Source organism: Thamnophis sirtalis, unplaced genomic scaffold (assembly GCF_051295495.1).
Source record: "Thamnophis sirtalis isolate CommonGarterSnake01/CBP01778 unplaced genomic scaffold, rThaSir2_p1.2 scaffold_5, whole genome shotgun sequence".
NCBI classification, from domain to species: domain Eukaryota; kingdom Metazoa; phylum Chordata; class Lepidosauria; order Squamata; family Natricidae; genus Thamnophis; species Thamnophis sirtalis.
Window position 1 is genome coordinate 126,970,436 of NW_028261385.1, and position 72,089 is coordinate 127,042,524.

At 38.2% G+C, this 72,089-nt stretch overlaps 1 protein-coding gene across 2 annotated transcripts; it reads right to left on the minus strand.

The window, feature by feature from the left end:
• Positions 1 to 12,785: 12,785 nt before the first annotated feature.
• BTBD3 (BTB domain containing 3) lies at positions 12,786 to 45,296 on the minus strand. 2 transcript variants are annotated; one of them, XM_087716850.1, is made up of 5 exons: positions 45,211 to 45,296; positions 27,104 to 27,419; positions 26,524 to 26,614; positions 25,699 to 25,817; positions 12,786 to 19,898 (listed from the first exon to the last, which is right to left on the minus strand). In XM_087716850.1, exons 2-5 carry the CDS (start codon positions 27,244 to 27,246, stop codon positions 18,866 to 18,868), a joined length of 1,386 nt encoding a protein of 461 aa, XP_087572976.1. In that variant the 5' UTR covers positions 27,247 to 27,419; positions 45,211 to 45,296; the 3' UTR covers positions 12,786 to 18,865. The 2 variants fall into 2 exon arrangements, with proteins under 2 accessions (XP_087572976.1, XP_013927923.2); XM_014072448.2 differs by lacking the exon at positions 45,211 to 45,296 and having other exon boundaries at positions 27,104 to 28,223.
• Between the last annotated feature and the right edge of the window lie 26,793 nt (positions 45,297 to 72,089).

The following is a 72,089-nucleotide window of genomic DNA, read 5'->3' on the forward strand; positions in this document are numbered from 1 at the left end:
TTCCCTTTTATCATGTCAATATAAATATTACATTATTATCATTATCAATCATTTGTTTAACAATATCCATCATTATTTCATATATTTTTTGGTCTTAGTTTAACTAAATTTAACTTATTCTTTTTTTTTAATATTGTAAGCTTTCATACATAACAGAGTTTCTAAACTTCCTTTCATGATCACCATTTAGAATTTATACCAAATTTCCTCTTATCAAACCAATGCATATATGTACATTGTTATCATTATCGATTATTTATCTAACTATATCCATGATCACTTCATTTTTAACATAATGCTCTAATTTTAACTAAATTTGACTAATATTTTGTTATTAGTTTTCATATCTCAACCTGTGTCTTTCCAGTAATAGTGCAGTCTTATGTCTTTTGCCATTTGTGGAATTAATCTTCTGGTTATTTCCTTAATCAAATTTGTGTGGACTTCTCTTCGCAACTTGTTGCTTTTTACATATCTTGTAAAATCTCGAGACCCTCCGTCAGCTTCTTTAATCAGCTTATCTTTGGTTATCAGTAGTGCTTTTGTCAAAGTTTCTCTCCTTGAATCCATCAATTATTATTTTTTCTTCTTCTATATCTTGAAATCTGGGCTAGAGCTCCTTTCCATCTATCTTCCCTTTCCATGTTCCACTCTTTTCAACTCCAACTACACTCAGTTCACCATCAGTATCCACAATTATCTTGCCTCTTTGTTCATTTTTCCCTTGGGTTTTTAGGACTCTAACCTCCACTTTTTCCATTTGCTGGATATCTTCAACTCTTCCATCGAATTTCACTGCATTACAATCTATATTTTCCAATCTCTTCTCAATTCTCTCTGTTGTTTCTAATAATTTTTGAATTTCAAACATAATCTGTTGTAATGTTATGGTTTCTTTTTGGAGCTGTGCCATTCTTCCAACTAGTAAACACTGCCACTCTAGTTTCAAAACAAGGTTTTGTTTTCACTTCTCTCCAGCTGCCAAAGAAGCATCCAAAGAGCATCTGCATAAATAACCCATGCTCTTCTCCTTATCTCTTCTGTAAACAAGCTGAAGCCTTTGAAGTGCAAAGTCATAATGATAAAAGAGAAAAAAGAGAAAGCAATATTTCCAGGACTCTACCTCCAACCTCCAAGTGGCAGTGCAACTTCTTTTCCCTCTGATATTACTACCCTCTTTATATTCCTTTTATATCTTCTTTTATTCCAGGCAGATGGAGACTCTTTCTCTTTCCGCTTTCCTCCCGTTGAAGAGCTGTCCCAACTTTAGCAGCTTTTGGCTGCGCTTTTGTCGCCAGCAAGTAGAGATTCTCTTGGATCAATCAGGGACTATGCGATGTCCTTGAGATCAACAAGGCGTACTCTTCCCTGTCACCATCTCTTTGGGACGATCCAAAAGGACTGTCCAGCGGCAAAAAAAAATTGACTGCGATCTCAGAGCTCCGAGATCGCACGTCATACCGTTGCGACATCAGCTCCTGTCTCCCAGAATTCAGTGTTGAATGATATCTGAGAATGTGCTTAGATGTGGCCTGTCTGCTGACTAGGGAAATCACATTGCCAGAACTGTAAATAATGCAGAAGTCTCACTAATAGTTAGCAATAAGATAAGCTTCACCCTGACATCTCCCCCCTCCCTTCCTCCCAAGACTAAATGGGATTCTTGGTGAGACAAAAGTCTCCGTGTTTTCAAAGGTTCCTGGCTTAGTTAAAATGAAACAAATTGCTTTTCCAGTTACTCCTCTCCAGAGGATAAAAGAGTCTGAAACTGAAGAAATATGAGTCTAAGGAGATTGTATGCTCAAATATCTATCTACCAATCTATCTAAATGTATGCCATTTAAATGGATGGCCTTTTAAAACAGAATCTTACATGCTAAAGAGATTCATTCATGTATATATGAATATATTGATATACTGCATATCTACATCAAGACATTTATGAGTTCATTACAGACACAGAAGGAAAATAATAGAGTTGTTTTGACGGATGTCCCATGAGATGTCCTTTCAGTCTGATTTTTCTTAACTGCCAGTATGTTCCACTGAGGGTGTCCTTGTATAATGAATGTGAGGGATAGAATAGTTGATGGTTTGCTACTGTAGTGACAGATATGACAGAAGAATGACTGAACAGCATCATTGGTCGCTCTATCAACATCCGCATACAACTTTCCTCACGTAACCATTGTTGAGTTGCTCGTTCTCCACAATATCCGGATGAAAGAAAGAGAAATTAAAAGATAGAAGAAATCAAATAGATCCTAGTAATACTGGCATAATTTATAGACTTTTGATTCCATTTAAATCCAGACTTCTCAGCTAGCCACGCAGTCTCCATAAAAGAACCAGTAGAAAAGAGACACATTTAAATTTATTATTATTTTTCCTCCCTGGCCTTTCTGTCTACCTCATCTACTTCCCAGCTCATGGAAATAAAAGTTTTCTCAAAGATGATGCTGGTCACACATGAGTGATTATGACTTTCCAACTTTCCAAGGTCCCTTCCAGTTCTGTTATTCTCACTTGGTCGTTAAAGTTATTAGATTTATTTAGAGGAGACTTGCGTTCAAGACTCTTACAACCATGAAAATTCACTTGGTGTCTCTGACCAATCAATTGTGTTTCCTCGTTCCAACCTACCTCACAAATGAAAGGAATTCTCTGTACAATCCATCTTGAGCTCCTGGAAAAGAGCCAGCATATAAGCCTAAAATGAGGAAGAAGGACAGAAGCTGTGGCTATTTTGTGCTAATTATTATGTATTGGTTTATTAAATGTGTAGGCTGTCCATCTTGCCCAGAGACAACTCTAAGCAGCCTACAATCATTTCTATTTCTAGTGCCACTGAAACTATGGTCATAATAGGAGCAATTGTCACAAGTGGGTTTTGGGAGGGGGAAAACAATTACAAAGCATAACAAAGCAGAATACCACTAGTTTTTATAATCCACTATTATTTGGACAAACCTGTTCTTTTCCAATGGGACACGGTGGCTCAGTGGCTAAGACGCTGAGCTTGTCGATCAGAAAGGTCAGCAGTTTGGCAGTTCAAATCTCTAGCGCCGCATAACAGGGTGAGCTCCCATTACTTGTCCCAGCTTCTGCCAATCTAGCAGTTTGAAAGCATGTAAAAATGCAAGTAGAAAAATAGGGACCACCTTTGGTTGGAAGGTAACAACATTCTGTTCAGTGTTTAGTCATGCCATCCACATGACCACAGAGACATCTTCGGACAGCGCTGATTCTTTGGCTTTGAAACGGAGATGAGCACCACCCCTAGAGCCAGAAATGATTAGCATATATATGCAAGGTGAACCTTTATCTTTACCTATTCTTTTCCATAAGTATGAAGGCTACCTGTTACCTCTTGCATAGCAACCCCTGTTCCTTCTCTAACACTTTGATATCAGTATCTATTTTAATTGATAATATTTCCCTTTCTTCCTTAGGTCCTGGACAGACTAGGATGTCCTTCTTTCCTCCCAACTTTCCAGTGAAATGATACTGCGTAATTGAAAGTGAAACCCTACAAGCAATATCTTGTCCTAGGAACTGACAATTTACAATTAAATTACTTTGGTGAATTAAAATAGATAGTCACCCCAAGTGGACAGAAGCTCGTCACAGTATATATCTTATGAACAAAGTTAATCTGAAGAAGTGTATATCCAACCAATCGCTACCCTGCTCAGCTTCTGAGTGAAGCTGGCCTCAGCCAGTTTGCCATCTGCTGAATCATGTAAAGTTCTGCTCTACTCCAAAATAACATGATCCGAAACTACGATCAAATTAATGGTCAGAATACAGTAATCTTAAAACGCCAGCAGCTAAAGTGAATGTTGTTATGGGATAAGGAAGATTATTAATCAACATTCCTGAGTAAAATTTAAGATCACAAAACTAAAGCTCTGTTCCAAGGATCTATGTACTGCAGACATCAGGTGACACTAGATGTTACATTCTCCATGTTTTGTATTCAAAATATTGTAGGACCTTCAGGTAATTAAAAAAAAAACCTTTTCCTGGAAATGTTTACAGTAGAATAACTTTCTTTCCTTTACTATCATTCTCAAATAGCTGGTTAAGTAGCCTTGTTAGAAGATGCTCCATAGATGTACCCATATTCCATAGATGAACCCATAGATGTTACCCATGTACCCATATACTTTCTCACAAAATGCTGAGCTCACTGTCACTTCTGAAGCTTGCCCAGCCAACACATCCTATCCAGACAGGCATCATCTGTCTCCTTCAGCCTTTGCTAGTATTAAAGATAAAGCAAATTCATCCTGCCTTCAGTGAGGGATAAATCAAAGTGACTTCTGAGATGAGCCATAGAAAAATGGTTAGGGAAGGAGTTTGAGAATATGCTTCATAAACTTGTTTTGTAGCATCTCTAAATCTTGTTTTATCTCATTCTCCATATTTCTGCAGCACAGAGCCTTTGAGTGTGATACCTTGTGGTGAAAGTTTTAGTAAGATTTATTAACTTGCCTCCCCTAAAATAAAAGAATTGATGCCTCTACCATTTACAAAGCTGAAGCTTAATAGGATCCAAACTATTGCTCATTCCAAGTATCTTTCCCCAACATCAACTTCTTGGCTAGGAAAGATGCCTTTCTGAAGACCTATGAAATCCAGATAGATAAGTTTGGACTCAAAGAACCAAAAATCCAATTCGCTAAAAGGTAACTTTGCCGTGGTCTGCATGGACACAGCATCTGTCACCCATTCATCCTGAAAGAGAAAGAAATAAGAGCATGTGGACATACCTCTTGCTTAGTGTTCAGCATTAAGATGATTAACAGAAAGATTAATCATCCCCTGTTCTACTTTGGCTTCACAACAGGATTCATATTATAAAATCTGCTTCATTCTGCCACCACAAAACTTCAGGGTTGACTTTAATAGCAATAGCAGCAATAGCACATACTTACATACCACTTCATAGTGCTTTTACAGCCCTCTCTAAACAGTTTACAGAGTCAGCATATTGCTCCCAACAATTTGGGTCCTCATTTTACCCACCTCAGAAGGATGGAAGGCTGAGTCAACCTTGAGCTGGTGAGATTTGAACTGCTGAATTGCAGCTAGCAGTCAGCTGAAGTAGCCTGCAGTACTGCACTCTAACCACTGCACCACCTCGGCTCATAGCTAAGGCAGGATGCCAGTATTTGTAAGAAGCCTACTAATCTAAAGAGAACCATCAGCAAGTGGTCTTGTATGAACTTTTTGGTCTCATACACTACCTTTCCTTTCCCATGCTGTAATCTGCTTAGCCGTTTTTGCCAAATTGCTACATTCTCAATGGAATTCCCACTGCCCACTCAGCCCAAAAAGAACAATGGCCTTTTAAACAAAGAACAATGGAATCAGCTTGGGCAGAATGGAGAAGCTGTTACTCTATAGATATTGCTGAAATATAGCTTTGCATCAGGAGTGGGTTTCTCGCCCCGTTCCAACTGGTTCGGTTGGAACGGGGCCGGCGGTGTCCTCGTGCACGTGCGCGGCGCATGAATGCGTACTAGCGTCTGTGCGATGCTCCAGCTGCTCCTGGAGGATCACGCAGGCGCTGTATGCATCCTGCGCATGCGTGGAAGCGCAGAACTCGTCAAAACCGGGTGAGCGCGGGCGGGCGGGTGGGCCCTTTGCCGTTCCCGGATGTTACTTACTTCCGGGTTCGCCGACCAACCGGTTCGCAGGGACCGCCGCGAACCGGTTGAAACCCACCCCTGCTTTGCATAGCCCTAGACAGTGTGATCAATGGTAAGTAATGCTGGAGTTTAGAAATCTCTGTAAAATCTCTTCACCTACTCTAGTGATCAGTTTTTCTGCCCATTTTCATTATATGGTTCCATGTTGAAAATGTAGCAAGTTATAGATGCCTCCCACATCTGTTTGTTAAGATTGCTAGAAATATTAATATATCAGAAGGAACCATAGCCTCCTAAAATATTATTAAGTGCTTAAAAGAAAAGGAACAGCCCAGAGTAGCTTTCAGATGAACCGTTCATATTTAAAGTAGTACCTCTGCTATCTATGAGAGACAAACAGCTTTTCCTATTCCCCACCACCTCACCCGCTTTTAATGCTGGTTTGAAAGTGAGTGATTTGTTAGAAACATGACACATTTAATGCATCCACTTGGGACTAGGCCCAAATGACAAAACAGCAAGAAGCAGTTAAAAGCTTCTCGTCTGTTGTCAAAGCCCTGTAATTTGCTGCCTTTCTCCAATCAAGGGCTTCATTGACAAGGCCCATTCCACTAATGACCTCGGAAAGAGCTTTTCATTCTGCCCTTCCTTGGCTAATCTGCTTGGGTCTTAGCAGGAGCTTCCAAAGAGCAGGTGTCACCTGCCCACTCTTTCCAGAAGGAGGGCAAACAGATCCGTTTTGTTACCTCACACAGAGGCTTTGTTGGGCTGGCTAATTCCTCTTTTTTATTTATGCACATGTCCTTATCAGCCGGTGAGCATGTTCTTCTCTCCACCCTGCAAATGTTTATCTTCTCTCATTCAGTGGAACACCGAAATGAGAGGTGTAGAAAAGCTATTAATCTATCATTTCTACCCCATTTCAACATTGTTCCCCTAGGTATCTTTTTCTATTAGATATCACTTTTAGTTCTCTGGGTGCAATTACTACTAGTTCTTTTCCCAGATCAAATTACACACACTCTCTCTCTTTCTCTCTCTCTCTCTCACACACACACACACACAAACACACACACAGACACACTCCCCTTCATTTCAGTAAATTTGATTCCAAAAGGTGTGCTGGAAACAAGGCTGCAGCTGGTTAGCAATTTCATTTTGTTACTCTATATAATTCCTTTTCCACCTCACTGACATGCAGTGCTAGATGGAAGAGATTGTTCCTAGCAGGAAGCATTACTCTCTTCCTTCTCTGGCATGATTGCCCTTGCTTTCCAACACCAAGGTGCCTTGTATAAAGGTGAGATTTGTTTCCTTTAGCAAGTACTTCCCTACCTGAGTCTAAGCTGAAATAAATCAAAACAGGGATCTGATTGGCATAGCAACTTTCTCCTGCCTGTGAAATAAAGTATGATATACAGCCTCTCTGTTATCCTCTTCTTCTTTGGCTTCTTCCTCAATAGTAGGTTAGTGATATCATTTGTCCAAGGGCTGAGATGTCTAAAATTTATGTCAACATAAATGGCTCTGTTCTGACACCAGATCTCCAGTCAGTGATAAGGCTGGGGACGATCTCTAGACAATGATGAAGTGTCAGTGATAAGTCTGGTGACTGGTCCTTTCCTTTCCTTTTTAATCTGGGATACTGTAAAAGCAATGATGTGTGTAGATTCCCTTGGCTGTGTTGCCCTCCCCATCAAGCGTTTCCCCTGATATGGAAACAAAATTCTTAGTGAAATGGGTTGCAATCACTATGGTAGCATGCTTAGCTGATGTGGTGGAATATAGTCTGGATTCCCAGCAAAGAGAGGCTGCTTTCCAGAGGGCAAAGAGATAGTGGAGCTTGGAAAGTTTGGCCAGCAGGAGGAGGGTCAGATGGCTCCTCACTAGCTTTTTCCAAAGTGTACCTGCAGTTATTCAAACAGTTGCTTTAGACTGTCTATCATGGAAAAACAATAAAGGAAACTACTCGTAAGTCACTCCACTGTTATTCTTAGTCCTAACATCTGGACGTTTTAACCACCTTTCGAATTTCCTGAGTAGCTGGCATCAACATGGATTCTGCTTCCTGCTGCACATTTTCTCCACTCCATTAGCCTGTCAGCTGGGCTATTTTGGGACATAATCTTTCAACCATATCTCTCCCCCCCCCCCCCAAATCACTAGCATGGTGGAAAGGCTGTGGTGTGAAAGGCTGTGGTGAACTTTACAATAATACAATACAATACAATACAATAGCAGAGTTGGAAGGGATCTTGGAGGTCTTCTAGTCCAACCCGCTGTCCAGGCAGGAAACCTATACCATTTCAGACAGATGGCTATCCAAAATCTTCTTAAAAACTTCCAGTGTTGGGGCATTCACAACTTTTGGAGGCAAGCTGTTCCACTTATTAATTGTTCTAATAGTCAGGAAATTTCTCCTCAGTTCTAAGTTGCTTCACTCCTTGATTAGTTTCCACCCATTGCTTCTTGTTCTACCGTCAGGTGCCTTGGAGAATAGTTTGACCCCCTCTTCTTTGTGGCAACCCCTGAGATATTGGAACACTGCTATCATGTCTCCCCTAGTCGTCCTTTTCATTAAACTAGACAAACCCAGTTCCTGCAACCGTTCTTCATGTGTTTTAGTCTCAGGTCCCCTAATAATCTTTGTTGCTCTTCTCTGCACTCTTTCTAGAGTCTACACATCTTTTCTACATCGTGGCGACCAAAACTGAATGCAGTATTCCAAGTATGGCCTTGCCAAAGCATTATAAAATGGTATTAACACTTCATGTGATCTTGATTCTATCCCTATTTATGTAGCCTAGAACTGTGTTGGCTTTTTGGCAGCTGCTGCACACTGCTGGCTCATATTTAAATGGTTGTCCACTAAGACTCCAAGATCCCTCTCACGGTTACCACTATTGAGCAAGGTACCACCTATACTGTACTTTTTCTTGCCTAAATGTAGAACCTTACTCTTTTCACCATTGAAAGCTTTCTTCTGCTTCATCCTCTGTCTCTCCACTAGGATGTTCCAATGTCCTCTGCCTACCAAGAATTCTCCTCTTGGGGCAGCTTCTTGTAATGAAAGATTTGATCACTAAAAAAATTGGTTTGGACAGATGTGTAGACTTTATGGCAGCAGGTTGTCTGTAGGCTATGGACATCACAAGTCATCTAGATAGGTTTGTAGAGTAGAATACTCGGGGAGGGCAATCGTGGTGCATATTGGCACCACGGATATTAAATTCAGAATTTCTCAAAAATGCTTTTCTGTTTATCGGAAAAGTCAGGTATGGGGAAAACAGGATTGTCAATTCTTGGGTGAGATGGTGATACCAGGATAGGGGTTCAAATTTATTAGAAACATTCCAGGGCATGCCAGCTCTGTAGGCCTCTGGTGTTTAACAATAAAAAAGTTACAAAGCAGCTTTTATACTGAACTTGATAGGACAGTTGATCAGAAGTTTCTACTAGTATTTCCTATATCAATGATGGCAAATCCTTTTCTTACGGCATGCCAAAGTTATGCCCAATTGCGCTTACGTGTGTGACCCTCTGCGCATGCATGCATAACCTACCCACACATGCGTGCGTGATCCCCCCCCGGCACATGCGCATGCAATCCTTCCCCAGGCTCCGGAGGCTTTCCTGAAGCCTGGGGATGGCGAAAACGCCACTGCCCCCTGGAGGTCCTCCAGAAGCTGGAAACGGATCGTTTCTGAACTTCGGGTTGGCCCGTTGGGGCTGTTTTGCATCCACCCTAAGGACTCAGGAAAGCCTCCGGAGGCTGGGGAGGGTGAAAAATGGCCCAACCGGAAGTTCTGGTTGCGCCATTGGGGCTGTTTTTTGCCCTACCAAGCCTCCGGAAGCTTTCCTGAGTCCTGGGGGGGGGGCGAAAATGGCCCCCCCTGACCCTCCAGAAATGTGAAAAATCAGCCGATGACTGGTATACCACTAAATATGGCTCCACGTGCCACCTGTGGCATGCGTGCCATACGTTCACCATCACTGTCCTTTATGAATATTACTCTGATTTGGCAATACTCATCCCTTAATGATAAAAGGAAAAGATTTGGGAGTGGCTCCTAAAGGAAATAAATATATTCATACTGACCAGAACATGGAAGGAAAGTAATATTGGACCAATGGAATAACAGGTGGGCAAGGAGAAGGGACTGTAGGAAAGGAATTATGTATTAGTGCCTGTATGTTAATGACAGAAATCTGAATAAAATGAGAATATTTATTAAGAATAGTGAATGTTTTCTAGATATAAGCTACAGAAAGGGTAGGTATGCGTCCACAGGGTAGCATTCTGTGTTACAGAGGAGATAGATCCAATCAAATGGATTGTATGGCAAAACAAGGCAACTGATAAGATTGGAAGACAGAATGCAACAGTTGAGTTTGTTTAGCTTAGATGAAAGACGTTTAGGAAGCAACTTGAATTTATAAGAATGCATAGTAAAGAAAGTGGTAGTTTTCTCCATCTCCCCTAATAATAGAACACCCAAGGATTAAATAATTGGCCACCCAATGAAATTAACTGGTCGCATATTTAGCACTAATAAGAGGAAATATTTTTCATATGGCAAATAATCAACCTGTGGTATATAATGCCCCCCAAAACATGTTCCAAGAGGAGAATTTTATCAATGACCGAGCTTGATGACTCAGAGCTTGGGGGCTCTCTATAATAGGAATACTGATGCCACAATGTAACAGCTGCTTTGATGTCCTATTTGTAGGCTTCCTACATGCAACTGGTGAGCTACTGTGGCCTCTGCTGTTCTCATGTTTTTGTCACAGGTGTTTTGGTTCATTCATATGATAAGTGTGTCAAGAATGATATTGTTTTAAAACAATCCATATAAAGGTAAATCTAAATTGGCTCCAGAGCAGGTTGGTGATGGGACAAAGGAAATATGACCAGGACGTGTGTTAAAAAGGTTAGTATGAAACTTTTGTGTTGCCAGTTAGCAGAGTGTCAGGATGAAATACCTCCCCCCCCCCCACTTTTGGGGACATTTTCGACAATGAAACTTTGTTGTTATTTGTCCTAGTATCTCAATAAAACTTCCTCTGAAGAGATCTTAATGCATTTCTGTTATTCCCTTGAGTATCTTAAAAAAAACACTCCTAGTCCCAGATTTTGACAATTTTGTAAACCATATTCTTCATTGCTTTGATTAGAAGGGTTACTTTCTGCACCATTGTTGGAAAGAAGCAAACGGAACAGCAATAAACCATGTTGTGTCTTAACATCCCCAAATCACAGAAACTTTAGCAGCAAAGTAACAGAATTTTGGTAGCGTGATTTTTGTGTCAAGATGATGCAAAGCATCTGTGAAATATTTCAGCTTCCATCCTTAAATCCTATGATGCTTTCACGTTCATCAATAAAGAGGCCAAAATGTGGCAGTGCCAGTTTCCAGAGACGCTACCAAATAACTGGAAGTTGTTCAGTGATCTGCTAATAGTCAGGAGGCTTGATCACAAATCCTTTTTATAGCAAAGGATAAACAGTAGGGGGTAGATCCATTAGGTTTGTGATGGGCAAAAATACTAAATTATTTTGGCAAGAGAGTAAGGACTGCAGTCGGTTTTGTGATGATGCAAAATGGGATTGAGCAGCACTTGGAATTTCTGGGGCTTGGTAAGAATGTCTTCTTTAAAAAAATAAAAACACCATTCTTACTCCAATCCCCATATTATCACCAGTTTTCAGTTTCATGCTGCTTCCTGTCTCAATATGATAGGAAACCGACATTCAGTTGAGTAGTTATAAAACGGTCCAAGGTTTGCAGATTGCTCATTCCTACTGTGATATGTTGAATTTAAATTGTCCCCAAGCATTTGCTCAGAAAGGGATTACATGCAAATCTGAATTTTTTTTAAAAAAAACCCCTAAGATCTGGTGCACATTCAATGCCAAATATAATACCATAGATGAAAATACCTTGAAAAAGATTAAAGATGAGGAAGCTTTTTTTTCTACGAAAGAAATATTGAAATTGACATTATCGTAAATTAAAACAGTACAATTTAGAAAGGTTTGAACTCATTTCTTCCTTTCTCATGAGGTCAAACAATCTATACTAAAATCCCTATAATTTTCTACTAACAGGTGGACATAAACTTTGTTAACAGATACAACCAATTTCTTTGTCAGAAGCAGAATGCCACTGACTTCAAACTGTTGCTCTACTTAAAACAATACAAGGATGCACCCTAAAGATATGCAAGTTAGTAGGTATGTGCGTGTTGAAGGTTGACTCAGCCTTCCATCCTTCTGAGGTCAGTAAAATGAGGACCCAGATTGTTGGGGGCAATAGGCTGGCTCTGTAAACTGCTTAGAGAGGGTTGTAAAGCACTGTGAAGCTGTATATACCATATTTTTTGGAGTATAAGGCACAGCAAGGTTTTGAAGAGGAAAATTTAAAAAGTTTTTGCACTCTGCAAACCTCCCCAAAACCTCCTGTTTTTCGCAAAAACGGCCATTTTCTTTCAAAAAAAAGGGCATGAATAGCCCTTAGGAGGCTTGTAGAGTGCTCGGGGGGGGGGCAAAAACGAGAAAGAAATGGCCCATTTTTTGTCAAAAAAGGGTGTGGATAACCTTTAGGAAGCTTAGAGAGTACTGCTAGGGGTTGGGGGGGCACAAATGGGCTGTTTTTCGCTCATTTCTGTCCTCCCCAGCCCCCAGGAGTTCTCTGAAAGCCTTCTAAAAGCTATGCACGGCCATTTTGGTGAAGTGGGCAGAGCTTCGGGAGGCAAAAAATGCTGTATTCGGTGTACAAGATGCACCCAGATTTTCAGACTCTTTTTTGAGGGAAAAGGGTGCGTCTTATACTCTGAAAAATACGGTAAGTCTAAGTGCTATTGCTATTGCTATCATCATCCTCTGCTCCTACATATAAGTCTTTCTCTCCTTGGGCTGTTCATGAAATGGATCTTGTGTAGAAAATTTGTAATCTACCATATCAGTGAGCGTTTTAGCATTTCTTGAACCTGAAATGTCCCCTTGTGCACCCCTCAAAAAGAAGGAATTCAAAACCAAACCAAACGAAAAACTGGAGGATGGGGGGAGTTTTCCCTATGCAAAATTCCATTTATTTATTTAAGAAGGCTCAGAAGCATAATGAAAACAGTGTAAGAATCAGTTTCATTTTTATTTTTCTCTCAAATGTGATTATACACATTCATGTGTCTTACTAAAATTCTGCACTGTTACATTAAAGATACAGTACGGTAACATTCAATTTGAGGTACTTAGAATTTATAAACGTCCTTCATAAATAATGCCATCAGTTGCTATAGATAAGCACTGTTCCAAACACAACTAGATCCAATCGTGTCTGAAATAACGGAGCTTAAATTTTTCATTTTTAGAAAATAAACAACGGTGCAATAGGTACTGTAGAAATTAGAATTATTAGTTTAAATTATATGCAGATCAGCTCAAAATATATTACACTAGAAATCCAGTAATTTCTTTCCCCGTTCAGTTCAGCTCTGCAAGATGATATTCAGAATAATTTCAATATTGTCTATAATATTTTTTTTCTCGACCTCTGGCTCTTTATAGGTAAATATATTGGATGGCTCCAGAGGACTAAAGCAATATACAGGTAGTCCATGACCAACAACCATTTAATGATTATTTTAAGTTACGACAGCCCTGAAAAAAGTGACATATAATCGGTCCCGGTACTTATGACCGTGGTAGCATCCCTGCGGTCACATGACCAGAATTCAGGCACTTGGCAACCAGTGTGTCTTTTAAGTGTCTCCCAGGATTATGTGATCCCCATTTGTGGCCTTACCAGGGGCTTCCAACAAGCAAAGTCAATGGGGTAAGCTAGATTCACTTAATGGTTTTGCAATTCACTTAATAATCGTCATTCCCTTAACAACCATGGCAAAAGAGATCATAAAATTGGCATGGTTCACTTAACAATCACATTGCTTAAGGACAGAAGTTCCAGGCCCAATTGTGATTGTAAGTTGAAGACTACCTGTATTATAAATATATTATCCTAACGATTTAGGGTATGAACTTTCTATTAAGGGGCAAAGCCCTAATTTGGGGACAATTCTGTAAATCTGTCGAGTTATTTCTGCAGTACAGTTTGATGCTGCAAATCTTCTCATTTTGTCCACAATCTACATAAGGTAACAAATTGAGTGTACTGAATCTAATTTAGCTTGGATATAAACAGAGTAGTGGGTCAAAGTTAATATGCCTGATCTACTGCTGCTAGCAAAAAACCCGATGATGGAAACATATTAAGGACCATCCAGTTCAATAATAAAAAAAAAACCTCTCTAGTTCAGAAACTTATCCTGCATTCATAAGAATACTAAATTGGGTGAAGTACAGGTAACTATATTAGTTTTATTCTATTTGGCAAGGAAAAAGTAAGTACTCAAAGCTCTTTCCAAGTTGCTCCATGGGAAGAAACAACAGACCAAAGGCTAGATAAATATAGTGCTAAAAGTCATATATCACCTTTATAATAACATTGCTAAATAATTGAATTGTTTTTTAAATTTCACTGTATAACTACAGAACAAAATTTGAAAGTTTCTTCATTTGTAACATGCAAAGAAAATGTTGGCTTCCTTCTGCTTTTTATGTGTTCAAGACCTAATACACACACACACACACACACACACACACACACACACACACACACCTCATTCCAGGTAGCTTTTTCCTGATCAATATATTAGTACTCAGCCTCTTCGTTCTGATTTGACAGATACTTCAAGTAGTCATTTATCTTAACAGCCTCCCAAAGGAGATCTGCTTGGCCCTATTATGCCTTGCTATTAGATTGGTAGCGAAGTCAATTTTTATTCCAAGCTTTTACAAAATACCTCTTTAAAGCTGTCATTAGCTGCAGCTACTATCTTTCAGTTTTTTTAATTCTGATTTTCTCAATATTTTCTAATAGTTAATATATGCTCTTTTTAGAATTTAGAAAGGCAGGTTATGTATGCTGAAAATAATGAGCTAACATTAGGAGTCGTTCCAGATTCAACTAAAAGTCATTATAACTGCAAAAGAAAAACCCTCATGCAATACACACTATATAGTTGACTGCTTATGGTTGTATCTCAGCACACTTACCAAGGAATTATTCCCAGGGAAGCCAGCAAAATTGATGCCTGAACAGACATATGTAGGATTGCATACAGGGATACTGAACATCAGGAAAAAAAATACAAATATTTGGTGATATAGACATGGTTACACACTACTGCAGAGATTTCTTATCTTATTCAAGGATCTTGTGAAATTCATTAATGTTTTTAGTTCTCATAGTTGCACAGAAAAAGTATAAATCTTTCCTGTATTCGTCCTTGAAAATAAGTCATTTCAAATAAAAAAAAGAAGAGAATTGGAAATCAAATTCAATACATTTAAAACTCTGAACCCATCTCATCCCCCCCCCCCCCAATTTGGGCTACTACAACTTAAGTATCTTACTTGGAGATCTGCCTATTGCTCCATCTATTTTCAGGAGTAATAATTTGATTTTACTGCGAAGTAGGACATGCATGTGGCTACCATTTTTGACACGCGGTGATTCATGCTGGTTTCACTAGCATTGCATTTGTGGAAGAGGAAACAATACATTAAAATGCATGGAAGAACTTAAAGATAATTTAGGATCTTTCGTTAGAACCCTATTTATAAAGGTAAGTTAGATATTTACCCATATTTATTGTGGCAAACTGTCTACTTGTAACCCATTATGGAAAAAAATAAAGAAGGAAAAAATCAATAAATGGGTCTGTGGCTCTAAAAAAGGAAACTGAGCATCTGGTGTCACAGACAATTCATTTCCCTCTTCAGGAATGATTGTGATTATACTAATTCCAGTTTTATTGTTCACAAATATTTACCATAAATACATATTTTCCAGAATAAAACTGAGACCTTTCAAACACCTTGTGCTTCAGTGGGGTAAAGCTAAAAGTAACAGTGTACATCTGCCATCTAGAGGCCGAAAGGGCACAGGGCAACTGATGTGACCTATGTCTGGAAACTGGATTCATTCATTTCACCTTAAGGTAATGCCATCAGTCTTCCTTAAATCATGCCATTCACGGTGCTTTTATTTGGCATATCTGAAACATGTAAAATTAATTGGATCAGGGAAAAACAACCTAAGAGAGGAGCATTTTCTTCCGAACAAATTATACGGATGTTGTTGTTTTTTTCCTAGCACTTCTTACAAGGATCTCAGGCAATATGTATGGTCTACCCAACTATAGCCTCATGTTGATGTTATGATGAGAGTTAGATTGAGACTAACTCTTTCTATAAGAAATCAGGAATATGGAGCAAATTTTAAGACTGAAAAGAGCTTTGACCTCTGCTCACTCTAATCTAAATCCAGTGCTTGAATCATACTTAAAGTTGTGAGAATGTGATCCTTTACATTTCTTTGAAAAGCAACTCCATACCTCTGAGAAATGTAAATAAGTGAGTTTTTTTAAAAAAAAAATATTTGTGATGATAAAAATGTAGGAGACACAGAAGTAGCATTTGATCTTAAGGACAGCTTCTGTTTTGTGGGTATATTTTTAATATGCAGTGCTGAGAAACTGTTCCTGCTAAATGTTCTCGTGTTCAAGTATTATTTGGGACACCACAGATATTTAACAAAACCAGGAATCAGGATTTCAAGTCCTAAAATGTTTTAGGACTCCCAATGGTTATGCTGGCCAGAGAATTTTGGATATTGTGGTTTGAATTCAACAAGAAACCACAAATTAGGAAATGCTGATATAGGTTGGAAACTGGAGGCACCCAGTCAATACAAGGGTATTTGGTGGCATGGGACAGGGGAACAGAATGATGAAAGCAGTGTTGAATCATCATGACTCTGTTGTTACCTATATAAAAGTAGAACTTGCAATGTGATAGTGTTTGTGTTATTTTACTAAAAACTTCAGATTCTCTGGATGCCTCAGAGTTAAAGCCACTATTCTAATAACTAGGACAATAAAATGTTGTGCTAAGCAGCTACACTGTAGTGAGACGCATTTATATTTACTTCATTTAAAAAAAATGTGTTGTAAACAGAAAACTGGGACAAATCTATTTCAGACTAATGCTTAAGTTATTTTCTAGACTGAAACACATAGGGGTTGCTTTTTTGAAGCAGTGTCTTTTATTTCACAAACATGGTACCTCTACTTTTATCATCCCTCTTTTTTAAAGCTACTTCCTAACCTGAACCTTTTCTTGTTAGAAATGCAGGTAGTCGAACCAATTTTTAAAAAAATCTGAAAAAGGAAAGCTTGACTGACAATTGAAAAATCTCCAAAAGTTAGGTAAGAAATATTTGTCACAAATATCCCAGATTCTGTAGGATTCCTAGTTCCAAGTTGCAAAAATCCCACTTGGTATTTTTTGTTTGTTGTCACATGACATTTTGATAGTCTTATTGTGATCTGCTCATAACAAAGCAGTAATTTACGCTTGTGCTAAACAGTATACTTCTGTAGTCATAGAGAGAACTACAAGCAGATTTACAAGCAATCTTAATGGTCATATTTACACTTAATAATAAAATTTGAAAATTTAAAGTATAGTTTGTTGAAGTCATAGTGTCTGATAAGTTAAACAAATATTATTTTGTATGAGTCTGGCAAATTTCAAATCTCTCCAATAATTCTGCTGCAACCTGTGTTAAATTACAAATACCAGGAATCCCTTTGTCACACTGGCTGGAGATAGTGAAATCTATAGGATGTGGAGGGAATTAGATGAGAAAGAAAAATTAATATCTAGAAATTTGGGAGGTATTTCAAAACTTATACTTGGGTGAATATTCATATTCTAACCAAACTGCATAATGTCCAATCTATTTGCTCATTCAAAAACAGAGCTTTCAAACCTACTTGCTTCTCTTGTTTAAATGCCCCACTAGTTAATTTAATATGTGAAGCATTAAAATATTCAGGTTTCAGTTGTATGGAAAAAAATGTCCCTGTATGGTACATTGAACAAATATATTCCATGGCAATTTCTAACAATTAAAATGCTCCAAACATCTGTATTTTTTCTCCTTGGAAAAGAACCATGTATTTTTAAAATGGTATTTGGGAAAATAAAACTCACAAAACTCATCATCTGCTTTTTGCTACACATTTTCTGACACTGGGAAAAACATAGACGATGCATGAAAGGGAGCCAGAATAATGGCTATTAGACTTGATTAAATGAAATGTATTTAATCCCTTGAAAAGAAAACTATCAGAGAGATTTTGTAATAGTGTAAATGCCATTATGTAATACTTCAGAGTAGGCTCTCCTTGCGTGAAAGGCTTTAGCTGCCATCATTCCCATCCTGCATGTACTCTTGAGGATAGTAGGAACTGCACTAATACATCTGGAAGGCTACCAACCAGGGAAGGCTTCCCAGAAGTAATCCTGGGCAAGCAAAAATGCATGATTGTATTTTAAATATCAACAGTTTCTTTGAAAAAGAGCTTTCTAAAAGAAATGTTAAGGTTAATTAAAAAGCAACTGTACCCAAAGACCTGGAGTTTTTGCTGTTCTCTTCCACAACATAAACTAAATACAAAATGCCAGTATTTGCAAAGCAATTCACACTTTATATTTTCCAATCAGTTGCTATGGCCTTCAAACGATTGGCATTTGAAGACCTCCTATGTTCCTCTAGAGAACCTCAGCCCAGGCATGGCGATGCTGCAGCTAAACCAGCCTCAATTCTAAGTTTGAGTCGCATCCAAATGGCAAAAGACTAAAGACACTTTTAATTCTGAGGTGTTCTAAGAAGTCTACAGCATGGAGAAGCAAAAATAAATAAATGATAAATCAAAATGACAGGAAATAGCAGCAAAGTAGAGACCAGACAAGTTATGTCCCTTGACACACACTGGGAAAAAAAATGACAACTTTCTTCACTAATAAGGCATTCCATCTGTGCTAAAGCCGAAAATCTTTAACACTTAATTTGCTAGCTTGATCTTGGGAGCATGTAGTAGAAGAAATACATGTAGACAATAAAAAGTACAGCAAGAGTTAAAACTGTTCACTGCATTTAGGAGTGTCCTACTTGAACTGACCATATATATATATATATATATATCTGCAGACAACAAGCTAAGCATGAAATTGGCCTGAACCAGACACAATACATCATAGAATCACAGAGTGTTCTGAGAACCCATCTTTTCCTTCAAGCATAAAAAATAAGTTCTGGAATTTGCCCTCCCTGAACCCCAGTGCCATTGGTGCTGTCTGAAGAACACTGGAATTGCACCGTCACTTTGCCACATTGGACCTCTGTCATTCCTTCTTGCCCAAAATAGCTGAGTTCATTACCATCCAAAATCACACTAGCCGTATAAAAGGTATCTGGTTCGATTTGCACTGGATACTCAAACCACACGGGGAAAGTATTGCTAGATCCATCTGAGAAATACTTGCTTAAGTTTTGTCCAAGGATAACGCCTTGCCGCTTGAGTTCAATCTTAGCACTGTATTCTGCTGATCCGCAGCTGGAGCCATAGAGTCCAAACCCAGCAATGAAAACTCTCTTGTCAACAGCAAACTGGATGCTGTCGCACCGGCCCCTGTAGCGCCACTGGTTGCTGCGGTAGGCACATGACTGGAAGCGATGACAGCGCTGAGGGACCAGGCCTTTGCGGGCATTGCTCACAAACTGCAGCTCTGGTTTCTTGGCAGCTGTGTACCAAAGGAAGATATCGTTTGTTTCACTGAGGGTCAGAAGACCAGACTGAGCAGCCCCATTGGCGAAGTCATCCAGGGCCATGGTGGGTATGCGAATGAGATAGAGTGCCTTCCCAAGCACTTTGCGCTTGTTTTCAATGCTGGGAGGCAACTCTTGCCGTTGACACTCCATTTCAGCCCAACTGAGGGCAGCTTCGAAAACCACAATCTCTTTGGCGTTCAGGGTCTCCCTTTGGAGAATGCTTTCAAGGGTTTGGAAATCAATGTCACAGAAGCCTTCCGATTTCAGAGCCAGCTCGGCCTGCGCATCGATCACCTCCCAGCAACGCTCAGTCAAGTCCGGTTCCTCAAATAAGCAGCTCTGGGAAAGCAGCACACAAGCGTTTTTTGCACTCAGGCTCGTCTCTAGGAAATTCACACAGGCTCGGGCGAGATGAGGAACAATGTACTTCTTGGCCGCATAAAGAGTTGCCAGAACTGTATCGGCAGCCAGGTCAATTTCATCACAATAAATGTACCTGTAATAAATAAATATACACGTCATTTTTAGCAGATAGGAAGGGTGATCACATTTTTTCTACAATACTGAAAATAGAAAGGACATGTCTGGGAAACACTAATGTATTCCCTCAATCGCAACTTGTACACAACAACTTAGGCTGCTGGCCAAATAACGTCCTTCCTATTTAACAAATGCTTTACCCTTAAAACTTGTCTCTAAGTGTAGGATAATTTACAATCTATGCTGCAAATCACCAGTAGAAGACAAACTTTAATGTTTTCTTTTTTTTTTCTTCCACAATATTGTAATAAATTGTTGGCTTGCATATATTTTGAGTGATGATTCTTTTATCTGGCTAAACTCATTTAGGCAGCAGCCATAAGTTGTTTAAGCCAGTGTTTCTCAACCTTGGCGACTTTAAGTCCTGTGGACTTCAACTCCCAGAATTCCCCCAGCCAGCTCTGCTGGCTGGGGGATTCTGGGAGTTGAAGTCCACAGGACTTAAAGTTGCCAAGGTTGAGAAACACTGGTTTAAGCCATGACATAATGAATTTAAATTAGTCTGACATTGTTTCACAAATCCAAGTGTGAGTTAACAGGAGCTTCTCATTACAACCTTAGCCACAATCTGACCTTGCTCTCTTTGCAACTCACCCACACAGAAGAATGAAACAAATGCAGTTAGAAAACGAAACTAATCTCCTGCATAATTCTGACTGAGCTAACCTAGTTTACTTGACAAGCCTGTCTCCCTCGCTTCGAATGGTGGAAAATTTAAAGGGAACACCTAATTGGTCTATTTACTGCATATATAACTTGATCCATCATAGCAGCTATTATTTTTTGGCGAACTAGTTTGGCAGTAACCACAATGTTAAACTATCATCGTGACCAATTACATCATGTACAGATTTTTGTAGAGCATATTATATATACCTTACAAATGAGCATATAATTCTCAGGATAGTTAAGAACCTATCAGATTTTTTTAAAACCCACATATATTTATAGTGTTGCATGCTTACAGGGATGCACTAGCTAATAGTAAAAAAAAGAAGGGGTTTATGGTGATTTATGTGGGACCTTTTTTTAAATAACTTGTAAGGTTTATAAATTCTGATAGGAACAACATGTTTTAAGATGTTGTTCACAAAATCTCCCCATGCAGGGCTTCTTTTGTATGTCAGCCAATAAAGGTGGTTGTGAGCCAACCATTTGAAGACCATAGCAACTGACTGGAAAAAAGGATTCTCCCATTTAATATCACAAATTTTTTGCATCAGTTTGATGAACAATGCTATGGTTCTGTAACTTGCTCTGTATAAATTTCCATATAATAGTCCAAGGTCATAGTAATACACTATTTGACTTCCCCTAGAATGACAATGTGGGTTTAAGAAAATCCCCTGCCTACCTAACAATAAACAACTATTATCAGATGATTAAAAAGAAAGAACTTCTGAAGTGCTGAATTTCTCCCTTTGTTAACCTTAGTTGCCAATTCCAGTTGAAGCCAATCCCTCTGCCATAAGCCTCTGCATGTGATACTCTTATATATACATATGTAAGTATGGAAATATACCTGCCAAAATCCACATAACCTAAATAGGATAAAAATAAAATTGTATTAAGTGAACTACAGGTAGGCTTGGGATTGCCAGCACTAAGGATTGTGGATGTAAAGAACAACATCAAGTGACCGTATCACTTAGTGACAATCCCAGTAGTCCCAGTTGCTATTGCAACCCCAAAATGTGTGGGGGTTCATTAAGCAGGAAGCAGTGCTACTGGGAGTGGGTAAAGCCTGGTAAGCCTAGTAGAGGCTAAGGGGTGGAGGATATTATGGGACCATGCAAATGCAGGAAGAAAATGGGATAGAGGGCGCAGCACAAGTGCAGAAAGGCCCTGGGATGGAAGGCGTAGTGCAGGAGATAGAATGTGCAAGTATCAAAAGGCCATAGGGTGGAGGGCATGATGTAGCACAAATGCAGGAAAACCAGGGGAACTTACCAGAATGACTTGTGACATTTCCTGCCAGCTTCCCCATTAACTTGCTTGTGGGGAAGCCATCAGGGAAGGTTGCAAAATAACGGTCACATAACCATGATTCCTGCAATGTTGTTATTATGAGCCAGGCAGCCAAATGCCCAGTTTGCAATCATGTGACTGCAGGAGTGCAGAAAGCCTCAAAGAACTCAGAGGAACAGTCATATACCTTTTCCCCCCAAAGAACTGCTGTAATTTTGAATAATTGTTGAACTAATGGATGTTAGCCAAGGACTATTTGTAAAAATTAATTCCCCACCAAATAAGATACACCATTTCCAAAATCTGCAAAAATGAACACTGTCTCGTGCAAACTGTTCTCACCAAAGGACATATACAAATTCTTCCAAAGAGGAAAATTCAGGATGGAAATCGGCTAAGAAGAAAAATTGTAGTGAAAAGGGATGGAGAAAGAAAGCAACAAAACTGGATGGAAAAAAGAAATGTGGGGAGAGGCATTCAATCAAGAAAGGAGAGAACCCTTGTCTAATTGTTCCAAAATGGATAAATTTACTAAGGAAACCATCTTTCCAAAGAAGCACCTCCAGGTGATGTCTGGACTACTTGCACCTCATATTAATTATTTCGTTTTCAGTATATTTTTATATTCTTAATATGCATCCCTATTCACAGATTTAATTATTTGAAAAAAAAATGACAAATCTGCTTGGATGGTACAAAGTCCATCAGAGAAACATTCCACTGCTTTTTCGCTTCTCAATTAAATTGCCGCTGGACATCCCAAGGAGGGGAAGAAGAGAAGAAAAAGGTTTTGTTTTTACTTGCAACCAAAACCTCTGAGGACAGCACACTGATACACAGACCCACCTTTGCAACCTGCTAATGGTAAAAGAGCTGAACATACAGCAAAGTTACGCTAGTCCAGGTTATAAGATTGATCCTGTCAAAGCACAATACAAATCAAGATTGGACTTGGCTTTGCTTATGAGAAAGACTGATTTGGCTTCTTCGGTGGATCAGTGAATAGAAACATAGAGTTAACTTTCTTATGAATGCAGCCACCATGACAGAAACAACCTAATAAAAACTGCAGCTTTTAATTCCCTGCTCAACCAATTAATAAACTAAAGCTCTGGCAGCTCCATAAATTTTCCACTATGGTAAATTACTGTGAAAGTTACACTTGGGGGAGGGTGGTGGTGAAGGGAATTGATAACGATGTTCACCACCAACAAAAGATACTTCAGCCACTCAGTCATATGGATTGTTCTGCCACAAGACAATGCAAAGACCTCTGGCTTAGGTGGCTTTAAAAAGAGTAAACAGGTATTCAATGCCTTTCTGCATTCTTAGTTGATTTAGTGGAAGCTTACTCTATTAATATTTCTGAATTCCAGGAGGAGTGGGAAGACAACAATAATTTCCTGAATGACTGTCAAAATTGGCAAGACACTCAATTAATTTCTTCTCCTCCCCCACTAGGTGTTTAATCTAGTAGAGTTCTTATAGCCCTTATCAAAATTTCAGAACACTCAAGGAACAGTATAGGCTCTCTCTGTCCTAAACGGCTTTTCTTCCTTGTCAATTCAAAGACCTTGTTCTATCACTGTCTACATGCACATTTATGAGAAATGCTCCAATTTGCCCTCTCAGGAGAAATAGCTAGACTTGAAGAGATGGAGTGGGGGGAAGAGTATTCCCTTGTGAGCTGTACTTCAAAATGTTGCTGTAAAGTACACTTTTTCTGGTGCTTGTCATTTTATGATTTCCAAATCCAGCCATGAAGCTAAAAGGACTGGCCGCTGTGATACAATTGTATAAATAATAATAATAATAATAATAATAATAATAATAATAATAATAATAATAATAATAATAATGCAAAAAGCCGCACTGCTTGGATCTGCACGCATATTACGAAAATATGTTATGACGTCCTAGGCCCCTGGGTGGGGCCCGACTAGTAACCAATGCCAAATCTGGCGAAACAACTGGCCGCTGTGATACAATTGTAGTATTATAATAATAATAATAATAATAATAATAATAATAATAATAATAATAATAATAATAATAGTAGTAGTAGTAGTAGTAGTCTGCCAAGATGAAGCCTAGCAAAACTGTTCCTATATAAAATCAGTCTCATGATGGCTAGGAATTTTGAATGTTGTAGTTCTCTAATATATTTGCAGGGGCCCTACTTTGAAAAAGCTGTTAACGTGCCATTCCAACTCATGGATGAAAAAATGGATTTATTGGATGAAAAAATGTATAAACTGGAGTTTTTTTTAGTACAGTACACATAAGAAATATAATCAAGAGTGTTGCTGAAGATTCCAGAACAATCCTGAAATCTACTATAGAAGTACAGAGCACTAGGCACATATAGCAATAGCAGTTAGACTTATATACCGCTTCATAGGGCTTTCAGCCCTCTCTAAGCGGTTTACAGAGTCAGCATATTGCCCCCAACAACAATCCGGGTCCTCATTTTACCCACCTCGGAAGGATGGAAGGCTGAGTCAACCCTGAGCCGGTGAGATTTGAACAGCCGAACTGCAGAACTGCAGTCAGCTGAATTAGCCTGCAGTGCTGCATTTAACCACTGCGCCACCTTGGCTCCTCAATGGTATCTCACCAAATACATTTCCTAATACTTGCAACATAGAGCATTATGGTGTTGTTGAAGTCAATCAAGCAGTACTTCAGTTTTACTGAAAACGTAACTATCAAAATGTTTACCTAAAGATATTTAGCTAAAATTCATGCTTATTATCTAAATATATGGTAATGCTGACAATCTTAATAATTAAATCCTAGCACTTACATTTAAATATTACAATCACAAACAACTTTGAGAATTCTCAATGTCGAGCCACACAATGACATCTTATTGCTGGTTATCCTGCTTTCCTTTCATGTTCCTCATACAGTGTGTAACTGGTGATGCACTTGATTTTAAGGAAGTTACAAAGTACTTGTTTTATTATCATCCAGGCATTTTAATTAAGGCATTAATAGCTAAGAGATAGCTATCCAAAGTTGAGGGGGAGAGGGGAACCCAACTCCCACATTTTAAAGACGTAATATGATTTTTTATAAAATGAACCATAGCACAAATCAGTGAATGTTTCTAAATAATAATACATCTTTTCAGATACATCTTCTATTTGAATTTATGGAAAGCACAGTAAGAAAGCAAGTTGTTTTTCTTTACATCCCACTCATCACACAAGAGAAGCAAGCCAGATGGAGTGAAGAATCGCTAAAAAAAGAAAAATGCATGTTCTATCTTCAGTTCCATATTAAAATGCCTAAAATATATTTGGAGAAACCCAATTGTTGTTAACATTTTAGATTTTATGCAGCCAATAGGAAAAAAATACTATCATGATGAATTCATTTGGCAGATTTATGCAATGACAATTGCACTGAAGAGGAATGGGAAAGCACTGTGGGCTTTACCAAAAGAAGTAATGCAAACATTTTTATCAGGATATATATGAAATTATTGATTTGGATTTTCTTGTCATGTTTTTAAACTTATCACATCTGTCCTTTAATGTATAATATATTAACAGTTTGCTCCAAAGTTTTAAGTGACATGCAAAATGTAGCGAGGGATACAGGGAAAAATATAAAATTTGCAAATTAAAAGTTTTAAAACTAACACAGGGACCATTTTTGGAGCAATGATGGAGATATTTCTTTTTATAACGATACAAAACTTTTTAACACTCATTTATAGAGCAGACAAACTAATTCATTTCTAATTCATTTCCAGCAACTGAAGGAAGATGCTTGCTTACTTTAGCATAGCGAGGAAAGCAGGAGGCTCCACATCTGGGATACGGATTTCATCTTTATCCTCAGCAAGCTCTCCGTAAAACATTGCGTGGAACACAGAGCTTCCAACGGCTAAGACATACTGGGTTTTTTTTTTCAACAAAAAGAAAATATTAGTTCATGTTATTAAAAAAAAAGATATACTAGAGTCACACGTGCATTAAAAAAGAAGGCCTAGTTGAAGGCAATGAAGGTTTTCACCATGCTGGGTTTTTCTTTTCATCTTAAGAAATAGTTCTTCAATATATCTATTGCTTTCCTAAAAGAGCTTAAGAAATTCATGCTGAGAGCCAAGCAGCTGTGGCATTTTGGAATAGGCTTCCACATCTTGTGTCCTCCTTATCCAATGGGCTATGATTGCACTCCCCTCTAGCTCCCATTATCAATTACTATTATTAGAATTGAAGTCCATCTTACAGCACTTAGAAGGCGGTTGGGCAAAGTAGGCTTATCAAACCCCACTCTTGCAGCCACATTGGGTAAGACTATATCTCAGACTATATCATAGGATTTTTGTAAGAATTAGAACTACTTGTGGGGGGAAAGATGGTAGCAATCTGGAAGAACATCGGGATAGTGTCACAAATCACACATAAAATTCTGCAACAGATCTTCTATCAGTATTGCAAAAATGTGTTAACTAGAAAGGAAATTATTAGAACATTTCACAGGCAAAGTTATTTAACAGTATTTCTAAGTATACCAGTTCCAGGATTCAAGCCATTTATATGAATTTAAAGTAGGAATCGCACTCCCATGTCAGATCTGCTACTGCAGTTCTTGCTTACTTTGTGTCCTGGTAATCGCTGGGTCCCACCTGGTGGCCCAACCACAAAATGAACATCTGCCATCAAGTCGTTGTTGAACATCACTGCATTTCTATAAACAGAAGCAATATATTAATCGGGAGTGTTTAGCATCAAGCTTTATCTCCCAACACACACAATTCATTTTGTTGGAAGCTCTTTAAAGGATTTCATTAAAGATCAAACCGAGAAAATTAAAACAGAAAGCAATGATGATTAAATATTCCAGGGTTGAGTGTTTTTAAAATAAGGGTACCATTACAAAAAAACTTTGGGAAAAACTTTCATCAAAGTGAATGTGCCAAGCTGTGCAAACATCTGAAAGATAATACATAGAAAATGCATTCGTGTTATGAGCGCAAACAATTATGAGGTTAAAATGGCTTGCATGAGAATGTAATTTTCATTATCAAAAGACAAGAACTGTTACACTGTTGGAAAGGAGAAACATTTCCCCTTTTCTCAGTTCTAATGAACGATCCTGTGCTGATAAAACATTTCATTGCATGCTGCTCCAGGACTTGTAAACTCAAGAAAGAAAGAAAGAGCCAAACTTCCTTACCTTTCTCGGATGGTGGGATAAAGCCCTTGCCAGTTGGGAGCTGGGATAATATTGTTGTTATTGATATTTTGCTGGTGATACTGCTGGACAGCAGTTGTGTTACTGTTAGCCGGTTTCTTTCGGGGGAAAATATCAGCAGCCATCTTTTTCTTCTTTTTAGTCTTCAAGGTAATGATTTCATAGCACACTGGAGGTAATTTGCTGTTGCTGCTGCTGCTGCTGCCTCCACCGCCACTACTGCTGCTGCTGCTGCTGCTGCTGCTGCTACTACTGTTTACCTTCTTCGAGCTTTTCTTGGACCTGTTCTTAACTGTCTCTGGAAGCATCAAGAAGAAGGTGAGACATTTCATGTTCTTTCCCTTGTCATCTACCATGAGTATCTCTGTCTGTGTAAGCAGAGAGCCTTACTTGGTAAACAGAGGGCGCAGAAGGAACAAATAAAAGAGCAGCAAAGCTGAGAGAGTGTGCTTCTTTCTTTCTTTTTTTTTCCCCCAGCAAAGACAAGGTGACCTCTTTCCAGGGTGCTGAATAAGAGATCGGCTTTTAAGTTTGATCCAGGGCTTGACTGGTTAAACGTCTCCCCATCGTGATTCCCTTTTTCATTTGCTCGCCAGAGCTTTTTCCCCCCTCCTCTCTCTCTCTCTTCCTCCCCTCCAAAGGTCTGGAGGCTGAATCACCTGAAAACTGCCAGGCTGTGGCAAAGCAAGTAGAAGAGCAAAGATGTGTGCTGCCTGCTCGTCAGCTGCCTCAACTTGTGTGCTGAAGGGATCTGCACACAGGAGGCATTAGAGCCCTGCAGATGGAGCCAGACGAGCAGCATCCTAGCCCAATCGCTGAAGTCACCAATAACAATTGGACTAGCGGCACAGTGACAGCTATTGTAGACGTACAGTGCCCAAATATTAAAGAGCCAGCTATCGCAGTCGCACTTTGCATCGTTTTGAAAAGTGAGAAGCGACAGCACATGCAAATGCATGTGCGTTTTTATGTAATTGCTAAACTAATCAATGTGACTTAATGCCTCGCATATGAGCAGGGAGGAAAATAATTTCAGAGAACAGCAGGATTCTGTGTTTTTTTTAAAAAAAAATATTTTCAAGTAGATGTGATAAGCCAAATAATGCAGTGCTCATTCCCCCCCCCCCCCGCATTTCTCCCATAATTAAAATGGTTAAATGGAATTGGTATCCATGTGAAAGCCAATTAATTTGCAGCAGAAAATGGATTGATACAATTTCAACGCTCTTTCTTCAAACGTAGTTTGTATTCCAGAGCCTTCCCGAACAGAGATGAGGTCACCACATTAGTTTTTAACTCACTATGTTTTCTGTTAACAGTCTTTGACAGACATCTAAAATCACTAAGTACAGGCTAATTAGACAATAACTATGCCAAAGATAATTGCAAAGCTTCCATTGAAAAGTATCTACAAGTGTAGACCGAATCCAAATAAATCAAATTATTTATATATAAATTGTTTAGGGGGGAAAAATATTTTGTGTACATGCAAACAGATCATATTTTTGAACTAAGATAATTACACTTCCATTGGAATATAATTGCTAAAGTGGTCCAGAACACAGAGAGTAGTAAGGAAATTATATAACTGCTGAACAAATTACAGGATCTGCACAGATGGCCCACACTTTTAATCATTTCGCTTCCCTCAAATAACTGCAGCTTAACACTGTAAGATTTGAACTGCAGAAAGAGCTACTGTGAGTATTCAAGCCGAGACAGAAGGACAGCACCTTCACATATAACAGGATGCCACACAATCAGACCAGAGGAAGCCGTGTGGCTAAGTTAAGGACAGGTTTTGTTCCTGCAGCCAATGAGTCCTAGACACAGGAGTTGGATTCTCATTGCAGCATATGCTTCACTGTATTTTAATTTCTCTCTGTAATGTATCACTGAATGAAGGAAACATACAAAGAGATAAAGCGCTATTGCTAAATAATAAACTTTGAGGTATGGAATGAAAAGTAGAAGAGGGGGAAAAACTAGGCGGAAGAATGGTGTTTGAACAAACAGCCCCCTGGCTTCCATAATGGCTGTCTTAATGCTGCAGTACTTATTTAGATAAATACAATAGCCTATATTTCAAGTAGGAACCTGTATAGGTAGTCCTCGACTTACAACAGTTCATTTAGTGACCGTCCAAAGTTGTTACAGCACTGAAAAAAGTGACTTCTGACTGTTTTTCATACTTATGACCATTACAGCATCACCACCATCACGTGATCAAAATTTTCAGATGCTTGGCAACTGATTTTTGTTATTATTTGATCTTATTTCTGATGGTTGCAGTATCCCGGGGTCATGTGATCACTTTTTGTGACTTTCTGACAAACGAAGTTCAATGGGGAAGTCAGATGCACTTAACAACTGAATTACTAACTTAACAACTGCAATGAATCACTTAATATCTGTGGCAAGTAACAATGTAAATGGGGCAAAACTCACTTAAAAGCTGTCTCATTTAGCAACAGAAATTTTGGGCTCGTTGTGGTCGTAAGTCAAGGACTACTTGTATGATGTGTTTGGGCAATCCTATAAGACATCCTGGCCATGTGCTGTAACTACCTAGTTAATGTAATGATCTACCTGGATACATGATGGTCAATTCAATATCAAAATGCCATTACCAGTTAAATGGAAAAAGCACTGTTTGTTTGCTAGTTATAATGTCAGGAAATAAGGAAAGATGTTGCCTATTATTGCTGTAGTGTTTTTTAAATATATATTTCATTAATCACTTCAAGAATTTAAATTAGAGAACAAAAGCAAGAACATAATGCATCACTACATGTAGATTGCAAATACAATTATCCATAATTCTACAGATTTACATAATATTAAAATGCAAACCTGCCTTCCTGCTATAGCAGAAAAGTGCAGAATACATTAAGCAATGGATAAGAATGTGGGATGTATATTTTCATTAACAGACTCCTCTAACTATAGAGTTCAAGATTTTGGACAATATCCTTATATTTTTAAAAGATCAGTTATATTATGACAGAGAGAGCAATAATGACATTTCTACAATGAGAAATATCCTCCACATATTGTGGAAAGGTACTGTATGCAAATTAGATATTGTGTGTATGTGTGTATGTGTGTGTGTGTGTATGTATGTATGTATGTATGTACGTACGTACGTACGTACGTACGTACGTACGTACGTACGTATATATGTATATGTATGCTGGTCTTGTTGTATTCGGGTTTTTTTCCCGTGCAAGATTGAGATTGTCTTGGCAATGTTTCGGCAAGGTCTCACTCGCCATCCTCAAGCAGCATGGGAGAAGACCTGAATACAACAAGACCAGCATACCTACACCCGTAAAAATCTATGAAAACAAATGTATATGTATATGTATGTTATATCTCTATTTAGATGAATACAAAAGTATATACATTTAATTTAACTGTGTGTATTTAAAATTAGTGTGTACTATATGTGTGTTAGTAATGGAAGTTGGATTTGGGGGGGCTTCTATCTGCAGTTTTAACTACAAAATTGTATACAGGTGAGCCTCGACTTACGACCGCAATGCAGCCCAAATTTCCATTCCTAAGCAAGACAGGTTACGTGAGTTTTGCTCCATTTTACAACTTTACATGCCACAGTTGTTAAGGTAGTAACATGGTTATTAAGTGAATCTGGCTTCTCTATTCACTTTGCTTATCAGTACGTCACAAAAGGCCATCACATGCCCCTGGGACATTGCAACTATCCTAAATATAGGTAATCCTCAACGTACAACCACAATTGAGACCAAAATTTGTTGCGAAGTGAGAAATTTGTTAAGTCAGTTTTGCCCCAATTTGCAATGTTTCTTGCCACATTTGTTAAGTGAATCACTGCAGTTGTTAAATTAGCAAACTGGTTCCTCACGGACTTTGCTTCTCTGACTATCACAAAAGGGGACCACATGACCCCGAAACACTGCAACAGCTGTAAATGTGAGTCAGCTGTCAAGCATCTCAATGTAAATCACATGACCATGGGGATGCTGCAATGGTTGTAAGTGTGAAAAATGGTCATAAGTCACTTTCTTCAGTGGCATTGTAACTTCAAATGGTCACTAAGTGAACTGTTGTAAGTTGAGGACTACCTGTACATGCCGGTTGCAAAGTGCCTAAATTCTGATCATATGACGAGGATGCTGCAACAGTCACTCATGTGGAAAATGATCGAAAGTCACTTTTTTCAGGACTGTTGACTTCAAAAGGTCACTAAACGAATAGTTGTTAGCTAAAGACTACCTGTGCCACGTTTAGAACAGAATATAAATTGGACATATTTTATTAGCAATGGATATCACTATCCAATCCATAAATATAAAATGTTCACTTATTAAATTAAATCCTTTTTAGGGTGATAGAGGAAATATTAAGAAAATGTTCATTCGTTGTGGTTATGATATTGTTTTGGTTGGCTATTGTTGGGAAAGGAGAAGGAGGAAGAGTTATTTATAAAGTAATAAAGGTGGAATAAAAATCTAATAAATAAATAAGATTACAAACATTGAATGGAATCACAACAGTCTCTCTTCTAAACTGAAATTTAATCCTGCTAAGATAAGACATTCTTCCAATTAGCAGAATTACCAATCTAGAAATAATAAGGGGATATTCCCCTTGAGAACATGGATTTTTCACTTGGATTCAACTTTGACACTTAGGTGACACCCAATGTCAGAAGCACTTCAGTCATTATACATTATAAATAGGGAGGCCAGATCTTGCAATGGTAGAACAAGCCTAAGCAACATATCAATGTTGTACACACTACATTGATTCATTTTAAAATTCAGCTCAATGTGTTTTATTGATTGGTGTGGGGTCTCAGGAACATGTCAGTAACCTACCTATCTTTTTCCAGGCACAATTGAAAGTGGTAGTTATGACCTTTGAAACGTCACGTTTTAAGATGAAGGCCCTTGAAGGACCATTTTTCGCATATGACCCTGCCAAATATTAAGAGGATTTCAAAATGATTATAAGGCCACATGTCGCAACAAAAAAAGCAGCTTTTTGTTGGTGCTGTCAAAACTCTACAATTCCATATCTGAAAGTCTGCCCTTCCTTTTTTGAATTTCTGCCATCACAGGCTTATGATCTTTCTGTTCAGAATTTATTTTCTTTTGGAAGCAGGGAATGAATATTTTTAAAAACGATTTGTTTTCCCATTAGTACTATATTTAAGATTCACTAAGTGTGTTTTATTGATCCCCTATTTTTCCAATCATATAACTTCAACTACTTTCAGAACTTTCATCTTATATATATTCTTCTATATTAAAAAGATGATATATTTCTAAAAGGCTTTGCATACTAATTGTAAAATAACTTTCTACTGATTTCTCTAATCAATATCTTCTACTCTTTATGTTTCCAACCAGCATGGATGCAATTTTCTTCATTCTCCCAAAAGTGCTTTTTTCCAGAGGCGACCAGATTTTCTTGTTTTTCTTAGAAGATGCTCTGCTTCTCATCCAAGAAGCTTCTTCAGCTCTGACTGGATGGTGGGGAATGGAAAGATTTATACTCCTTGCAGACAGCTGGTCATTTGCATCAGCTGTTTGCAAGGTATATAAATCCTTCCATTTTCCGCCATCCAGTCAGAGCTGAAGCTTCTTGGATGAGAAGTGAAACATCTTCTAAGAAAAACAAGTTGCCTTTGAAAAAGCACCTTTGGGACAACCATGACATGGATGACTGAGAAGCTCTATCAACAATTTTCTTAATTCTGACATCTAAAATAACCTCAGTTTATGTAGTAGGTTAGAGTTCCCTCTATGCAACCTGACTATTCATCTAGCGTTGTTCTATATTAGTTCCCTCACTGTTCCCTTTTATCTGAACAGGCCACGTCTCTCCTAGTAATTGTCTGTGATGCCTCCTTTAGAAATATCCATGTCACACTTGGAAAACTTGAATGGCACAAATATGAAACTTTCAGAATTGAAACGGCTCATGGACTAATTACGGTAGCTTGCAATCATCCTGTTCCACAAGACAGCGCCAACTGGAATAGAATAATATTTTTAAGTCTCATTATTATGCTGCATGATTCTACCAGAATAAGAATGTACTTATCTTTCCATTGTGTATTTGACAAAATTGCCAGAAAACACTTATAGTGCTAGTTATGCATAATTTGTTTCCTGACAATACAATTAAAGGGAAAGACAACTATTAATTTCAGAAACAAATACTGGAACAAAACAGATTTAGCACTATATAACTCAAGAATTATTTTCATTAAAGTCCATAGACACTTTAAAGCAGCAGCAGTCTTCTCCTTCACTTCAGGTGTGTAGAGACACAACCAATTCCATGGAATTAACTTCTCAGTAGGTGTACATAGGATTGTACCATTAGATAAAAGAGTCATTTTTCAAGCCACAAACCATTACACTACAGTCAATTGAATATATCATATTCAGGATAATATCCATGTATTATTTTAGAAAAAGACTGTTCAGAAATGCTACTTTTACATCTTAACTGGTGCAAAATATCAATTAAATTTGAAAGGATCCTTATGACACTAAAGATACCTAAAATCCTTGACATGACCATTTATTTAGCGGTTGTTCAAAATTATGATAGCCGTGGGAAAAGCGACTTACATCACTTTTAAATCCTGACTTAAGATGTGCCTTAAGCCCTTGCATTTATGACCATTGCAATATGACTGCAATCTAGGTACTTTTCAACTGGCTGACACTTATGAATAGTTGCAGCATCCTACAGCAATGTGAGCACCATTTGCAACCTTTCCAGCCGATTTCCAACATGCAAAGCTAGCAAGGGGTCACAAGTTGCAGTCGCATGATGTCTCATTTAACAACTGTAACTTAGACTTAGAATAACTTTATTGTCACTTTGAATGTACGCTAATAGGCTTACATTAAAATGAAATTTCATTGCATACTGCTCTCAAAGGGTCTCTACCTCTAATATAAACATAAACATGACAAGATAGATGGATGGATGGATGGATGGATGGATGGATGGATGGGTGGGTGGGTGGGTGGGTGGGTGGGTGGGTGGGTAGGTAGGTAGGTAGGTAGGTAGGTAGGTAGGTAGGTAGGTAGGTAGGTAGGTAGGTAGGTAGATAGATAGATAGATAGATAGATAGATAGATAGATAGATAGATAGATAGATAGATAGATAGATAGATAGATAGATAGATAGATAGATACATACATACATACATACATACATACATACATACATACAAAATTATGCATGTACCCACATATATTCTATGACACAGAGAAACAACACAGTAGTTCGGATGTATACATGTGCATGATGAAAGAAACAAATCTTGCAAGTTTACCAGACAGAAACAAAGTTTACCAGAAACAAAGCTGTTACAGAATCTGGAAGTCCTGCTAGAAATACTTTGAAAACTTCTCCCCCAGGGGAGCAACAGAGACAGATTGTGAAGTGGGTATGTGGGGTCTCTAACAATGCTTCGAGTTCTAAGCACATGTGGGTGATTCACTTAAGGATGGTGGCATGTGGTCACATGATGCTTCACTTAATGATTGCTTAACAATGAATTGTTTGATCCCTATCAGAAGTTGAGGACCATTTGATTCAGTGTTAATACAATGCACAGTATTGAAATTAAGCGTGGGAAAACTTATTCTGTTGTGAGCCTAAGTTCAAGGTAGGGGTAGTGAAGAACTGCATATAGCCCAAGCTAGTAGGAGCAGTGAATGAGATAATCTTTCAAAAATCCTCAAAATATTACCCTGTTTTGCCTTCATAGATAGCTTTTATGCATAGCCCCTGCTATGCATATTATACTGATCAATTATTATTTTGATCAATAACATCAAAATGTTATGGTCATTTCCAACAGAATACTGCAATGTAACAGAATCCGGTTCTGGATGAGAAAAAAGGAATTGTATATTTATTAAGCCATACATTTATACAGAAATGTTTAGAAATTAATCGCAAAATTGCCAGTGCTAATTTAAAGTTTCAGGCAATGCTTAGCTGGCATGCATAATACACAACTAATCAGATTACTAAAAGGATATTATAAGGTATTACCATGCTAAAATTAGGTCTACCATTTCAGAACTAAACATTGGCTGAAAGCTTCTATCCATGACTCTTATTCTGGCCTGTCATATTTTTAACTCCTTTGGGTAAGCAAAATATACCAATACTTCTAATGAGAAATCTTTGTGTGGTAAGATGGAAGAAGTCCCTTTGTTAGAATTGTTTTCTACATTTAATGCATTACCTATATAGATGTTTACTTTTCTGTATACATTATACTGTTTTAAATTGTGAAGCACGCAGAGTCATTTTGGAGTCTGAATGAATGGCAACTGTTCTTCCTTCAGGCTCCAGCAGAGGGAGGAGAATTGCACTATTCTATTAGTTCTGCTGAAATACCAATCAATTCTGTCTGATTTTTCTTTTTCTGAACTCCGTTCCCGCTGGGTTTGTATTTTTGATTGTAAGGAAGACAGAGTTGTTTTCAAAGCCATTTCGGGAGCTTTTTGGATGGAGAACAGGTTTATGATGCTATCTGCTTGTAAATGCACAAGCATTTCTTCTTTTGCATCACCCTAGCTGTTATCCCTAGCAAAATTAAGATCACACACTAAAACTAAGATCACAGCACTAGATTCAGTTTATACTTTTATCTAAACTTTCAAATAATGATGGCATGTTAAAAAAAAGGCTTATGAGACAATACCAGGGAAACAAAGTTCATCCTGAAATTCATGGGAAAAATGAATGAGTCCAGAGTTAAGTCAGTTCGGTAAATGTTTACACCAAAAGGCAGCATGTAAGGCATTTCTATACAAATCTATATTTGTGTTTCTTTAGGTAAAGAAAATAGACAATCTGAGAAATTCTAAATGCCTTTTGCAATCATAGAAAACTAGCATATTTGATCTTGAATTTTAATCATGAAAATTCTCACAAAACTAGCTTTAAAATGCCACAACACAACATAAAGGAATCAATTTGCCATCTATGAAATGCACTTAAATTGTTTGTTTAATATTAATTTCATAATTTCAGGAAATGATTAAGATTCCAATTTGCATAAATCTCTGTTCATACTTTGTTCTCACTCAATACTTCCAAGCAACACAGAATACTGTGTCAAACAGAAGTTTAACCTGAAATAGAAACCTTTTAGCCTATTATTGTACTTGTTAATGTTTTAGTCACAATCTTGTCTATTAATCACTTATTAACCAACATTTTTATTACAATAAAACTTTGCATCACAGAATTGTTCACTCCATATTCACAACTTACCGAAGATAAGGTACAGTTTTCTTAACACAATGTTTCAAAGTATGTGAACATTGCTGTAGAAGTAGTAAAGCCCTAATGAATACAGTCTTCGTGGTAGATCATCACATGACAGTTTATTAAAAAAACATTTTTCAGATATGGATGGGAAGATTATTTTTTTCATAGTGATCAGGTTCCTACAGCTATCTAATGACCATCAAATATAGGTTCGTAAGATTCCTAAATGATACAACAGCTTTATCTTACTAAGTGATACAACAGCTTTATTTTACTCACTGACTTATTGATATAGTAAATTTTAAATTTCCCAATACATCACATAATATGCTAAAACTCTCTTTTTGATGGAAATTCTGCAAGCTGCACTCCAGGGTAATTGTTAACCACCAATTTGGGGAAGCTGTGTTAGGGGAAGCAGGACAATATTCAATGATAAAATGTTCTCTTACTTTTAACAAATCATTCCTTGACACAAAATCCATTTAAAGAAACAAAAGAACCAGCCATACACATGGGGACACCACTCACTCTCATTATGTAAGGAAATAATATATCTAAAGAAGATAGAAGCTCCACTTTTATTTAAGATTTCAGTCCTAGTATATTTATTTTCAACCCAGTGGACTTTACAGTACCTTCAGTATTGTACTTTTTAAATTGCATAAACTAGAGGACTGTTAATTTCATCCACTAATACTTATATTCTTATTAGCATTGCAATAGATGCAAAAAAAGGATATCATATTTCAAGAGGCATTTGGAACACAGTAAAATATAGTATATTTAGTATTTTCAACCAAAATACTGTAGTCAAATTAACTGAGCCAGTTTGATGTGATACTTAAGGAATCAGGATAGAAAATGGGAGACTATGAACTTTGTCTTGCCTGAAGCCCAAAGTTGAGTAAATTTGGGCAAATCACTCTGTTGGAAGAAATCTGGGTTCAATTCCAAGTAGGGAGAAAGACACTGGAAACATGGAGGCTATTTGGAAAGATGGTTTAATGGTGGTGGGCACATGGTTTGAGTATGGGCAAAAAGGCACATGGGTGAGAGATAAGACTTATACCCTCCGTTGGGCTTTGAATTTGAGCTTGTATTCTGATTGGTTGTCAGACTCCCCTGGGGCCATGCAGGAGCAACTTTGTAGGCTGTCCCGAGTCCCAAGCTTGGTTCAGCCTTGCTGGGTGATGATGTAATGAAGGGGCTTTGGGCAATTCCTATCATGGCTCTGCTTGAAGGAGGTAAATTTTATTATGTAGAATAGACTGACCCAGGCCTTAATGGTCCATTGACAAAGGTGGGGGGGCTGAGTTTCTGCCTCCCTTTTAGGGGAAATATTCTGCCCTTTTAATATTTCTTAAAATATCTCATTTTCCCAGGAGAGGGGTGGGTGCTAACTTCCTACAACTCTTTCCCAGCATTAAGATGATAAGGACAAACCACTGTTGAAATCTATCACAAAAACGGCGGGCAGGCTTAGTAGTCACTAGAAGTCAATATTAACTCAGAGGCATAAATACAAATGTGTTTTCAGACTGTCCCAAGACTGTTGTGTTGCTATTTTAATAAAGCTTTGTGCAGTGGAATTTTTTAACTTTCTGATGCTGTTGATCTTTATGCAATCCTAAATCTAGGAGTAAATCACTGAGCTCAATGAAATTTCTTGTGATTAAACTTGTCTAATAATGATGCATTGTAGGCTTGTCTAGTCAGAAGAAATTATATTGAGCTCAGTGATTTACTCCTAGTAAATCTTTGTTGTTGTTTTTCCTGATGTGTTTTGGAGGTGATACAGCAAATTTGTCTACCCTGCACACTAATATGACTGGCCCTTTATTATCATAATTCTAATATTTTGTTGAATATCATTATCTTAATATTCCATGTGTCTTGAGCTCTAATGTGCACTAAAAATACAAAGGCTGATAGCTTTAGTTGGTTTGTTGAATTCTAGTGTATGCATATTGTTATATGCATGTATATGTTGTTGTGTCTTATTATTCTAATGTTAAAATTCAAGGCTAAGTCATTTCCTCCCTTTTTGCAGCCCTGCACCTGTAGGTTAGAACAGCAAATAAATCCCAAAGGGAAACACTTGTGTCTGTTTACAAGCTAAAAAAAAAAAAGCATTACTTCTTGTTGCTAGACAAGTTAGTGGAAATTCCTAGAGAAAAATTAAAGAAATTTGAACAACAACCAAGGTAGCCACATAGAAATGGAAGATAGTACATCAGGAACCCAATTGTTTTGTTTATCTTCAGGTTTGAAAGAGGTGTTAATTGAAAGGGATGTGAATGAGATTGCCACCTGCTCTGTTAATTTACTGGATCAACACCTCAAAGGTTGTTTTTTTTTAAAGCACCCGAAAATATGTTTCCAATGACACATTCTAATTTAAATTGACTGATTTCCCATTGTTTTTTATTATAATTTCTTTAATGTTTTTAAAATAAACATTGTTGCCCATTTTTATGCAAGTCAGAATGTAGGTAGTAGTAAATGTAGAATAGGTGATACGTGGCTCAACAGCAGTAACTGTGAGAGGGATCTAGGAGTCCTAGGGGCGAACACTGAAATATGAGCCAGCAGTGTGCTGTACCTGCCAAAAAAAGCCAGTGCAGCTTTAGCTGCATCAACAGAGGGTTAGTGTTAAGGTCACGTGAAGTGTTAATACCTCTTTATACTGTTTTGGTAAGACCACACTTGGAATACTGCATCTAGTTTTGGTTACCACAATACAAAAAAGATGTTGGAACTCTAGAAAGGATGAAGAACAATTCTTGTTCTTGTACTTCAATGTCTTACTGATTGAAGAATGATGAAATGTTTGTTTTAAAAGAAATAAAACTTTTGAACCGAAAAATAAATAAATAGAAAGGATGAAGAGACGTGCAAAAAAGATTAAGGGGCTGTGGCCTAAAACTGCGTATATTTAGTCTGACAAAGAGAAGCTCTTCCAATATTTCAGGGTCTGTCCCAGAGAAGAGAGGGTCAGCCTATTCTTCAAAATACCTAGGGGCAGAACAGGAAGTAATGGATGGAAACTTATCAAGGAGCGATGAAACCCAGGAGAAATTTCCTGACAGTGAGAACAAATAACCAAAGTTGTGGGTGCTCTATCACTACAGGTTTTTAAAGAAAAGAGCACAGAATAAGGAAGAATTGGAAGGGGCCTTGGAGGTCGTCTAGTCCAACCCCCTGCTCAGGCAGGAAACCCTATACCCGGGATGGCGAACCTATGGCACGCGTGCCACAGGTGGCATGCAGAGCAATTTGTCAGCTGGCCAGCGCGCATGCGCACGCTGGCAAGCTGAGTTCACCCTTTTTTAAAGCCATTTTTTGCCCTCCCCAGGTTTCAGAGGCTTTATAGGAGCCTGGGGAGGGTGAAAAGAGCCTCCCCCGCCCCGCCCCCGGAGGCCCTCTGGAGGCTTCATGAGCTTCCCTGAAGCCTCTGGAGCGCAAAAAATTGGCCCTATGGGCAAACCAGAAGTTCGGGAACTCTTCTCTGTGGCAACCCCCAGAGATATTGGAATACTGCTATCATGTCACCACTAGTCCTTCTTCTTAATTCCTTTATACTACATGCTCACTTTCTTTCCAGGTTTACTAATGTTGACTTCTCTGTGTCTATGAGGAAAGAATATTAGGCATGTTTGCTGCCTTGAGTTATTTATAAAAACAATAACGGCAGAATCAAAGAAATAAAATTGATTTTATATTAAATATACTTAGGATTGAGGCACTTAAAATTATAGAAAAGATACAAATGCTTATACTGAATTATGCTAGTTAAGAAAAAAATGTCCCATAAAATTTGAAGTTAATAAAGTAACTAAGCAGATGACACACAAGTAATATTTAACATTGGAGTGTATACACAGTGAAAAACAACTTTTAGTAGAGCTTTTGAGTTAGCAATATTGCAAAAGAACTAAACTTGAAATAAGCATCAAAGAAAACATCAACACATGTGATTGAAGTAGAAAAAAAAAAAGATCTTGAAAGCAACCCACTGCTAGAAATGTTGGGGAGGCCCAAAAAGGGGACAAATGATGAAAGCAGTATTATGCATTACCATAGTTTCTACTGCTTTGAATATGCATTGTAATATGCTACTGCATGCAAGTTACACAAGGGGTGGAATTTGCATTGCAATGCCTTTTTTGGCATTTTGATGAAAACAGTGAACTCCATTGGTACCCCATGCCTGTTGTTTCCTTGTTTTTTTCCTTGAATACCATAAGAATGTGTAGATTGACATTCTACACCTCTGCATTTGGTTTTTCTTGTCTTCATGAATTACCCTTTAATATGACAATAATTCAAGTTTGTTGTTTAGCCTCTGATGCAGAAGAAAGTTGATGAATCTTATGATACAGTTCAATTTGAAACCAACAGAACATGCAAATAAGATGTACTTCTTGTGGCTGGAAATCAAAATGCAAAGTTGGAAGTAATATGGAAGAAAAACTGTTAGATTGCATGGCCTAGGAAACTGAAATGAAGTAGGAGAATGACTTTTCAATTTTTGCCAATCCAATGATGGATTTTAAAGTCTTTCAAAAACTAAATGCTACCTACTATACATATACATTACCAGATACAGTACAAATAAATCAAGGTGACTGTAATTATATGTACAAAGAAATGGGAGAGCTCACTTATAACAACCATAGACCAATCATGCACTGGTCATGGGCAAGTTTCGATTCAAATTAAAGCAGCAGAAGAAAGCCAACCAATTTCCATGACATTCAGCTATTTTCAGGGGAAACATCAGGAATCACTTTGGAAGTCCTGAACTTCATTGATAGAGAACCAGAGAAATTGTGGAATGAAATCAATGAAATAAAGATGAACATGAAGAGAGACAGCCGAAGACCAAAAAACAGAAGAATGAAAACTGGATTTCAAAACAAACTGGAAACTTTCAAGAAAAGCCAACGTCAAAAAATATAAAGATCTCAAGAACAAATGTAACAAAGAGTTTCAAAGAGTTGTTTAAAAAAGACAAAAAAATGGTATAACAGTATCTGAAAAGATACCGAAAATGCAAACGAGACATGAAAATGGGGGGGGGGGGATCTTCAAACTGATATATTGAAGGATGCCAATGGACAGCTAATAACTGATTGATTCTAAAGATCAAACAAAGATGGCTGGGCTTTACATGCACACACACACTCTCTCTCTCACACACACACACATATATGCACATACACACACACATACACACTCACACACATATATATTCATAGATTTTTACGGGTGTAGGTATGCTGGTCTTGTTGTATTCGGGTCTTTTCCCATGTAAGATTGAGATTGTCTTGGCAATGTTTCAGCAAGGTCTCATGTGAATAAATGTGATGATACCTCCCGCCTACCAGACATCTGGAAACCAACCTTTGTCAACAAACGAACCCCGCCCACCACCCAGGTCATTACAACACAAAAAGAACACGGACACACTGCCAGCACCTCAGCCACACAGGATGATATGAAACAGCCAACCAATCTACAAACATCAACTCCATCTACTAATCAGGATGCAACTACACAGCCAATCAACCCACTTACAGCAACAAAGCCAGCATTCCACACACACACCACCAAGATTTATAGAAAGACAGCAGCTCCGACCATGCTTTACTTGCACAAGCACGAAGCCAAAAACACCAGCCTGAAGATGGCGAGTGGGACCTCACCGAAACGTTGCCAAGATAATCTCAACCTTACACGGGAAAAGACCCAAATTCAGTATACCTACACCCATGAAAATCTACGAGTATGTATGTATGTATGTATGTATGTATGTATGTATGTATGTATGTATGTATGTATATATGTTTGGGTGTTATATATTATATAACACACACACATATATAAATAACATATAGCACACACACACACACATATGCATGTTGCAGAAAGGAGAAAACATTGACCCTACAAAACTTGCTGAATTACAATGTCCAGTACATGTCAGAATGCCAATATCATTACATTCTGATTAGTGCTGCCAGATCTGGTTTACACAACACTGGAAAAAATACGTCAGAAAAGAGATATAGAAAATTCATAACCTTTAAGTGATCCACCTGGGTTTTTGCAGCCCAATGCTAGTAGGACTGCCCTAGCTTTTCCTTAATATATTAATTGTCATGGCCTAGCCTTCATGAATATGTTCAACCTATACTGGATGTGATAATGGTGAGACAATTACTACAGCTCCTAATAATTATATCTACATATCAAATAACCAAATGCCAATATGAGAAAAGGATTTTATGGTATCTTTTTCCTTAACATGCTGGTTTTTATGTGCAGCAAAGATGAAAGTAATTCACTACTGATACATAGGTTTTCCTTGCTTCATTTGTATTCACTTTATGTGGAAAAAGAGGTGCTAGTATGAGATTTGTGCTATTAAACTATGGTTAATTTGCATCAAAGGTTTGGAAACATGCTAAAGTGTTTTCCCATCATAAGTGCTTGAAAAGTTTCTGGCCAAACTCCTTTATGCTCTCATACTTACTGTACAGTTATTTTAATTGTGCATCCTATCTTCCACTTATTACTGTACTTGCAATAGCCTTTTCTCTTGGTCAAAGTTGTCATCAACTATTGCCCAACGCCCTTACCCAAAATAAATAGAAATAAAGTTGGGCATATAAAACTGCACTAAAAGTGGTGAATGATCCTCATCCCTGGGGCAAGGTATAAATTTGGCTGTATCTATTGTGGCCAATATTATAAAAATGCTAGTACATAAATAGTGGCCATTTCCTGGACTAATCCCTGCAGTTTTTTTGGCAAGATTTTGGAAGTGGTTTGCAATGGATTCCTTCCTAGGGCTAAAAAAGAACAACTGGTCCAAGGTCAAGAACTCACAGTCTCCCAGTTTCTAGCTCAGTGCCTTAAGCACTATATCAAACAGGCTTTCATACTAGAAATACAACTGTGAAAAAGATTGAGAAACTCTTTTTAATGAAAACAGAAGATTGAGAAACTCCTTTTAATGAAAACAGAAAATGAGACAAGGAAGAAAACATGTTTATCAGCCTAGTGCTTAAAATAAGGCTCTAAAAATGTACAAACGCATGTCAATACACTTGAATAACGAATGACGCCACATCATTTTTTTCCACTAGTTTTGTCTCTCGCTTTATGTAAAGTTTTGGGAGAAATGTATAAACCTGGAATGTATGAAGGATGGCCCCGACGGTATTACTGATTATACAGATAGTCCTCATTGAACACACCATTCATTCAGCAACCATTTAGTTACAAAGGCGCTACATTGAGGTGGTCTTATAACTGGTCGTCCTAACTGCAGCAGTCGCAGCATCCCCACAGTTGCAAGCTTGCAACTGCAACAGCTGAGGCAATCTATGGTCACATGATCACCATTTGCCATCTTCACTACCAACTTCAGAAAAGCAAAATCAATGGGGAAGCCAGCAGGAGGTCGCAAATAGTGACTGTGTGACTGGTGGAGACTTAGTCTGTGCAGGACTCACTTAATGACAGCTACAGTTGCCACTATATGTTGGCAAGATCATATGATGTGCTTTACAATACACTTGCCAGCCCCAATCACAGCTGTTAATAGCAATAGCATTAGACCCATATACTACTTTACAGTGTTTGACAGCCCTCTCTAAGCGGTTTTACAGAGTCAGCATATTTTCCCCCAAGAATCTGGGTCCTCATTTTACCGACCTCAGAAGGACATAAGGTTGAGTCAACCTTGATCAGGTGAGGATTGAATTGTTGACAGTCAGCAGAATTAGCCTGCAATACTGCATTCCAATAGGGACACAGTGGCTCAGTGACTAAGACACTAAGCTTGTCGATCAGAAAGGTCGGCAGTTTGGCAATTCGAATCCCTAGCGTCATGTAACAGAGTGAGCTTCCGTTACTTGTCCCAGCTTCTGCCAACCTAGCAGCTCGAAAGCACGTAAAAAATGCAAGTAGAAAAATAGGGACCACTTTGGCCAGAAGGTAACAGCGTTCCATGCGCCTTCACTGTTTAGTCATGCCGGCCACATGACCACGGAGACGTCTTCGGACAGCGCTGGCTCTTCAGGTTTGAAACAGAGATGAGCACCACCCACTAAAGTTGAGAACGATTAGCACATATGTGCGAGGGGAGCCTTTTACCTTTACTACATTTCAACCACTGTGCCACCAGACCTCCAGCCTTAAGCCAGGGCTACCTGCAATGCCCAGAAAGCATAGCCAGGGGCAGTGCATGCTGGGAACTGCAGGTTATCCATCAGTATTGCAGGCTACTTCCCACACATTTTTTAAAATTATTTCCCCCAATATGGTCTCATTATTCAGATTCCCACAACTGATGTGCAAAAAAACAAAAAACCCGCAGCAGCTTTTGCTTGACCTCTTGTCCCTGTTCGGATAGACCTGCACGGGACTTCCCACCTGCAGCCTCACCAAAGAGGAGCCTGCCCGAAAACTAGGCCCTTGGGCGGACAAAAAAATATCCCCGAAGGGAAGAGAAGGCAGCGAGGCCTCCTGCTCCCCAGAGGAGCTGCCCTTCAGCCTTCACTCCCGCTTGCTCCGTCCTGTCCGGATCAATCTGCCCCCTCCTCCGCCGAGGCATCCCAGGACCCGCCATTTTCAGGCCTCGCCTCCTCCTCGCTCTTCTCCGCACACTCCTGCCGTCGCCGCCGCCGCCGCCGCCCGAGACTTCCCTGGAGCCAAGGGCGAGCAGGGGGGAGGGAAACCGCGGCGCACGCCAGCCCGCCTCCGCAACCTACCATCTCGCTGCCCCGCCGTCCTCCTCCTCTTCCTCCTCCTCTTTTCCCGCAGACGGCGGCGGGTCCCTTCCCCGGGCGGAGGGAGTGGGGTGGGGGGATGGGGAAGGGCTGGCTGGCTGGGTTCGGCCGCGGGAGCGCGCCCGCCATCTGCACGTGCCCGCTCCCGCTTGCTGGAAGCGAGGGAGGAAAGCGGGGCGGAGGGCGGGAGAGTTTTTGGAGCCGATTCGGGATGAGGAAAACCTTGCGAAACTAAGGCGGGTTTTTTGTTGTTGTTGCCGTGGCCGCTGACCTAACCTGAGGGTTGGGAGTGTGTGGGGGGGGGGGGGGGACACCGGGGCTAATGCACACCCCATCCCCGCCTTTCCTTTGCTCTCCAGCGGGCTCTTGGCGGTAGAGGAGACGGTGTCCGGCAGACGCGATTTCGCTTCTCTTTTTTTTTTTCGCTTCACGTTTCGCGCTGCCGCTTCTTTCGCCTCACGAGCGCCCTTCCCGTTATCAGCCCTAAGGCGACTCCGTTTGGCAAAGAGGTTCGTTGACTGTATGAACGCTCCGCCTGAGGTTTCTGAAACGTCGTTCCTGAATAAAGATGGTCCTTGACTTACAACAGTTCATTTAGTGACCGTTCAAAGTTACAAGGACACTGGAAAAAGTGCTGCTTAACGATCGTTGCGTCATCCCCGTGGTCACATGATCCAAACTCGGGCAACTGGATCGTATTTTATGATGGTGATCATGCTATCACCTGTTGTAACCTGACGAAGTCAATGGGGAAGTCAGATTCCCTTAACAACACTTAGCAAATGCAGTGATTCATTTTTTTCATTTTTTTTTCATTTTATTTAAATTTATAGGCCGCCCTTTTCCCTAAGGGGACTCAGGGCGGCTTACAATTCACTTAACAGTGGTGGCAAGAAAGGTCGTAAAATGGGGCAAAATCCACACGCCAGTGTCGTTTATAAGGCAACTAAACTCGTAGATGAAACCATCATAATTACATATGAACCAAGGTTTTAAAGGAAAAAGTGCATAATGCATGTTCATAAATCAGGCTGTCTAAAAATCAGCCCGAGTTTGACGTTAACCCTACACAACTTCTAGAACCAAAAAAAAAAAAAGCTACCTAAGAAATGGTGGTGAATTCATCCATGGAAATTTAAAATGTTTAAAGTGTAAAAAGAGGCATGTGCAAGAGGAATAGAAAATGTGCATCAACAAGAAAATGTTGCAGGTAACCCTCCTCACAGTTCCAGGCAACAATCCCGTTTCTTCTTCAGCTTGGGCCCTGTGCTTGCTGACTCTTGTGTTGCTGACTCTTGCAGATGGTGTTAGTTGGGATACAGAAGCATCAGCACTCGTATCTAAACAACAATAGCTGCTAATGATTATTTAAACCTAAGTTTTGACAGTTATTCTTACAGTGTAATAGAAGTAGGAATGAGGAGACCTTGGATCATATCCCCACAGTTATGCACTAGAGGATTTGAGATCTCTCAGTACATCACAACCTATTTATTTCACTTGCTTACAGTGGAGGTAATACAGAACAGGTCAGACAGGAGAAAGAAAACCCTGAGTGTTATCATGAACTCAAAAGAAAAGCAAGACTTGCTGAGATTGAGCTGGAAATTGTACATCCACATCATTAAACCACTCCAGATGTTCCAGATGTAGTAATAAGGACAAATCTTCGTTAGCAATCTCTCATGGAGAGTGTGACAGATTGGATCCATCTATGATCCACTGATGGATTAACATCTGGTAATACTTTACCCCACTTTACTTGCAACTCCCCCAAAAAGCTGTGGTATTTGCAGAAAGCCTCAATTTGGGGCATACGAAGGGAAGTGCTGAAGACCACAGAAAAAGTATAAGAAAAAATCCCATTGTAAGTGAAGGTTTGCTTATGTAATGGTGGGTGCAACTCTTGTGTTAAAAATACTATACAGAACATAGTCAGGTTTTGAAATAGGCATTTTTAAAGAATGAAATATCCATTATTTACCCAAAGGTACTGTTCAAAAGGCAACTGGACTTTCTTGGGGGGCGGGGTCCCCTTGAAAATGTTTCTCTTGTCATCCAAGAAGCTTCTTCAGTTGTACCTGAAGGAGCTTCTTGGATGAGAAGCTAAAACATTTAGCTGCTGATGCAGTTCTCTAGAGGAACTATTGAGTCTGTCATCTGCACCTCTATAACTGTCTAGCACAGACTTCAGAGGATAATTAGAACTGCAGAAAAAAACATTACTACCAATCTGCCTTCCATTGAGGGACCTGTATACTGGACGAGTCAAGAAAAGGGAGATGAAAATATTTACAGACCCCTCGCATTCTGGGCATAAATTGTTTCAACTCCTACCTTCAAAATGACACTATAGGGTACTGCACACCAAGACAACTAGATACAAGAACAGGTTTTTTCCCCAAACCCCATGCTAAATAAATAATTCCCTCACCACTGTCAAACCATTCACTAAAGGCTGCATTAATATTACTATTAGTCCTCTCATCACTCCTATCACTCATCTCCTCCCACTTATGACTGCAGGACTGTAACTTTGTTGCTTGTATCCTTATGATTTATATTGATATGGATTGTTTCCTGATTGCTTATTTGTACCCTTTGACTATCATTAAGTGTTGTACCTTATAATTCTTAATGAATGTATCTTTTCATGTCTTTTTTATGTATACTGAGAGCATATGCACCAAAGACAAATTCTTTGTGTGTCCAATCACACTTGGCCAATAAAGAATTCTATTTATCTGTTTTTTTAAAATCCAGTTGCCTTTTGAATGCATCTTTGGGACAATCATGACCTGGATGACTGAGAACATCCGTAGGAATCCATTATTTACAGACCACAGTTGAGATTATAATTGAAATCAAAGCAACATCAATTCCATTGCTGTATGCATATAATATAAACACTAGTTTAAATACAAATCTGCCCTTTACACCAGAACTTTTAAAAATAAAACATTACTTTTTTTTAAAAAAAAATGTTGTCCTCAATTTTAATATATATGCTGTTGCCGAACAATATTATTTATTTATTTATTTTATTTCTGGGGAATTAGATATAGTAAAAAAAATCAATAGCAGCTTTTCAGCCTACTGAAATATCAAAACCCATTTTCAGCCTACTAAAATATCAAGTCCCATTTTTCAATAACCAGGATTCAATTCCTCGTTTATTCACTTAAAAAAAATCCCAATTTTTAAAATTGCTGATGCTGTCTAAACACAAGGGAAATTAAAACATTCTGCTGGCAACTTATGTTGAAACACATGGCAAAATGATTGGCTTGTGGATTCATTTTGGAGAAGCATTTATTTCTACAATGAATAGCCCTCTTAATTTAAATTACAATTGGCAGTCATTCACCCATATTGCACATAAAATATTAGTGGATAGTTTTACTATTGTAGAATCATACCGTACTGTGTTGAATTAATAGTTTTTCTATTTTATCTTGTCAGTTTTATTTAGAATCAAGTTACGTTAAACAGAAACCATCAAAACTATACCACACACTCACATTTTATAGCTATTAAGCCTCCTTACAAGATGAGTACATGTTTTGAATTACAGAGTGAAAATGATAGTTTAATTGAAGGCTGGCTAGCCAACAAAATATTCATTGTTTGAAGTGAATTTAAACTGCTTGCTTAAGATAACTACTGCAATTTTGTCTTATTTTCTTATTGAAATTTAAAGCATTATTTTAAAAGCCGAAATCACAGCAGGAGTGTCTTGTTAATAGTAGATGCCAGATGAATTTCTTATTAAATCATAGAATATAATACATCTGAAATATTAAATGCTTACTTTTTTTATTGGGCTATATCATAGGCATAATTATAACAGGATTGCTTCTTGAGCCTTTTATTGCTTCTCTCAGCTATTCCACAGCCATATGCACAGAATATGTTCCACGTGGGTCTCCAGATTTTGGGGAAGGGGGGAGGCACTGGAGAGGAGAGGGAAACCACTGTAGACATATATGCCATTTTGTCAACAGCTGAAAAAATTGATTTTCAAGGCTATGAACCAGTGGTGGATTCCTACCAGTTCGGCTGAACCAGTAGTGGTTTGGTGGCCTGGGTCGCTGGAACTGGCAGTAACCCAGGCCTGACACGCCCCCGAACCAGTTCCCTGAGTGCCGCCATTGGTGTCGCCATTTTGTTTTTCAGTTCTACACAGAACAATTTAAATTGCACTGCACATGTGCACACAGCGCATATCAAGCACACACAATGCACATCAAGCACGCTCACAGCACACACACAAGCAAACTGGCAGTAGTGCCTGCCAGAACCCATCCCTGCTAGGAACCACAGGATCTCTACATACGAGGTACTGTATTCTAAGCATTTTTAATCATCTTATTCTTACTTATCCTCCTGCAGCATTAACTCTGCACTGCTGATTCATACTCCAGTGAAGATATGATGATTGTGTGGGAGGAATCAGAGAATGTAGACTAGCAAGTGAAATAGCTTAGTGTTTCTTATAAGTGTTTCAATATAAGTGTAAAAGTTGAAGTTTGGTAATATCAGTATAGGTGTTTGGATGGCCTTTGTCAAGGCTTGTAGGAATCCAGCCAGGTGGGAAATACACCCAAGGAACCCAGTGGGATAGAATGATGAGGAAAGATGGCTGGGGAGAGTTGCAACATCCCTACAGTCAATCAATCATAAGGGTGGGTGGTTGCCAACAACCCAAATTATGATCAAATCACCATGGAGGTGATACAGGTGCCATAACTTTGGGAACAAAACATAGGTTCCTTGCTGAACAAATGATCGTACGTTAAGGAATACCTATAGCAATAGCACTTAGATTTATATACCTCTTGCGTAGTGCTTTACAGCCCTCTCTAAGTGGTTTACAGAGTTAGCCTATTGCCCCCAACAATCTGGGTCCTCATTTTACCCACCTCAGAAGGATGTAAGCAGTGGTGGGATTCAAATAATTTAACAACTAGTTCTCTACCCTAATGATTGGCTGGGTAGGCGTGGCCAGGGGGGTCATGTGACTGGGTGGGCATGGCCAACTTGACATCACTCATCACACCCAGCCCCACTCCCGACCACTCGTCTCGGAAGCAGAGGTGGAATTCAGCCAGTTCAGATTGATTCAGGCTAATCATACCACTGGCTAGTCCTGTCCCCATCCATTTTTTGGCCTGTTTTGAAGTCCACAAGTCTTAAAGTTGTCAAGGTTGGATATCCCTGAGCTAGATGTTCTGACAGATCAGTGTTTTCCAAATTTGGCAACTTTTTAAGATGTGTAGACTTCAACTTTCAGAATGCTGTCCGGGCAATTCTGGAAGTCCACACATTTTAGGATTGCAAGTTTGAAAACCCCTGTCAAAAATGGGCAAATTATGATCCTTTTTTGAGGGATCTGTGCTTTGGTCTCCTTTTAAAAAAATTACAGATTTATCCTGAGCAGCATATCTATGAAGGAAGACTCTAATAGAAACATGCTTTATACATAAAGATATAGAAAGGCATCTAACAATCGCTAATTTCTCCACCTTCATGGACCATAATTTATGAGAAGTTCATAATAATCTCAACAGAAGTTTTCCTCACCTCTGCTTTGCCTGAATATGCAATATCTATGCTCTGTCATTGAACTGTGATCATTCTGGCACTAAAAATAGACACAAAGTTCTCACAATCATAAAGCTGTCCTTGTTAGATAGGGTGAATGGAAGAGGCAAGACTCAGGCTTCAGCAACAACATCTCTTTATTAAGTGACAATTACATACAATCCAGCAAAGTCTCTGTCTGGCAGCAGCCCTTTTATAGGGAGCTATCGGGGAAACACGGTACATAATTTATAGGTAAAGGTAAAAGTTCCCCTAGCACACATATGTGCTAGTCATTCCCAACTCTAGGGAGTGGTGCTCATCTCCATTTCAAATCCAAAGAGCCAGAACTATCCGAAGACATCTCTGCAGTCATGCGGCCAGCCTGACTAAACGCTAAAGGTGCACAAAACACTATTACCTTCCCACCAAAGGTGGTTCCTATTTTTATACTTGCATTTTTTATGTGCTTTCGAACTGCTAGGTTGGCAGAAGCTGGGACAAATAACAGAAGCTCACTCAGTTACGCGGGGCTAGGGATTCGAACTGCCGAACTGCCGATCTTTCTGATCAACAAGCTCAGCATCTCAGCCACTCAGCCACTCACACAATATATACCTACACCTAATCATGATGATAGATTCAATAATGTAGCTGTTTTCCACATGCACAACATTAAAATAGGTAAGTAAGGACAGCTACTATGCATTAACAATGTTGCTAAGGCTCATGTTGTCATTTATGTGGGATGGCAACCATCACAAGGTTCCCTTTTAGGAAAGTGAATGCCAGCATTTTAGAATCGCCTGGGCTTTGCATTTTTTTTTCTGTGTCAAAGATGCCTGTCTGATTTATTACTGCAGCATAAGGACACATCCTCATTAGTATTTCAAAGCCTGCAAATGAGAGTTGCAGATAACCTGGACAGATCGATTCATGATTGCCTTGTCTCTGTCAGCCTGTAATCCTAAAGTACTTATTAGGCAGAGGCTGCAAGCGTAACCGAGCTAATTAGGATACATTTCCCAATAAACATATTTAAAGCTGAGCTGTAACTTCTGAAGATAAGAACAGTATGTGAATGCTCAGTGGTTTCTCCCCATCCATAACCCCATCCACTTATGTTCAACTGTGTGAGGATCATTCCCTTATATCTTATTGTGGTGTCTACCAGAGCTTAATTTCTTAAGATATAGAAAATAGAGTGACATACCTCCAGCCTTCTCTATGTTTTCTTACACTCCTAGTCCTTTTCCAAGCTCGGTGTTAATCAAGACTGTTGTCTTTCAAAGTGGTACAACAGCATCTATAGGGCCTTGCAGTATCATATGACATATATATGGCTCTGTGTGTGTGTATGTTCCAATATAACTCTGGAACGCCTTGAGCAATTTCAACCAAGCTCAGTACACAGATGATTTACTCTGGAAAAAAACCACTGTGGTGGTAAGACACCCCTAATACTCCTCAGGATGTGTGTTCTGTTAAGATACAGCCAGTTGTGCCTTAAAATGACTTCTACTGTAATGCTGTAAAATGGCTTCTACCGTACAGCACAGTGCCATGGTAATGGCTTCACAGTACTCCACAAGGGGGGTCCCTCTGGTAAGGGGGAAAATTCAACGTTAGTAATTATATTTGGTCTGGACATTTTCCCCCTATAAATAAATACCTGGGCAACGCCGGGTTATCAGCTAGTAATTAATAAATACCATTATTGTAATGCTATGTGAAAAGAATCCTAGAGTACTGTTTAAAAATAACTTTCTGAACATTAAATCATTGCTTGTACAGGTACTCCTTGACTTGTGACAGTTCATTTAGTGATCGTTCAAAGTTACAACGGCATTGAAAAAGTGACATGATCCTTTTTCAACTTACAGCCATTGAAGTATCCCCATGATCACATGATCAAAATTCAGCAGCTTGGCAACTGGCACGTGTTTATGACGGTTACAATGTCCCGGGGTCATGTGATCTCCTTTTGCAATCTTCGGGCATGCAAAGTCAATGGGAGAGCCAGATTCACTTAACAACCCCGTTACTAACTTAATAATTACAGTGATTCACTTAACAACCATGGCAAGAAAGGTCGAAAAATGCAGCAAAATTCACTTAGCAAGTCTCACATTTAGCGACAGGAATTTTAGGATTGATTGTGATCATACCTCAAGGATTATTTGTACTGTTTTTTGAAAGGTGGGGTATAAATATGCATACAATGCTGGCCAACATGCCACGATGAGAAAAGGGATTGTGGCTTGTTCAATTTTTAAAATACTTTTTTAATATTGCACACAACTGATGTGTTCAGTCTCCGGAGCCCATATATATATTGCTGATAGATAAAATAAAACAGCATGCACAGCCTGCATCACAATTTTTGCCAATATTGCCTTCTGTTTGATAATCATTATTGAGGCATTGTCTGAGGCAAAACATACAATTATTTAAGATGATTCCTGAAGCTGACAGATGTTTCTAAACGCATTTGCAACATCATCGTCATCTGTGTAGTTTTCTGTGGAATACAATAGGAGTTTCTATGACATTGCCCTGGAAATCAAAGGCTTTCTTTCTTTCTTTTTAAATAATCACTTTGGATATAGCCTGCCTAAAATAGTATGCTCTGATAATCATACGTATCCCCACAATTTCCCAGTTTTTTTGTCACATACCCAAAGTCAGATTACTGCAGTCCACATTAGGAACAAAATAAAAGGAACACATTAAAGCGAAATACAGAAATTCATAGACAAAAGCTGAGTGTGATTTACTATCTCCCCAGCCGCCTTTAATTAATCTTCCCCGCTAGCTGGCAGAAGCCCAGGTATATGAAGCACACAAAACAACTGTTTCAGAAGGTTTTGTATTTCTGTAGACAAAAGCCAAATGTTCAGCCAGGTATTTCCACCAGGCTCGTTTTCTATATCTCTCTGTAAATGTTAAACAAAAGGGTGTTTAATATTCAACTTTCATCCATCCTCTGGGCTATGTTCATTAAGTTATTATTTCTGTCTTATCGTCCAAAATCTGAAATATCAATTTGAAACATATCCAGTATCTTCTCAGAGATTCCATCAGATAAATCTTCATTTGTATGTCATGTACTGTAGTCTATCCAAAGCTTTATGTTTTCTTTATGTTTTTGAAACTTTTGTATGCTATGGTTTTAGCAGTTCTGTAATTCATCTCCCTCAAGATTAAATTTTTGCTTTTTAATAATTAAAATATAATTTGCATTTCTTTCTCTAACATTAATTATTTATTCTGTCTCTTTCTTGTAATATTGGTCCATCTCTTAAGAAGGAGAAGAAGGTCTGAATCATCTAGAGGGCCTTGCTTCGATGTTTACCATTACAGTATTTCACTGTTTGATGTTTAATCATCAGAAAGACAGCACATGGTACGAGAGTCTCATCTCCTTCACACAGCAGAGTTAGGATGTAGATCAGGGGTGGGTTTCAACCGGTTCGTGGCGGTCCCTACGAATTGGTTGGTCGGCGAACCCGGAAGTAAGTAACTTCCGGGAACAGCGAAGGGCGCGCCCGCCCGCCCGCGGTCCTTACCCGGTTTTGATGAGTTCTGCGCTTCCACGCATGCGCAGGACGCATACAGCGCCTGCGCGATCATCCAGGAGCAGCTGGAGCGTCGCGCAGATGCTAGTACACATGCGTGCACCGCGCACGTGCACCAAGACGCCGCCGGCCCCATTCCAACTGAACCGGTTGGAACGGGGCGAGAAACCCACCCCTGATGTAGATGCAGAATGACAGGGTTGGAAGGGACCTTGGGTGTCTTCTAGTCCAACCCCCTGCTCTGGCAGAAATCTTTCAGACAAATGATTGTCCAATTTCTTTTTTAAAATTTCCAATGTTGGAGCACCCACAACTTCTAGAGGCAAGTTGTTCCACTGATCAATTGTTCTAATTCTCAGGAAATTTCTCCTTAGTTCTAGGTTGGTTCTCTCCTTGATTAGTTTCTATCCATTGTTTTTTGTCTCGTCTTCAGGGGCTTTGGATAATAGCTTGACTCTCCCTTCTTTATGGCAACCCCTTAGATATTGGAACACTGCTATCATGTCCTCCACTAGTCCTTCCTGTTATTAAACTAGACATACCCAATGTCAGCAACCATACTTTATATGTTTTATCCTCCAGTACCCTAATCATCTTCGTTGCTATTCTCTGCACTCTTTCTAGAGTCTCAACATCTTTTTTACATTGTGGTAACTAAAACTGGATGCAGTATTCCAAGTGTGGTCCCAAGGCATTATAAAGTGGTATTAACACTTCACGTGACTCTGATTTTATCCCTTTCTTAATGCAGACGAGAATTGTGTTGGCTTTTTTGGCAGCTTCAGCACACTGCTAGTTAATAATTGATAACCAAGCCCCAAGCCCAGGAAAAATAAAACAGATCAGGGAATGAAGACCCAGGGGGTTTCCAAGAGAAAAAAATATATGCCTCCATCTTTCTACCTATAGGCTCAGATACCCTGTATATATGTATAGCTGTATAACTACTAACTGCTGCTAAATTTATTACACAACTAGCCAATAACCCGGTATTGCCCAGGTATTTATTTATAGGGGCAAAATGTGTCAACCAAACATAATTTCTAATGTCGGCTTTTCCCCCTTACCAGAGGGAGCCCCCTTGTGGAGTACTGTGAAGCTGTTACCATGGCAACTCTACTATGCTGCACAGTAGAAGCCATTTTAAGGCACAACAGGCTGTATCTTAACTGAAGACACACCCTGAGGGGTTTTAAGGGTGTCTTACTCCCACAATGTTTATTTTGAGAGACTGAGTCATCTGTGTACCAAGTTTGGTTGAAATTGCTCAAGGCGTTCCAGACATACACACACACACAGCCGTTTCATATATATATATATGATTTTAAAGATAGTAAGAGAATATAGTTAAGATAAAACTGAAACTTTTTTGTGGATTTCCTTTGAGATCATCAATGAAAGTTAATGTTGAAGGCTGTTCAACTGCCAAAAGGACACAGAAGACTAACTGATAACCAGTTTCTAGTATCAAGGTATGTGTTACCTCTCCTCGGTAAGCCAGACAGAAACAGACTAAACGAGTTAATTCAATTTTATTGTTAGACTATAAGCCTCAAGGTACAAACTTCCTGTCATCACTTTTAACCACTGGAAAAATTAGGGCATGTTCTTCCTAAATTTCTTGCTCTTGCTATTAATCCATTGGGGTTCCTGCCTCATTTGTCTGATAGTTCCTAATCAGCATCTCCTCCCCTCTTCCCCCCCCTCAAGATTACCCACTCATTCCATTACAGTATGCAACTAATAATAGAAGGAACATATAAAAAATAGCACTGTACTTTTTGTGATGTTAGACCTGTGTACTGGGATAATATGAATGTGAATTAATCAAAACAAACCTAAATTTTAAAAATAGAAGATACCTTTTTCACCTCATTTTTACAAACCAGCAGATACAGTCTTTGATTTCACAAGGATTAAAAATGGAAAACAGCCACAGTATAGTAGTTGGTAATTTCAAAAGCAGTAGTCATAAACAGAATTATAACTTGCCAAATATGTATGGTGACTTGGAATATAACTTCCCAAAAGTAAATGGTGATAACTTGGGACAAAAATGAACCAGCATAATTTGATCCATGACCCTACATTTCTTTAATTAGGGCCAATTAAAAAAGTGTACTGTCATGATTTTGTCAGCCATAGTGTATCATCAAACCGTAAAGCGGTTTTAGCCAGCGGTGTAATCCTCTGAAGTCTGCTAACGGTTGAGTGAGTCTGCTACCAAGTGTGTGCTTTGGGTGCAAATGTGCACTTTGTGTGAGCATGTGCGTGTGAGGCGCATCCATGCAGCATTAAAAAAAGAAACATTTTGAAGCCTTCCGAGTCTGCAAAGGTAAGTAGAACAGCGAGGGGGAAGGGAATCCGCTGTGCCATACAATTTAAATTAGCTAGAAAGTAGGAAATCCGACGATTCTAGCTAATATAAATCTCACGTCACAGCTGATCGTCACCCAGCTTATTGTTGGGAATACCGGTTCACCCAAAACCAGCAGCATTTTTTACTACCAGTTCAGGTGAACTGGTCTGAACCACTAGCATTTCACCCCTGGTTTTAGCACAATGCCGTACATACATACACATTGTATGAGGAAGTTATCTCCCTGGTCATACACTGTAATAATTTTCCCTTGTAACATTCAGTATCAACACATTTATTTTGTCTCTGTAGGATAAGAGTTTAATCTTTGCTGGTTAAAGAACAACATTAAATATGATGGGAATTGATTGAGATAATGGAAGCACAACAACCCAGCACATCTCCTTCAAACTGTCAGAGTCAGGTCTGTCCTAACATCTCAACAGCTGAGCAGAATCCAGGACATATCCAATTCCTGAGTCCCAGGAGGAAGGTGAGAGAGACTGTAAATCCAACCACTGAACCATGTGGTTGGTCAAGGGGAAGTCACAGGACCACAGATTGGCCATTCATTTAGTGACCATTTAAGGTTACAACAGTCCTGAAAAAAAAGCCATTTTCAATTAATCGTCACACTTACGACGGTCATACTATCCCTGCGATCACAAGATCAAAATTCAAGTGCTTCTCAACCGGCACATTTTTACAATGGTTGCAATGTCACGTGGGTCACATGATTGCCATTTGCAATGTTCTCAATTAGTTTTCAACAAGCAAAGTCACCACGATCCACTTTGGTGACCCCCAACATGTTTCGTTAATAGCTACAGCAGAAAAATCATTCTTTAAATCAAGTGTGATTCACTTAGCAAAATTCTTTGCTTAGTGATGGAAGTTCTAGGAGCTGTTGTTAAGGTGAGGACTATTTGTACGCATCTTCTCACTGGACTATCCCCTCCAGGCACCTAGAGAACTGTAGCCAATCAGAATGGGGGAAGAGAATTGACCCCTGCTAGATATCTTCTATGTAAGTGCATTATTTGAGACATTTGAAAGTACACAAAAGGGTTTTTTTTATGTCTACAAAAGAATCAGCTGTAAGACTTGATTTTTTTTTCAAGAAAATATTCTACCATACATGACTAAAAAAAACCTACAGAAGATGACATTGGCACTGATGGCAAAGAGCAGTTTTCTATTGAAATAGATCCTGATAGTTGGAAGTCTCTAAATAGATTTTCAAAACAATGCCACAGAGCCTAGAATCAAGAAAGTTACATTGGGCCAGAGACCTGTGATTGTACCATCCAAACTATCTTCTTGTACCGTACTTGATCTTTCATTAATAAACAGATATTAGAAGAAGAATGTAGACTTTGCTGAATTCTAAGTGAACCTGAGAAAGTTCAAAGATAACAAGCTGTTATCAAAACTGCCAAACTTTTCTCAGAGAAAAGTTTTGGTTTTAGGATTTTGTGATATTTTAGAATGTATTTTGCTGTTCCTTCCAAAATGACAAGATGACTGTTTCTTGTGTCTCACCATCCATTTTTCCTAGCTATTATCTGACTCATACAAAATAGCTCATTCAGTTAAAAATAACATAAAAATTACATTTTCCCATCTTGTATTGGATCCTTCTTCCAAAAGAATCCAGTCTGAAATGGAGTATTGGGTCTTTCATATTTCCACTATCCAAGCATCCTGGAATAAAACAGAATGCATGTTTAATTTGATTGATATTTTGCCTTTTTTGCTCAGGAGCTGGAGAAGCATACATAATATTCCCACTATTTATTTTCTCCAGTAACAACAATAATCCTATGAGGTAGGTTCAGTGAAAGAGTGGGATTTGCCCAAAGTCAAAATTCTGTGGCTAAGGGTGGACTTGATTCTGCCTTTTCCTGATTTCCAGCACCTTAACCCTTACTCTGTACTGGCTATATTAAAAGGTAGACAGGTTTGTACAAAATCAGCAAAGAACTCCATAGAATCTTTTATATATATATATATATATATATATATATATATATATATATATATATATATATATATATATATATATATATATATATATATATATATATATATATATATATATATATATATATATATATATATATATATATATATATATATATATATATATATATATATATATATATATATGTGTTTTTATTTGTGCTGATAAATAAATAAAGGAAGACTAGTATAGATCTATTTCAAGCTATTTAGCTCTCATCAGCTAGCCATATCCTTACTGGGATTCGAACCTGTGCTCTATTGCCTCCCAGGCAGGGAGTTAACCATTTGAGCTACAGAGAACGACTCCTTTTATCAGCCAGCCAGGGTGGGAGGTATATACGTATATAGAAATAGATCTATACTAGTCTTCCTTTATTTATTTATCAGCACAAATAAAAACACAAATATAACAAAGGCAACAGTAAAAATATTGGGTTTCTGTCTGGATGGACTCTTGTGACGAGCCTAATGACAGAGAGTGGAAGTGTGACCTTCCTCCCACACTTGGGCATACCAGGGGTTGTGACTTTAAGTATATATATATATATATATATATATATATATATATATATATATATATATATATATATATATATATATATATATATATATATATATATATATATATATATATATATATATTATTATTATATATATATATATATATATATATATATATATATATATATATATATATATATATATATATATATATATATATATATATATATATATATATATATATATATATATATATATATACACACACACAATACAAAGTTCCTTGGCTCAAGACACCCTCCAGTGGGCAAACTGATATCCTAGATATGCTGGTTACCAGTCTAGGAAAATAAAATTATTGAAGCCACTGATTCAGTCAGATATAGGAATTTTGAAGTCCTGCATGATTCCAATAGGAAGGCATGTGCTTCTAATCTATTGGTTTCTCAAGGAGATATTTTGATTATCATTGAAATAGTTAATTAACTTTAAAAAACACTAACAAACTTGATTTGGTAGACTGAAATTCAACTTGGCACGATCTCATAAATGCTTAGAGTGTTGACTCAAATGTAGTAAGTTTCCTTTGAAAATGAATTGTAGGTGTACTAACCTTAAGTGATCCTTTAGTGAGTTTTCCCTCCTAGGGCAAAATTTCCAGTTGGAAAAGAATTAGCGATGAGAGAAAGAAGAAAAAAAGTGATGCATACCATATGGAACATTATTATTTTAGGCTTCCAATGTTGCTACTAAATTAGAGGAAGGATGAAAGACATGAATGTTCTATTTGGCTCATAAAGTGACTGAAAATTACTCTTCTTGACATGAAAAGAAATAAAAGTTTTCTCTGCCTGAAGTTTAATAGCTGTAAGTGAAGGCTGGATGAACCATTTAGTGCCAACTCAATCAGCAGGGGTTGTCTTGTCAGTAAATGGCATTTTCTGAAGATTTGCACAGCGATGGTTTCATCTTTACACATAGAGCAAGCTCCACAGGTAGAGAACATGTGCAAAGATATTGTCTGCCCCTTGGAAACCCAGCCCAGGTGAACTGCAGACAGGCTACTTACTGCCTGTCTGAACTTATTGATGAGGATTGCTGATGAGAGTAACTTCAACTTTTTAGCCACAGTCAGTCAGGAGACTGAAAGAGGGCTGGTGGCTAGGAATGATTCCTTTCTCTCCTGTCACTTCTCCAAGGCATGTTGAAGGAAAGGGAAGGGAAGCCTACTCTTGTTTTCTAGCAAATACAAGATGTCACTTGATGGAGATAATGTCTGCAGTAGGATTTATCATATCTTTAAAAATATGGCTGCCTAACTTTTTAGTTAGATGATTCATGTTTTAGTGTAGTAAACATTTTTGTCCATTTCTATATATTTAAAATTTTCAGTCGACATTTTCAACTGTATTTCTGGGAATTTTAATCAAAAATTTTTGAAGACCTTCATATTAAGGTAGACTACCTGTTGACTACAAGCTACATTGTTCTCTATTCTCTATCCTGAAAAAGTTTTGAAAAAAAAATGGTTTTATGAAAGAGTTTCCATTACATTATTTTAATATACCTCCATATATATGCAGTTTATTTTTACCAACACTTTTTTTGAGAATTTTAATTTTTATCTTGATGTTTTTGTGTAGTCTACAAAGTCAATAGATAAGCAATAGCAGAGCTAGAGATTATCAGGCTTTAGAAATTCTATTTTAATTATTTCTTTGTTTGTGAAGCAGTGTGCATAATCGTGAAGTTCACTACTTTAAAATAAATTTAACTGCATCTTTTTCACTTGGAACTCGCCATATTTTTTTTAAAAGACAAAACTTTGGTTTATGACAATGTTGGCATCCTAGAAAGATTAATGACCTTAAAATGTCCTAAGCCTAATAGGAGGAAAAGACATCACAAAGCTTTACTGTAAAATACTGCCATTACAAAAACAGTTATTAAATAAGAAATAACAGTATCTTCCAAAGAATGTAAGGATTATCTGTCTGAATCAAATGCCAGACTTGTGACTGTTTTATACAGCTACTGTTCTTTTTCCCTCTATGTTGTTGAGGCATTGCAAATATAACTTGCTGCCACATTGAATTCACCCCCAAACACATACATACCTTAAGTGGAGAAGCAAACATTGGATTCTTTCCCACAGGCTAAAGATGCTAGCAATTTGCATCAAATTGAGCAGACTGCAATAATGGCAAAGCAGGAATCAATGAAAAATTGTGAGGATATACATCTACAACCAGACATATTGTGACATCCAGCAATCTGACACTGACATCTCTTCCAGAGATAATGGCAGCTCTTCTAGCACCATTAAATCCAGCAATAGCAGTGGTCTATTTTATAAATGATGGGTAGGTTTCAGCTGATATGCAGCTGATGGGATAATGTCCATCAATTTGCATGATGGCATAGACAGCCAGAATTAATTGTGCATGTTTGCGAACTTAAGTAGCTGAGGATAGTTCAGCAGTTGAGCTAAGTAACTTGATTTCATGGTTTTTTTTTAAAAAAAGAAAAAAACTTCTGTTCCTGGGGAAATAAATTGTGACAAACAATCCAGGCTCAAAGTATATTTTGAGTGTGGATTGATCAAATGGAAGCAAAAAGAGGCAGGCACTTCAAAGTATTTGGAAAAGACCAAAGTTAGAAAAGTACTGTATATATTTAAAAAAAAACTTAAATTATGGGAGATACAATGTTATCTGCAGCCAGAAAGAATTTCTGAGAACAGGAATGTGTAAGCAGATTTGAACTTGAGGAAATTTTGATTTGCTCAACATTTGCAATTTTGTTGTAGAAAAATGTTATATTAGTTCCTTTCTCATGATAATTAATACTTCCCGCCTTATTCATGGGGTAAATCATTTTCCATTTGTAGCCATCTGTTTTTTTTACTCTTTGTTTTGTCTATAGAAGAACAAGTAGAAAAAAACATCCCCCCCCCCACAACCAGTTGGAGTGTTTAATCCGCAGATTGCACTTTTCAAAAAGTTCAGGAAACTATACGCCACCTACAAAGTCCAAGGTTTTATTTTTAACTCGCTGTTTAAACAATTCAACACCTAGTTATATTGTCAGCTGTTTACTGCAGGATTCAGAATAGTTAAAATGTTAGGAGAAAAATCAACTTTGGACTTTGGGATTTGAAAATTAGACTGAAAAGGACTAGAGAAATATTGCAGCTTTTTAAATATAACACTATCAACATTAGATAATTTACTATTCTTAAATAAAATTAAGAGAATAATATTTTATGAATATGGGTTTTAGTATGTTGATTATTAATATTTTATGTTCTTGTAGATTGGGGTTATTTGTAAAATTTAGAGGTGGTTTTGTTGCTATCCCTGTATTTTAAAAAAGTTGGTCATTTTTGTTATAAATTTGTTTGATGTATAATTTTTGTCACTTTTAATTTGTTTTAATAAAGATGTTATTTTTAAAAAGTGTTAATTTTTTTAAAGGACTCATTGGAGAAGTTCCTAATCACCCTCACAGTTATAGGGCCTGGGTTTTTTTTTCTTCAGGATCGCTTGGCTTCAGGAGGATGGGGTCCACATTTCTATTGGAAGAAGAATTTTCCAGAATGCTTGATAGTTATTTTGTAATTACTGCATATAATGAAAACATTTCTTGAAAATGATTAAGTCCTGTATGTAAACAACAGGTTTTGCATCATCTCTATATTATGTTTGTTAACTATAACACCTTCCTCCCAGATATTATAGTGTTCAATGTCATACTAAACTCACTTTAATTAATAAAATTAATAAATATGTTTAAGATTAAATTATTAGTTCTCTGCCTTTTTAGGATGTCAGTTCACTTGCAACCATAAATTTTCAACTGCATTCTCAACCAAAGGAAAAATGCTAGTAAAGTAAATCCCAGTGAACTATCCAAATGGCATATGAGATTTATCACACATAAAATTTAATGCTCCTTCAGTCCCCAAACCAACAAAATTTTGTAGCTTTGTAAATACTAACAAAAAATTATTATGGCTGATGAACTAGGCTGTGATTTATGAAATGTATGCTAGAATATCTCTATTAGTCACAAGAATATGTCATTTTTCTTCAAAGATTGACTTGGCTAAGAGAATGGGATTCTCTTTTTCTCTATTCAGATGTGTTGTTGTCTAAAACATGTATGCATACAAATGAGAGAGCAGAGCATCACCTCCACATCTCTTAGGGATTATGGAGCAATTTTAGAGAAGCACACCTTTAAAATGCACACAAAAATTAGGGTTATTATGTGTTAAAATTTAGAGGCAAAAATAGTTTGGTATTTTACACAGAAAATTAGACAGGAAAATTATTTCATTATAATACACCTCTGTCCACCCAGCCTAGAACAAGCATTAAACATTTAGAGATATTAAACTGGCAGTAAGGAAGGGCAAGATGTTAATAGCAGAATTGTCATAATTTGCAGTAGAATGACTGCACACTAATTCTCAAATGTCAGTTTACATATCTCAGAAGCGAGAATGGTTAGGTGCATTTTTTTTTCAATATTATAATTAAGAAACAAATTAATGAAAGACATGTCAGGTATTTTTTAAAATCATCCAGCTGCATGAGAGTGAAAGCTAAGCATAAAACATGAATTTTCTAGATTTGTTTACTTATTATATAATTTTCCAGTTTATTATCTTTTTTTTCTTTCCAGATTTTTGATACCATATCATAATATTAATACTAAATATTTTACAGTATTATTGTTAGCTTGATATGTATTTAAACACATTCAGAAGGCTCTTAACCAAAAATATAACCTAATGTGATTTCTATTTCATTGTCCTATGAATATTTGTATGGCTTTTTCTATTAAAACTCTCACAAGGCAGAACTATCTGCTCTGCTTTTAACATTCACCACTTATTCTCTTCTTGGACTATTTCTTTGTCCCCTTCTTGCTAAAGTGAAAGGCGAAACTTTTGGCCATTGTAGATGTGTCAAAAGTACCTAAGAATATATATGGAGTGACAATAATTGGAGTATTTTGTTACAATTTTGTAAGTAATTTTTCACTGCTTTTTGTAAGACTTGTATTTTTAATACCATGCAAAGATTATTGCAATTTCCAAATTCTCTATTCCTCCATACATGTTGGACAACAGTTGCCAATACTTCTTATTGGGCGTTCTTGTTCAGTGCTTGTAGAAGACAGTTTTAAAAAATGTATACATGAAAGAGAGACTGTTTTAATTAAAATGTGTGGAGTTTTAATGTGAGTTAATGAGAAAAAAAATTCTTTGCTGTACTAAAATCCATACTTAAAAACTAAAACTACCATGCCCTGGTAGTGATTGCTTTAAAAAAATCAAATCTTATTAACATCTTGAAAGCAGTATCACAAACCCTGAAAGCAATCAAATGACACTGTTAGCTATTAAAATCTGCTGATCCTATTTAATTATTGAGTTGGTAATCTTAAAATTAAATATCTGCAGCTAAACACGGGTGAAGAAAACAGGAAAAAGGGGCATTTTTTTCAAGTCTGTGGCCCAATCAGAGGGATTATTGCAGCAGAAAACACACATTCTGAAAACAAGTCACTGATGCACTATTTTATAGACTAGAATCTTGAGTTTGTGTATTTAACTAAACCAGGATTATTTCAACTGTGTTCACTAAATTAGTCAACAGAATAAAAAATATCACATTGATTGAGTATGATGAGCCACCCCAACCCCAGCCCTTCTTCATCTGCCTTCCTATTTACTTTTCCTTCCTTCTTAGAGCTTGCCAAAATCTAATTGGGAGGTCACTACAGCATGAGTGATTATGAGCATGACCTCCCAAGCCGGGAACTGGACCACAACACAAAGTTGTACAAAGCCCTCCCCTCCACCCATGCTGCCAGCTGCTCCTAAAGCAGGAGCTATGAGCAGGAAGTTTCCCATATTGGATCTGTTTCCCAAATACATCAAAGTTCTTTGGCTGTTCCTCTCTTCCTCTCCTCCTTTGCACTTCCCATCATGTTAGTTTTGTGTTGTCTTCTTTTTCTACCTGGAAAAAAAATCCTGCTGGTCTGAGTCTGGTTCTGTGTTTCCAAAGATCAACGATGTCTGGCTATTTCCAAATCAAATAAACAGTAAACAGTAACAGAGTTGGAAGGGATTTGGAGGTCATGTAGTCCAACCCCCTGCTCACTCAGGAGACCTGTATTAGGGATTCGAACCACCGAACTGCCAACCTTTCTGATCGACAAGCTCAGTGCCTTAGCCACTGAGTCACCTAGTCAGCTCTAACCCAGTCTTTTCTTCTTCTTTGGGATTAATTGGAACATTAAGGTCTGAAAGAATCTGCTTTCTACCAAGAATTCTATTAAGAATTAATACAGTTTGTGTTATCTAAAGGAACAGGACTATCAATTTCTATGCATAGAAATTACAGAACATAAATATTTAATATTTAAAAGTAGCATTAATGTCAAAAGTCATAGGCAAAATCAGGAATAAGAAAGTAAGATGGGTGTAAATTAAACTAAAATTTAGTTGCATCTAATGAAATGAATGTGATTTTAATTTTTTAAGCTTAATTTTACTAATACTATTTGGCCTTAATCTATATTCATTCATGGCACAGTGGCCCATCTCCTAATTTCAGTTCCAGAGGAAGCCATTTATTTAAAATTGTACAAAAACAACCATAAAAAGGAGGCATATTTTTTTTATTCACTAAGCATAAATTGGAAGCACTCCCAGCATACACTCTTCCCTAACATGATTGATTAATTAACATGGTTAATTAATTAACATGGTTAATATGATTTGCACTTAGAACATTTTCATTTTTTCAGTCATTCCTGAAATGCTGTCATCAGCAGACTAATAGATTTGCTGTGTTAAACAGTGATATGGAGTTCATTTAGCATATTCCTTCAATCTGTACTTTTCTGTCGTGACCCGTCAAAAGCGCGGACGGCAAAAGCGCGATCGACAAAATCGCGCCTTTGACGTCATCACAGCGCGACGAAAAAGATCGAAAAATTCAAATAAAAATTAATAAAAATTAAATTAAAGCAAGCCGATTCACATAAAGGTAAGGGTTAGGGTTAGGGTTAGGGTTAGGGTTAGGTTAAGGGTTAGGGTTAGCTTTAGAGCGTTAGCGTTAGCGTTAGGGTTAGGATAAGGGTTAGCGTTACGTTTTTCGTTACTTTAACGGTTAGGTTTAGGGTTAGGTTTAGGGTTAGGTTAAGAGTTAGGTTTAGGGTTAGGTTTGGGGGGGTTAGGGGAAGGTTTTAGCTTTATTTTTACATTTTTTCGATCTTTTTCGTCGCGCTGTGATGACGTCACAGCGCGCTTTTGTCGAGCGCGATTTTGTCCTACGCGCTTTTGTGGTGGAACCCTTTTCTGTCAGATACACATTTCTGTACAGTGCACTTTTTCTACCGTTGTTCTTTTAGGACATTTGAAAATGACCCTTGCTTTCTGAAACATGGAAACTGCCAAAGCATGTATGTCAAGCTTCAAGAGACTTTTGCTGTTGCCACTATTATCAATCCTAGCTTGTCAATGAACTATGGGAGAAGGAGAGGGAGCTAGAACATGGCCCAGACATCAAATGTAGGTGTAAGGACAATAACATTTCAGCAGGTATTTACAGAAGCCACAAAAGACTTTCCTGCAACAATATCTGGAGACTGCATTGGACAATGTGAGCTGAGCTAATGGGGGGCGGGGGGGGGTAGAATGTGAATGTTAATTATAGGGATTAGCACAGGAAAGTTCTAGATCTGGTTTTGCCTTCAAATGTGCTGAAATGATGTATTCAATAAAGTTTTGCATAAAGAGATTGGAGCGTCTCATTCATGCTTGCTTTGGTTGGGTTTATCTGTCGGAACCTTGACAATGTACTAGAATCAATGAGTGGAAACTAATCAATGAGAGAAGCAACTTAGAATTGAGGATAAATTTCCTGACCGTTAGAACAATTAATCAATGGAACTTGCCTCCAGAAATTGTGAATGCTCCAACACTGGAAGTTTTTAAGAAGATGTTGGATATCCATTTGTCTGGAGTGGTGTAGGGTTTCCTGTCTAACCAGGGGGTTGGACTAGAAGACCTTCAAGGTCCCTTCCAACTCTGTTATTCTATTCTATTTTACTTATTTAATGAACAGATGTTATAATCCAGAAAATGGGCTATCAAACAATTGCTAAGTTTATAATATTAACTCATAATGTAAAAGAAAAAAGGTATTGGGCACAGATGAAATGGAGATAGAAACATTGAGGTGAAGGGACATCCTTCCATATATAACTTCCACATCTGGATTCCTGGGTAACGTGACTAAATCAGCACTTTTCATGCATTGCAGTTCATTGACATATTTACTTAATATGAAATCTTATGTTGGCAGGCAGTTAATCCTCCATCTCCAAATTAGTTCAGCTGATACCCTCATTCAGCTCCACAGAGTTGGTGAAACAGACCAGACAGTTATCTGATCCTATATATGCTTGTGCTTTAGAGCTCTAATGTTAGAGTGCAGTTTAAGGCAACATGGTCTCAATTCTTGTTATTTTACAGACTACAAGGAAGGAGGCTTTGTCCCCATGGATCATTTCCATATGCACTACCACAGAAGCAGAGCTTATATTCCATCTGAAATTTCTTCCCCATTGTCATGTATTTGAATTCACTCCCTCTTGGGAGCTGCCTTGTCTGTGTAGAAGCTTCATAGTATAACAGCTTCTACTGGTAGCCCCATTATAACAAGCAGTTAGAAATCAATTATAGTTTTGGTTTCACCTATTACCCTTTTGGTAACAGGGCATGTCAACTTTTAGATACAGAGTGAAAAGAGCTCTGAATATGATGCTACAGAATGTACTTGTGAAACAACAGAATCCATGTCTTCACATCACCTTTTTTTGGTTAAGTTCCTTGTTTGCAACTCTGTGTAGTGAAGATGTTCCTGTTTTATTTTTGTGTCTGCTACAGTACCTTCCCTTGACTTTTTGCTCCACTGATCTGGATTAAAAAATATTGACATCAGGATTGTTCATTTCATGGGCCTGGTAGAGGATGTTTTATTTCTGTAGGGTATTTGGTAAGCTGACTTCTGAAAAAACATATAATATTTTGTTCTGTTTAGAATAGCTCCATAAATTGGCCAGGAGATCCTTTTGGATCATCGGGGAGAATGTGTACGGGGGACTTTGTAGTACTATAACTCTATTCCTCTCTCACACTAGTTTGTATCTCAAAGCTAGTAACTCGTATCACCTGTTGTTCTGCTCTTTGAAACAGGTGGCATTGTATGCTGTTTCTCAGGGCTTGATCTGGTCTCCGGTGCTTTCTAATAACTATGTGAAGCCACTGGGGGAGATCATCAGGAGACCTGAAAAGAAACCTGATAACAATATGCTGATGACATCCAAATCTGTTTCTCTGTAATATCACCACGTAATAGGCAGGCTGTCTTACATGCCTGCCAGGAGTCACAGTAAGTTGGATGAGAGATAATGAATTTAATATAAACCCAACATGGAAATACTTGTGTGTGTGTGTATGTGCCTATCACAGTTCACATTGGAAGCAGTTGATTCAGAGCATGGGGTTATATCAGGAGTGTCAAACTTGCATCGTCAAGGCAGCATCATGTAATGTATCAGGATTTTCCTGCCTTGGCTAAAATGGGCAGGGGCGTGGCCAGCACGTGACACATCTGGCTCATGGGCTGGGAGTTTGACAGCCCCTGGTTATATTCTCTACCATTCAAGGAGTCTGATTCTCCAGAGCTCCATTCAGCGAAGGGGAGGTTTTCTTTTGTAGATTCTCATCTTTGAGAACAGAGGTATGCAACTTTGGCAACTTTAAGATTTGTGGACCTCAACTGCCAGAATTCTCCAGCTGGTCCACAAGTCTTAAAGTTACCAAGGTTGTGTGGGAAGTTATCATCCAGCCCTCTCCCAGAAAAATGAAATATCCTAGAAAATATTGAAAAGGCAGAATATTTATCTGGATATGAAAAGAAAGAAACATGTTTTAAAAGACAGAATAGTTGCCTGTAGCTTCCTGCCCATCCCCACTGTTAATGGGCCATTAAGGCCAAGCTAGTCCACTTTTACATAATAAAGACTTCTCCACTGCAGCCCCAGAGGGGATGGGAGTAAAGGCATGATAATATTGGCCCTTTACTCAACTGACCACATGGCATCTGAGAACTCATCCATACCTGGATTCAAAACACAGCCTAGAGAGTAGCCCCTGCATGGCCCCATGGGAGTCTGACAACCAATCAAAATACATTTCTTACACAGGAACAGGAAACAGAGAGGTGGGACTAAACAGGTTATAAAAAGCCTAGCAAGCCCCTCCCTCAGCCCTTCTCTTCTTCTCCACCGACATTGAAGCATGTGATCACCTTTTCTGTTCAGGGCTCAAGCCATGTTGCCCTGTCCAACAATAAACCATCTTTCCAAGCAGCCTCCATGTCTCCAGTGTCTTTTTCCCCACTTGGAGCTGAACCCAGAAGGACATTTCTTTCATCAGTTGAACACCCCAGACTTAGAAAATGAAAAAGGAGGGCAGGCTCTTTTTTAATAATTTACTTTCATGATTCCATCCTCTGTCAATTTACTTGCTTTCAACACCAGCTTCTTTTAAGCCTGTATTCTCAGAGAATGCATGACAACTCTCTCCTCCTTCACCCCCACCACCCTTGGGAATAAATAAGGGAGTCCAGGAATGAGAAGCAAGGCTGAATCTCTGAAGAACTAATAGAGACCATAGAGACACCTGCAATGAAGATTTTATATTGGCTGCCATTTTGTTTCCAGATGAGATGTGAAGTGTTGGGTATTAGTTTTAAAGTTGTGTTTTTTTTTCCAAAATATCTTTGGTATATCATCAATGAGTGTCTGAGGAAGGTATTTACCAACAGTTGCTCTGGTCTCGTTTAAACTCTCAGGTTTAAACCAGGGTTTGGGTGGAGGCTGTCTGTTGATTAATTAATAGCACCCTCCCATTTCTATTTTAATTTGATTTTAGGCTATAGGATTTTCTATTTTCTGGTGTGTGTGTGTGTGTGTGTGTGTGTGTGTAATCTATTGAGAGGCCTTGGTAATTAGTGGTAAAATGCCTAATAAAAGAAACCATATTTATTTATATTATTTTGCTTCACTACAGGTCTTGGTCTGAAATAAGCAATATTCTGCACCCTCCAGCAGAGATGAATTTGTCTGTCTGGAGCAAAAGATCATAGTTATAATGATCAAAGTGGCCAATTAACTTAAGAATATAAAAAGGGACATTTTTAACACTGATGTTCTGTCGAATGAATTGAATCCTCTGTGTGATTTATTCCTTATTCAGATTACACAAGTGTGAGCAATAGCCTAAAGCAATATAGAACTTTTTTTTCATATTTCTCTCTCCCTCTCTCCCCCGCTCTCTCTTAATTCCAAAATGGATAGCAAAAAGACATTCAGAAAATATAATGCTCATTCTAGTACATGGTCACCTTCTTCCAGAATAACATTATTTTATTCTTTTTAAAAAAGAATGGCCCATTTCTCCGCAAAATTAAGAGGTCTATATAAGTTGCACTATAAACCTATTTGGATTACTTCTCAGAACATAGTCCAGTTTGGGACCATGGTTAGGATAATAAAACTTAGTAATAAAATAAGTAAAAATATGAACTTAGAATTTTGGTGTATCCTGTGACATTGCAAAACAAAATCCTCATAAATGGAAAACTTCCATTTTTATGTATTCTATGTATTTCATAATAGGAGGAAAAAAAACCTATGGATATTAGAGGCTGAAGCTTATTACGTTATGTTGGTCTCTTTGTATGGTTTGTCTTTTAATAAACCTTCCCAAGGAATTGATCTAGTTCTATTGATTTGTCTATTGGGTGGGTAGTTCAATTTCATGAATGCCTGCTTTAATTCCATCAGATGAGCATCTGCCAAGTTGGTCAGAATGTAATTTACAGCCTGGCTATAAATAACAGATTTGGTAGTGAGGGCTGGCTATAAACTGGAAATATGCATGGCAAGCTGAAGGTTTCCTATATAACATGCTGTTTATTTGTCTATAAGCAGACAGTTTGTTTAGTGACCACTCATAGTTACAATGGAACTGAAAAAAGTGATATAGGACCGTTTTTCACCCTTATGACTGTTGCAGCATCCTCATGGTCATGTGGACATAATTCAGATGTTTGGCACCTGACTCATATTTATGACTGTTGCATATCCCAGGGTTTTGCGACCTTCTGACAAGCAAAGTAAATGGGGAAACCAAATATATTTAACAACATGTTACTAACTTGTAACATGCGAGACGCGTTGACTCAGTGGCTAAGAATAAGAACGCTGAGCTTGTCGATCCGAAAGGTCGGCAGTTCGAAACCCTAGCACCGCGTAACAGAATGAGCTCCCGTTACTTGTCCCAGCTTCTGCCAACCTAGCAATTCGAAAGCATGTAAAAATGCAAGTAGAAAAAATAGGAACCGCCTTTGGTGGGAAGGTAACAGTGTTCTGTGCACCTTTGGCATTTAGTCATTCCGGTCACATGACCATGAAGACATTTTCGGACAGCGCTGGGTCTTCGGCTTTGAAATGGAAATGAGCACTATCCCCTAAAGTCGGGAACGATTAGCGCATATGTGCAAGAGGAACCTTTACCTTTATCATACTAACTTAACCACTGCAGTGATTCACTTAACAACTCTGGCTGTTGGAAGGAGAGGGAATTCTCAAATACTGTTTTTTAGATACCAACCCCATATTGAAACAGCCTCTTTCTGAAGATTATCCTGATGCCCTCACTG

What these genes read in the sequence shown, in the direction of transcription:
- BTBD3 (XM_014072448.2), bottom strand. Translation starts at nt 27,477, where the DNA reads ATGGTAGATGACAAGGGAAAGAACATGAAATGTCTCACCTTCTTCTTG. An exon ending in AGCGATTACCAGGACACAAA is followed by an intron (nt 25,818 to 26,523) that starts GTAAGCAAGAAC and finishes AAAAAAACCCAG; the next exon opens with TATGTCTTAGCCGTTGGAAG. An exon ending in GCTTTCCTCGCTATGCTAAA is followed by an intron (nt 19,899 to 25,698) that starts GTAAGCAAGCAT and finishes TATTTATTACAG; the next exon opens with GTACATTTATTGTGATGAAA.